The sequence below is a fragment of the Accipiter gentilis genome, chromosome 8 (genome assembly GCF_929443795.1).
Source record: "Accipiter gentilis chromosome 8, bAccGen1.1, whole genome shotgun sequence".
Lineage (NCBI taxonomy): Eukaryota > Metazoa > Chordata > Aves > Accipitriformes > Accipitridae > Astur > Astur gentilis.
The window spans coordinates 25,676,044-25,744,954 of NC_064887.1; the positions used below are offsets into that span (position 1 = coordinate 25,676,044).

Consider the following 68,911-nt stretch of genomic DNA (forward strand, 5'->3'; position numbering starts at 1 on the left):
AAAACAAAATATGCGATTTTGTGTGCCAGCTTTCCAGGCTTCCTCTGGCTTAAATAAATTTTAATTAAGATTTTCTTTAAAGTACTGAAGTAACTATATTTTCAGGAGCACTTAAACCCTTTTATAGGCTTCACTGTGCATAGCTCTTCATTATTAGGTTGGTCTTCTGATTAAACTATTATGCATACTTGTGAATAAACACAGTATTGTGACCACTTAAACTGGCAGTTTGAAACCAAGGTCAATTCTCTTGTCTCAAATCAGGCTGCTGAAGGCTATGAAAAGGAAATGTTTTAGACTGCCTGTAGTAGTATCACTGACCAGAATACGGTACGTACATCTCAAAACAGATCAACCTTAGGTTGTTCAAAACTGTAAAATCCAAATAGAGTAGATGAAAAAAACCCAAAACTCAAACAGAAACAAAAAAACCCCACCACCACCCAACCAAAAAAAACAGTGCAGTATCCTGAATATAAAGGAAATAACTTGATAGCATTGAGCAAGTTAGTAGAGATTGATGATGGCCAGAATAGCTGAACAGAATGTTTCTGATCAGTGTTTTAAATTAATAATGAAGTGAGGAAGTAGTATAAATTTTAAATATATCCCCTTACTTATTTTAATAAATAAAACCCAACTGCCTAAGTGTGAGAGCTGGAGGTGCTAGTTGTCTGTCTCCTCAGAGATTTCTCAAACAAACCGATCTCACAGCTAATAAACTTCTGATGTGTTTCAGTCCTGTCTCCCATGGGCTTCCATGGTATTAGGCTCTATTCCATGCTTGTTATTGTCATGTGGACAAGCAAGGTTTGGATCATTCAGCTACAGCTGGGTTATATATATCTCATAACAGTTAGGACTTTTTTTTTTGTTTTTCTGTTTAAACTGACTAGAAGAAACATAGGAAGGGACTTATGAAATGACAGAGAAATTGTTATGCAAAAGTCCTTTGTATTTTCTTTCTCATTCACAAAACCAAACATGTTGTAATGCAGTCCTGTATGCAGCCAGTTCACTGGGAACATCCCCAAAATAAAATGCACTGCCACGAGCATGTACTCAAATGGGGATACTGGGGAAAGATTAGTAGATCATAAGAGAAGACAATTTAAAAAAAAAATCCAAAGCTAGTCCTGCATTTACAAGTTCATGAACAATTTTAGTTGTGATCAGAAGGTCAGTGCTTACAACTCTGAACTTGGACAAAGCTTTGCTAGCATATGCTCAGAGATTTCCCTTCATGTAAAAAAGAAAAAAACCAACAGTTATTTGATTTCTAGTTTTTAACAAGGAAGCAACAAAATGAAAAGAATCTGTCCCACAAATGTTAACAAACGTATGAAGATGTGTTTACCTTTCCTCTTCTTGTTGGCAGATCCCCCTGCAAGGCCACACAGGGAACTGAAGCAACTGATCTGTCACAGAAACTGGTAGTGGTGCAACAGGTGGGAAGAGGAGAGCAGGCAAGAATGAGCAGTTGGGTGGGGAGAAGACAGAGCTACTTATTTTGCCTCAAGAATTATAGAAAGTAATTTTTTCCCATGCTAATCCTTGACTCTATGTTGTTGCCTTCCCATGTCAGAGTATCTACAAAATGCACCTAAGTGTTCAGTGACAGCATTCAAAGTTCTGGTACTTCTTATATCTTCTTTTTTTTCCTGTAGTAGTAAAGGAAAATCTTTTCCCATACTACATGGTTTTGCCTTCATATATTACATATGCATATGCAACAGCGGTGCAGAGCCTTATCTTCGTTAATGAGATGTTTTCCTTCCAGATTAAAAAAGAACTGTGTCTAAATTACATGTTTTCCTTACAACATATACATCACTAAAACAGTGTGAAAACACAAAAGTAGAAAAAGCAATGCATTTTAAAGAAAAACACCCTAGTGATAATACTTGCAGCTGCTGGTATTCAGTCATGTGACTAGCATCTATGAATGTTTTATGTATATACATGTATACTTTGTATTTCTGAGGGAACTCTCTACGGTGAGGTCCTTGTTTGCTGATGAGATTTGCCTTTCATTCTATAAGGAATCTATTGATTCATAAAACAAGAAGAGAGACAACTCTCAAAAGAAATTCCAGGATATGCTGCTGAAATATGGAAAAAAAAATTGTTTTCCTTTTTGAATTGAAAGACAGCTGAGACTGGAGTTGGTTATACATGGTACAGTTATTTATCTTAATCCTTACCATACAATTCATTGGTTACTGAATTGATCTGAGTGCCTAGTGTTTGTACTCTAATTATGATTTTTTGTAATTTAAGAGCAGATACTTACTGCAGAACCAAAGAGCTTGTTTATTTGGAATGCATTGATGAGAAAAGTAATACATACCACAAATAGTTTTGTTAAAAAAATAAGAAGGTAATTTACAAAGTTATACAAACTGTATGAGAAGTTTTAGTAGTAGTAATTCTTTACAGTCAACTGAGGAAGATTAGTTTTGTCATTTGCAAGGTGAGGAGGGACTATGTACAGTGGCCTCACTTTCCCCAAATACTGCTCATTGTGCAGTCTGCTTAATAATTAACCTACCAATATGCCTCACAATTTCAAATTGATTTTTCATTTATGTAAGACTGATACACTACTTTTCCTCTCCAGGAGACAGATGTACTATGTACTACTAATGGTGCCATTAAATACTTTGTGGACTCGAGGTGGAGTTTAATAAGCTGCAGAGGTGAAGTTTGAAAAGCAGTAGAGAAACTGAAATGGACATGAACTTCCAGTTACGTTTGTAATTTTTGCACTAAAAAAAAGACATAATTGTTTAGAAACAGATTCCAAGCTGAAGACATGAGTTTATTGAATGTCTGAGAGATTTGCATTTAAATACAGTAAAAAACCCACAACCAAAAAACCCACAGGCCACCAACACATCCTGAATACTTTACTATATGAGAGTCTCCAGTATTCTTATAACACAGTTTACAAAAACAAACAAACAAAAAACCCAAAAACCACTACATCTAAATATGAAGGTTATATTCCCCTTAAAATACACACAATTAGAGAATCACTTCATAAAGAGTTGTAACTCAAACTCAGAACAATAAATTACTAGGATACAGTTTTATTAAAAGCTTGATTTCTGTGTAAACTTCCTATTTAAAAGATCTGCTCAGGCAAGAAAATAATTGGTTTCTAGTAAACAAAATATCATTGGCAGTTAGCTGTGTCTTTTAACATAGAATACAAATTTGGGCTATGGAAATTCCCTTAAGAATTACATAAGTAGCTGTACAATGTTTTTTAAAAGTCTGTTTTCCTCAAACTATGCCTATCTTTCCTAGTAAGCTTAAGTAAGCTACCATCTAACTACTGCTGGGTTTAATAGATTTGTCAACAAACATAGAAGTGTTAAAGAGTACTGAAAGCAACTAATTTATTCAAATTTCATGCATCTTCTGGCTTGCAGTAGGATTTTTTTGGTACAAATTAGTTATATAACAGGAGAGGAAACTATCATGTTCTGAGAGATAGTTGTATACTAGCAGTTACGTAGGTTCTGTTTAAAATTCCCATGGAGGACAGAAATGGATAATACCACACTTCTATTAATAGCAGCTAAAATATAGTCTTTGTATTAATTCTTTTACCCATTAAAACACTTTAAAAATATTATAATTAACAGTAGGAAATAAAAGTATTTAAGTACCATAACTGAGAAATAGCTCATATTCATCATATTCAACAACAGTACTCAAGCTTTAAAATCTGAAGTTTCCTTAAAAAACACAAATAGAAATTAGTTTAATAATTCTACTATAGATTTATGGAAAACAAAGCCTGCTTTTCCTAGTTTAACCTATTAAATGTGGCCTAACTTCAATAAAAGGGTGTCAAACATCACTCTGAGCAGAATTTGAAGTATTCAGAGCTTAAAAAAATGGCCACACTATTGGTATTTTTATTTAATCCAAGACTTACTGATAAACAATAAAACTAATCATAACAAAATTAAGGTCATGTGCAGTTTACACTTAAATACAGCAGAGCCCAGCCTGAATGAGAATTGTGTCATCTAACATATCCCTTTAAAAATGGATTCTTTCATAATTCTCAATTTTAAGAGATCTTTCTTGCCTGTCAGGCAAATCACTGTTTGTGCAACTTTAAATACAGTACATTGAACTTAATGTAACAGTAGACAGATAGTGAAAGAAGTGTTTAACAAATATGTTGCACAGTAAGACGTTTTCAGAGTGCAGAGTTCGTCTACAATAAAGTGCTTCTCTTAATAAGTTATATTGATAATATAGATGTTTACCTAGTTTTAAAGACTAGGTTGCTTAGTAAATAGGTTAATCTCCCTGTACCTCCCTAGTCCCGCAAGGCACATTCAAAACATGAGCAAAGCACTAACTGTGAAGGATTAAGCTACAATAAAAAGTTCTAAGTGGTAGTAAACTACTGACTAGGTTTGTAAACAGTACCATCCCATTGAATCTCAAGGTTCATGCATTACTGAAGAGAGTTTCTGTGGAAGCAGCTTTTGAACTCCAGATTTAATAATCAAGCTAGCATTCTTCATAATACACTACTATGCCTTAGTATTTTGATGTGGAATCCCACTTCTTTTGTCACTTGCACAAAAACAAATGTCACATTTGATGCATTTAAGCCTCTAGACTTCATTTACAGTTAACACAACTGATTACTGGCTGGTTTAGATCTATTTAGTTGGGTTTTTTTAAAACGCATGTGAAGTTCACCTCTACGGTTCAACCTTACAGTGAAGTTGTGCTCAGTACTCCTAAGAGGTTTTGTTTATGTTAAAACATAGCTGGGCTGTTTTGTGGAGGCCTTAATTTTGACTTGATAGAAGCAATTAGCTTCTGTAAGGCTAAAACAGCAGGTAGGATCAAATTGACTAATTAGTTTCTTCAGGTTCATTTAAGACAAACTTTCAGAAGCTTCCTTAGAAAAGAAGTTATGAACAAAGTACATCACCACAAGTGATCTCCCGTATAAAATACTGAAATGGGACTCACTTCATCATGCTTCCAAAAAATGTTTCACGCAATTTAAGAAGCAAGTAATACGACTAGCATCAGGTAGAGCTTACAAAAACAGTCCAAGTGCTTGCACAAGGTATACATAGCTAAACATTGCCTTCATACCACAGAAGATGAAGCTCTATGAGTAAGAGGCATTCCATTACTTTTCAAAAAAAGATCACATTGAGTTCATTTTGGCTTTCACAACCCTTGCAACAGAGCAAAGAAAACCGGAAGTATCAATGCCAGAGCTCCAAGTTTTCCTCGTTTGTCATTCTAGTCTAGCGTTTTATCACCACCTGCTCATATGCTCCAGATCCTACTCTGAAAGAATGTTTGAAAGAAGTTAGTTCAATTCCAATTTAAATGGAACCTAAACAGCAAGTATCACAGATCAGCAAATTTACTGTTTAAAACAAACCAAACCACCCCCCCGCCCCAAACCCAACAAAAAAACCCCAGCTGAACACCTAGTACCGAAACAGTTAAATGTGAAGGGTAGAAAACATGCATAGTTACCGTGTCACTCAGTAACCTACAGTTTAATGCTTTAAAGCATTTTGTGTTTTACTACAGTCAAAATGAAGAATGATAAATAATGTTACTGAAAAAGAAGATACTGTTGGACTTCTCTATAGTTCCTTAAATATTACCTTTTGGGTACCCCTCCCACCCCACCTATATCATATGCAGCTAATACTTTTTATATACCTATATATATAAACAGATAAATGTATCTAAAAACCAGTAAGTGATAGTCATCTTATGTTAAGATACAAGAAAAACGTCTTCCAGTCTTTTGTTCATGCTGAATTGTAAACAAAACTGTCTCATCCCCCACATGACAGAGCATAGTGGGTTGTTTTACATGGCAAATTACAGTACTGTGTAAAAAAATCAATAGGGCAAGCTCTGCCTTAGTATAATATTCTACCCAGACTCTTCTGGTAACTGGATTAGGACAGATGTCTATATACTACAGTAGTGTGCTCTGTAACCATACATGTAATCCTAGATAGAAATTAGTGTCCCCAGTTTGCAAATAAGCCAATGAATTATCTTTTAACTGACAGTATTGCTTGCTTGGGTAAAATACATTTATTTTATAACTTTCAACACATTATCAGTTGCCTTTATACGTAATTCCAGAAGTACTTGCTGAAATACTGATGCTATGCTAATTTCTTGAGATAAAGAAAAATCTTAAGAGTTACACTGGACTGCAGAATCATGGTATTAGAGGATATTCTTACCTGTTTTTAATGTTTTCTCATCTAAGAAGTCTAATACATTCAGGTCAAGTCATATATCAGAGTATTTGAAGAGGGTTTAGAGAAGAAAAAAATACCTCTGATTCTAAAACAACTACAAGAAGATAATCTGAAACAGATTATCAGAGGAGAGAATTTAGGGCTACAAATAGTTGAATGATGAACAAACTATTGAAACAGGAATAGTGTAGCATATGGAAACAGGAGTTGTGAGCAAAACTAAAGTGAAGAAAATTAGGCTTGTTATCAGGAAGACTTAGAAGTTTGATACTGTAAAGGTAGATGAGTAAAACACTTAAGACTTTCGTCCAGCTCCAGAGAGTAACATAGGAAGTCTGTAGAGCTAAGATTCCAAACTGGTGCCTGTTTCCTGTGTCCATACTGAATCTGAAAACTTTGGAACTAAGACTCTTCAGAACCTCTGAAAATTATAATTCTTAACCCGACAGTCTAGCTCTTTTGGTGCTTTTAAATGATAGAAAATAGAAAGATACAAAGATCAAGAATGTATATGCAGAATAATTGCTGTATTAGATGCATTTTTGTTTAATATTACCTATGGATTAGTTGTTCAGGCTACATACCTGTTGGGTAAATGATGGCTTCCAAAAGAAGTGCTTCCACCAGGGCCCACAAATAATCTTAAACCTTCTTCTAAAAAGCAAGGGAATTAAAATATGTTAGCTTCCTTTAATGTTGCCCTAGCTAAAACTAAGGCATTTTAAATCTACCAGTTTTACAACTGATACTTTCAGATGCAAATGTTTTAAGTAATGAAGAACAAAACTTCACATGGTATAGGTTGGAGGAACTACCTTCGTCATAGATTTGCCCCTGCTCTTTTCTGGCTTAAATTAATTCTCTGGAAAACTTACCTGAGCCGTGCAAGGGTCTTTTCAACTTCTGGGAGACAGGATGAAGCAGAAAATGTAGTGATCCATATGCACAGTCCTTATGATTACAAGCAACAGGGACTATGCAGAGAGTAGATTTTCCTAAGGCCTGTAATGTACATCAATTTTCCCTAAGCTTCCTTATTTATCTCCATACCTTCTGCACTTGAGTCTAAACTGAAGTCTTGACTCTGGAGTATTTTTTCAACTATATCATCAGCATCAACTCTGGTAGCATCAACTCTCTTCAGCTGTGACTCCACAGAGTCTTGCTTTACAGGATGTCTGCAAAAAAGATATATTTAGAGCTCTTAGAAGTGATATAGTAAATTATATTTTACTTCTGCTATGTAAGGCTTTCAAGTTAAGTGTACCTGCAGAGTTTTTCTGATACATCTTGAACAGATGTATCAATATTAGCTTCAGTTACTTTTGGCTTAGTCTCTTCACATGGCTCTAGAATACTTCCAATTCCTATTGAGGTACTACCCACCGAGGTGTTTCTCCTGTGGCAGAGTTCAGTCAGGCTGGATGATCTAGAGTGACATGTGCTATATCCTGTTGGGAAAGTGCGGGAGAGCTAGGTTAGGTATGTTCTTGACAGCCAAGGTCATTACTTATATTTCACCATCCTGAAAGCAGAATTTGTGTTTTGTCTTCTTATAAAGAGACTTCAAAAGCCTTATGAATGTATGTGCATACACCACCTAGGCCATTCAATTCAGGTTTTGTATTCTAGCACATGCTGTTCTCTTTTTGTTCTAAATGACTCTTGCTTCCTAACAAATATAATGACTTGGTGTCATTACTTCCCCTTCAGCTTTTAGAGCTAAGTCTCCATTTGTAAGTTATTTGTTTTTACACATGGAAGAGGTAAAAAATCTCATTCAAATACGTTGCTGGGTGAAAAACTGGCTGGATGGACAAGCCCAGAGGGTTGTGAAATGGGGGTGAATGGGGTGAAATCCACTTGGCGGTGGGTCACAAGCAGTGTTCCCCAGAGCTCAGTGTTGGGCCCCATTCTGTTTAATATCTTTATCAACAATTTGGATGAGGGAATTGAGTGCACCCTCAGCAAGTTTGCAGATGACACCAAGTTGGGAGGCAGGGTCAGTCTGCTTGAGGGTAGGGAGGCTCTACAGAGGGATCTGGACAGGCTGGATCGATGGGCTGAGGCCAACCGTATGAGGTTCAACAAGGCCAAGTGCCAGGTCACAGCAACCCCATGCAGCGCTACAGGCTTGGGGAAGAGTGGCTGGAAAGCTGCCCGGCAGAGAAAGACCTGGGGGTGCTGGCTGACAGCCAGCTGGGTATGAGCCAGCAGTGTGCCCAGGTGGCCAAGAAGGCCAACGGCATCCTGGCCTGTATCAGAAATAGTGTGGCCAGCAGGAGCAGGGAGGGGATTGTTCCCATGTACTTGGCACTGGTGAGGCCGCACCTCGAGTCCTGTGTTCAGTTTTGGGCCCCTCACTACAGGAAAGACATTGAGTTGGTGGAGCATGTCCAGAGAAGGGCAACCAAGTTGGTGAGGGGCCTGGAGCACAAGTCTCATGAGGAGTGGGTGAGGGAACTGGGGCTGTTTAGTCTAGAAAAGAGGAGGCTGAGGAGAGACTTTATCACTCTCTACCACTACCTCAGAGGAGGGTGTAGTGAGGTGGGTGCTGGTCTCTTCTGTCAGGTGGCTGGAGATAGGACAAGAGGAAATGGCCTCAAGTTGAGGCAAGGGAGATTTAGGTTAGGTATTAGGAAAAAAATTTTTACTGAGAGGGTTGTCAGACACTGGAATAGGCTGCCCAGGAAAGTGGTGGAGTCACCATCCCTGGAGATATTCAAAAAGTGAGTAGATGGGGTACTCCATAACATGGTTTAGTGGGTATGGATGATGGTTGGACTCTATGATCTTGAAGGTCTTTTCCAACCTAAATGATTCTATGAATTGGTGGAAGCTAAGGGAAAAAGCTGTCTCACATTCAAACAGATAATTCATTGTGCTTTTAAGAGGAAAATAATGTTACCATCCCCGCACCTGAAACTCCTAGGAAAAAGCTTTGAACTTCAAACCATTTTTTTAAACATATAAAGTATACTTATTTTTTACAGTCTAAAACTGTGAAAGTAAATAAACCCCAACAACTCATAACAAAATTGTTAACAGCTACCTGACAATTTTGACTGCTGACTTGCATAGCTTGATGTCCTGGAATGTCCACATGCACCAAGTTCATCTGGGACTGAAGCACTCTTTGATGAGACATCTGCAACATGTGCAAGTCAGATACTGTTGCTAAAGCCAGCTTTGTTATTACTTTGCCTGTAATCTTGATTAGATTAAAATGTCAGATTTCCCAGAGGGATTAGGGATTTGACACTGATTTTCTACAAACCCTTTGAAGATTCAAGTGCTGCAAAAATAGCATGTATGTTAGCAAACATGCATACCTTAAAAAAAAAAAGTTTCTGAGTAAAACAGAGAGTACCATTGGGTTAGAAAGATTTGTATGAAATGTAGTTCTAGATTTGTCTACACTGTCAACGTTAAAGAGATTACCATGCTTTCCATAGTACCATAGTAGATTGGTGTGCTAGATGTTTTCTGGCTGATGAAGTAACTGTGGTTAAGACAACTTAAGCTGTGTTTAGGGTGGAAATGACTAAGTTATGTAAGAGCCTGAAGCTTGTTAAAAACAAACAAAAAACCCCACAACCACCCCCAAATTTCAACCTGTAATAAAGTGTTTTAATAGGTGGTTTTTTTCTAATAGTCTAAATTTCAGAGTAACTACTTCAATTTTAAACAATACTTTTACCATTCAAAATTTACTCAGTTATGCACAGTCCTATGATTCATATGTTGAAAATCAAGGGCCAGATTAAATGCTCAGTCAAAAATCCAAAGCAAATCAAGAAATGTGTCACACAGAAAATGAAAGATTTAAAATGTTAAAAAGAAGGCAGGCTATCAATCCAATTTCTGGTCTTTCTTTCCATTAAATAAACTGTTGCAAAAGTAAAAAAGAAAGATTCTACTGATGTTATCTAGGAGAGTGTGTCTCAAGAAATAACCAGAGAAGGTCCCTTTGTGGGCCAACTGTCAGCATCCCTTTAAGATCTGAAGTATTTTGTACATCTCCTTGAAGCTATGAAGCCAGTTATATAAAAATTGAGGAACTAAGAGCATTATTTTATACCTGCCATGCCCAGATGTACTACTTTTAAGTTTTCTCCACCTTTCCTGTCTTCATGCAAAGATTCTGGTTCTCCAACAATTGCTATAGACATTGCTGTGGAAGGAGGCCTGTAAGAAAAAGGTGGTTAAGATTTGTTGTACTTTTGCTGTAATCCCTCCAAATTGATCAGCACATATTTTTCAAGTAAATCGGCATAGTTCATGCTGTGCTTCAAGTTAATAGGCTTGTAACTTTTTTCTCAAAACATGCTGCCTAGCCCCCTGTTAAGAAGAAAAAAAAGGGCCGGTGTGGGGGGGAGGCTATTGCTATTGAGATTAAGGACATTTTACAAAATCCATCTGCTCAGTCCTTCAGGCTTCTGGAGATCCTTGGAAATGCTTTTCCTTTTTTGATGATTGGTGAAGTGTTTATTTTGAAGTTCTAAATTATTTTTTTTTCGGTGTATGAATCACAGGATAATTTACATGCTAAGAATATATATAATTCAGTACTTCATGGAATACATGATGAGACAGTAAATTAAAAAAACCCAAAATCCACACAATGACAGTTGGCCTACTTGGATAGTTCACTGTGATGTACTCCTGGCTTTGTTTCATCTCTGTTACAGCACATGAGGAGATTCTGAGCTGATAACCCTCCCGCTCCTAACAAAGGGGCCCATGTTACCATATCCATGTATTCCCCTCTAAATTCTACCTCCTGCAAAATAAAAAAAGCATCATGTACACCATAATTTAAATTTGGCTCAATATTAAAAAAGATTTTAATAAAGCTTAAATGCATGTTTCAGATTATACCAAGACCCAAAGAGATATATTTTATTAAAATGAATAAACTTCTAAGTTTGTGTTTTGCTAGTGCAAAAGAAACTAATTAGAAAATGACAAAGTGAAAGTAGTCTTCTCTTGCAAGCAAACACAACTAAAATACATTTCAAGATGTTACCTACAGGTTTTTTCATGCTTTATTTTTGACTTTGGGAACAGACTGTTGGTCTGCATACCAATGGATATTTGTTGACATTTTTAGATTTGACATATGCAATAAATTAGTCACTGTCTTTATGTACAGTAACATACCCCTCTTATGTTACATTTGAAAGTAAAGAGAGTAAGAGAAAAAGCACTTCTAGAAATACAAAGCTTGTGTGACTTAACTGCATAACATACTTTTGAAAGCAAGAACTGAATGATTTCAGGGATGTCACCTCAGATCAAACATCAAGCCTTCTAGGCTTCTTCATAAAATATGTAGCTGATCCCAGATTGTGAAATTGTTTTAAGGTTTATTTTTCCTTCTACGAAGGACATCTGGATTAGATAAATTTTTTGTTCTGTTTGTGTTGAAAGCTTACATTCCAGGAAATGGTTATATCATCATAAGAAAATGCCAAGTCTGAATAATTTCAGTTAGAGATTTTTTCTTAGGGAGCCAGAAAACTATTTAGGTACTAATTTCAACTCCTTCGGTACCAGCCAGTAAAGAACAGAAATACATTGTTTTATTAGTATTCTGGTGGTACATTTCTTCCCCCTCTCTGGGCTGATCTACAAACTCAGAAAGTCTTGCTAGGCCTTAGCATAAGTGTAATGAGTTGGGTGGTTAAATGTCCCTTGACCGTACCAGGAACTCTTGCATGGCTAAGACAGGGAGTCATGATGACTGACCCAAGGACTCCTGCTGCCTGGCAGCGGTGGGGGACGGGAGTAGAGATAATTAGTTCTCTCCTGGAAACCTTGAGACATATCTCAGTCCTCTCCTAACTATCTTGGAGCATTCAGTATCTGAATCTAAATTCATTCTCTGACAGCCCTGGAGCCGTCCTTATCTGATTCGTAACTCATGTGTAACGGTACCAGCACAACTGGAACCCCAGTAATTTGTTGATGACAAAAGTCAATCCAAACGTATAAACAGCAGTACTAAGTGGGATGCTTTGCGCTCTCCTGGATCGCAGCAGGCTGTGACTGGCATCTCCTCTCAGTGGGATGCCTCTCAGAGCTCGCAGACTTTCCTGTTTGCAAAAATTGGAGGTCTTGTCACTGAAAGCAGACAAGACTTGGGCTGATACTCTCTGCTCCTTCAGGCTCAGCCCTTCACCCATTGAGAAAGATGCTGAAGCATTTGATGTGAGCATTTTCGCGGAACTTGAGGGGGATTTTTAACAGGTATACCTCCTTTACTTGCTTATGTATATCTCTTAGTGTCTTTAAGCATGTGTGTGTGTACTAACCTGAATATTCTATAGCAAGCCTATTACAAATATTGCTTTTCAAATCTATACTTACATTACTGTTGTAAACTTTATTTGACTGTGAATGAATCTCAGGCTACTTTATACTCACAATCTCTTTAGATATGAACCATTGACCAAGTCTGAGACTAGGAGTTGATCTAGCCGCACCTAGACTCCAACAGGGGTTTATAAAGTAAGGGGGTCTTCTCTGAACCTCATGACTCAACAGGAGGGTTTCCCCAACCTTTTTATTCCATTAGACATGAACAGTTCCCCAGGTCTGGGACTAGGAGTGGATCTAGCCGCACCTAGACTCCAACAGGAGTTTAGAAAGCAAGGGGGTCTTCTCTGAACCTCGTGACTCAATGGGAGGGTCTTCCCTACCCTTTTTACATTCCCGATCTCTGTACAAATCACGAGAAATCAATTCTAACTCTATTTTTCTTTGTATGTTTCTCTTTTACCCTACTGCATCTTCAGTCTCTGTATACATAACGTTAGTTTGATTCTAACTTAATTTTCCTTTGTGCGTTTCATCCATGTATTAAGTAATAGAGTGAACCTTGCCATCGAATTCTGTGAAGTCATGCTTTTATATAAAATCCTATTAAATCATTTTAGCTAATACCATTGGAGGTGATTCTTTAAGCAGTCCAAAACACTCTACTTCCCAACAAGTATACAAGACTAATGATCAGTTAGTTGCCTTTGAGAAATTGTTTATCAGTACCAGTGATGTATTTGTTAATAGGTCCAACTCAAAAGTAAATCAAGAGTTGCTAAATAACTAGGGATACAGAAAAGCTTTGCCCAATCAAACAAATTCAGTTAATACCCTCTTACTGTTTATTCAGTAAGCACAAGATAAGATTTTACAGTGTTCTATTCTTATTGAAGGTTAGAAGCAGAGAGGATAAAGGGCCATTAGTGGTATGAGGGGACATTGAAGAGTTCCTGTGGTGAATCACCTGAGCTAGACTGGTGCAGGCAATATTCTCAGATCTTCTCAGAAACAACAGTTAGGATACAGCCACAGCGGTAATGCACAACGTCTCCAGTTGCTACAGAAACCAGTTCTCAATTTCTTAATTACACCAGAACCTACCTTGAACCAGCTAAAACCTATAAATCATGAGTTACTTCATACTTGTACCTCAGACTGAGTTAGGTCAGTCTTGCTTTTCTTGGAGCTTCAGCCTCATTTCACATTAAACACAATCTTTTTACTTAATAAAGACTTCAGTATACGTTTACTGCTACAGATTAAGCCTGTATGAGATTATTATCCCTCTTCATTGGATTATTCAGAGGGACATTGATTACCTGCATTAATCTGATAAAAGATGAGTTTAAATTCCATTTATGAGAGTATTTTGAATAGGAAACCTAATCTGTAATGAAGTAAAAGTGTTTTAGTGTAGCAGTTTGTAAGTAAACACTCTATCTTTACAATGGAAAATATCTTTGATCCAGCATAAGGTCTGAAAGTATAAATGAAAGTTGAGAACGTACACAAAAAGTTGAGACTGACATAACAAGGGTGAAGCTAGCAATTTTTTGCAGATTGTTTTCCTTTAGCTCATTTATGCTTTTCTAGTTATATGGAATACTTGGAACTCTGCCTTAGATTGTTTTTGAAAGGGCTAACATGAGAACAAGCATGTTGTCTCAGACCAAAGGTCTGTCTAGCCTTGTACCCTGTTTCTGTCAGCAGCAAACAACAGATGCTGAGAGAATATGGCACACATAGTAACATATCTCCTGAATATTCTTCCTGCATCTCCTCATCTGTAAGTTAGGTACTTCTTAAGCCTCATCTGATGTTTTATACTTAATAGCCCTCAGTAATTTTTTATTCAGAAATCTGACTTAATTCTTTCTTGAGCTTTTATTATTCACAATGTGTAGTAGCAAGGAGTTCCAGAGCTTGATCACATGTTGTGGGAAGAAAATACGTCCTCTCATTTTGATTCCATCTCCTACTAGTTTCAGTATAACAACGTGATGAATGGCTTTCAGGTTATTATAAAATATCTTGTATAAGACAAATGATGTGAGAGTTCTTCACTTCCTACTGATCAGGATAATTAAGGCATGGTTAGCAAGATAGTGGTGTTCTCTGGAAATAGGAAGCTTGCCAATTGTACTGATTCAGTTTAGTTATCCATAAAGCTTGGGTGCCTCATAACAAAATGGCTTATTAGTCTAGAAAGAAGGCAACAATTTCATCTCATTCAAGACTAGGTTTTTCCCTAGTATGTGTGATTTTTCTGTTCTGTGGTTAGTTATGGAAGCTAACGTGCTCTAGCAAAACCATTACATTTCCTTAACTACACATTAAAGAAAATAAGGCCAAATGATCCCCAATATATAGCAGTGTATTTTCCTAGCTACCTCCCCCCTCAGATATTACCTCTTGCATCTTTTACTAAAGTTGCATAATGTCTTTGCTAACTAAATATCTGTAAGTGCTTTCTCTTGTACTAAGTCATATCACACTTCTGGTTTTTTTTAAAATAAATCTTTTAAAATCACCTGAGACTTGTGAATAAAAGGTGTAACAGCACATTTTCCAAACACAAGTATTAGTCAGGTCACCCCACACCAAGTATATTTATATAAGCTTCCTGCAGGAACAGTTTCCCTTAAGTGTTTCTTTGATTATTAATTTTTTTTAATTACAGATGTACAGGCTAGTAGTATTCTTTGCTTAAAAATATACTAAGTATTTAACAGCAAGGAGAACTATGATACTCCTGATGGTATTTTTACCACATTAGCCATTATTCAGCTACCATCCCATTTGTTTGTGCCTTTTTTCTTTTTTTTTTTTTTAACATTGTTGCCAGGTTGGAGAGATTCATAAATGCAAATTAGAAGTGTAATTCTGAACATGGAATGTATGACCAAAACACTATCCCACACAGATTTTTCATAAACTTACATTTTAAAGCATGGGTCTCCGGACATTAGCTGCATGTTGATCAAAACCTACACATTAAGAAAACAAAACCCACTGTAAGAGAAAAAATGGAATTGGTCTGTGATACATGGTCATGTCACTAAGTTATACTTGCCACAAATCTTACATTTAAGCAAATAAGATGGCATCATCACATACGCAAATAAACACACTTATGCAAAAAACTACATCTTTTTTCTTAGTACAGATGCAAACAACACAAAATAGCATTTAAAGTAACATAGCTGCAGATACAAGGTTCTGCAAGAGATCAAGAAGAATCATAGAATCATTAATAGTTAAGATGGCTTCAAGGGAAAAATAGAGACAGGAAATCTGAAAGATTAATGAGCAAACAGAATATTGTTTAAAACAGTGCATGCTGAAGTATGTTCTTTGCCGAGAATGTTTAGCAAACTGTTAGCATACAAGAACGGGTTGTGCTAACATCTGAGATAAAGTAAGAGCACGAAAGGTAAATAATGCCATAGGACAACAATGCATTGAGAAGGCTTGTTAGCGGGGTCAAAGCCATCAATTAAATTTTTTTCTGGAAAAATTATATGACTGTCTTAAAGAAATCAGAAAGTGCATGCTTAAACAGTATACTCAATAGTATGAGAAATTAATCCTGGTGTCTTGGTAGGAAAAGAAATTTTTAAAAAATTTACTTGTAACATTCTGTATGTAATTACTTTCAAGTTAATGCAGGTTATTGAATTTTTTAAACTCCCTGGACTAATGGGAGAGGACAGGAGGGTAGGTTTCTTCAAACAATGTTCACCAGTTGTTACATTGATTACTATGAAATAGAAAATGGAAAGTTCCAGGAGTCACGGAAGTGTTGAAGCTGGCTTATATATAAATAAGCCAATTAAGAGATTCACTCTTAGAAAAGCTGCACAGGAAGTTGCCCAGTCTTAAAGATATATTTGCTACATTTATATGAATGTATTAACTTTTTCATCGTGCTTCCCTATTCAATTTTTCATTTCCTGTTAAAATAGGAATACCTTTTGAAAACTTTCATTTTACAGCTATCCATCTCCATTTCAAAGAGTAGGACAAATTCTATTTCTGACTGCATGGATTTTAATGATTCTTTCTAAACAACACTAATGTTTTTACTTTAAATAGCTTTCCTTCTAGAAAGATGTTCAGCAAATATGTTTTAAATTTCGTTAAGTGCTTAATAATACCACTTGTTCTTTGCTTTATTAGTTTAAGTATGATAAAGGAAACAACGTACTTTGAGAATGGAGTTATCCTGTCTTGTATTTTTGGTATCATAACCTTCCAGTAAACAGCGACGAGTGGTATTTCCCGATCCAGCAAACTCTGCTAGATTTAAATCTGCAAATCCCAGCTGTTAAGAGAAAATTACAAAGTTAGTAGTAAGCATATTACTAAATGAAGGTACTTGCTACGTGCACAACATTGACTGCCACTCAACAGCAGTTTCCCTCAAATATGAATAAGAGGATGCCCATTAAATGGAGTGGCTCAAGGCAAAAAACAGAAAACAAACTTTGAATGTCAAATTCTGCATAGCTCTATTTTCAATTAAAAATTAAAGTCTCAAAAGAAAAAAGAACAAGGAGAGTTTATTTTTAAAAGTTAACACATGCAGAAGGGTTTACTTTTATCAACCCTTTCAGCATACTAAATGGAAAGAAAAAAAATATTCTGGTGGTATAACATTCTTACATATTTATTAAACACACTGATCAAAAGTTCCAAACCCCTGTGTCACTATAATACATATAATGAAATCGTGGGTATTAGAGTACTATTCTGGAATTACTTTAAAAGGGCGTAAAATGACAAGAAATAAAAGCTAATTCATAGGCAAAATTAGATACATCTCAATTTACCTTTGCATATGCCTTTCCTCCTTTTAACTCCTAGAAGAAAAAAAAAAAGAAAAAAACCCATGCCATTAAGTCATTAAAGATACTGACCGAGGCTTTTTGTTTGTTTTAGTTTGGTTTTTTTAGAAAAGCAAATACTAATCTTCATTTTAAAATAGCTCAACACACATTTGCTAGGCTGTACTGTTGTCATTTAGAACTTAATAATGTCCTTGGTGCAGGCCAGCAGGAGACTGTCATCTTGCGGAGAGGGGGCAGGGTGAGTGCCTGATGGAGACCAGCACTTGGCTCTTGCAAAGTCCAACCCCAAAGGCAGGAAGACTGCATGCAAAATTCTGGTACTTAGCACAGTTCAAGGCTTCTAAGTTTACTGCTGCTTACTAGAAGTACCTATCAAGGGGCAATTTTGTAAAGACCAATGAGCAATTCATTTGCTGTCCTGCTGGAGTAAGTGTTCTTTTCAATAAGAATGTAAAAAACCATGAATTAGTCAAGCTACGGTAATTAATAAGATTACTACGGAATTTTGACTAGAAGAATACCTGACATGGTTGCAGCTAAAATTTGCTTTATGAAGTTTATCAGATATTTAAAAATTAAACCAAAAGAAGTGAAGAAAGAGCAGGGAAAGAGGAGAAGAGGGAAAAAGAGCTACTTACCTTCCGTACAGACACCCTGCAAATGCAAGTATCCAGAATTCCCGTTGTGGCACTGGCACTGATTTTACACATAAATAAGAACTTTTTCTTCCAGCGGACACAGTTTGCCTGTACTACCTCCCTGGAAATAGAGAGCATATGCTTAGTATAAGCTGCATATATATTCAGGACCATAAAATGCAATAGGACAGCTCAAGAACAAACACAGGTTCCACTGTTTGTAGTGTGGTCGCTTCACGCAGATCTGATCCAAGGCCTGAATAATCATCCTTCATTCTTCTCTTTGGGTAGCAAGAATAATAACTGTTTCAAACCTTGAACACAATATTAGACCTACAGAAAATTCAACAGCTATGTGTTTTTGCAAATGAATGAGACCGTGATTTCTCCAGTTTGCCTCAGAAGAGTGAAGTCTTCCTGAACATTAGCTCCGAGGCACTGTCGTCCAAGCTGCTGAGCTTTGGAATGTGCTCAAGATACCTTCTTTGACAAGTAGTATTTCAATACAGAGAAAGGGAGCATCATACAAGCAGAACTAGATAAATTTGAGGCCTGGAAAAGTTAAAAGCAGATGATATATAATAAACGGATACAAAGTAATGCACTTGGGGCAAACAAGAATTTCAGCTACATACTGGGACCTTGCCATTTCAGAGCAAAATAAGACAACTAATATCTGAACGGATTTGTTCATTGCAGGAGGATTATAACCTGACAATATGATGCATCTGAAAAAAAGGCAAAATGTAGGATGCTATCAGCTATATTAGTGTTATTATAAAAGGCTCAAACAGAACACATTATTCTGTTTGGGTAACTCTGGCTGAGCAAGAAGACTCCAAAATTAACAGGTACAGGGAGGACAAACAGAAAACTCCTGTATCTTATAAGAAAAAAATTACATACAATAAAAACACACTAGTGATTCAAACACTTCAGAGACCAAATAACTTTAAGTCAAATTAAAAGTGGTTAGGACCAAAATAAGGCATAATCAAACACCTATTTAAAACTGAAAATTACAAGGTCTCAAACCACAGAGCACGTTTCTATAACAGCCCTCAAATAAAAGAAGTAGGAGCAAAAAAAAAATCTTACTGTAATTAAAGACAAGTTTGGCCAGTTTGTCAATAACAGGGGACATAAGGACTGTGATTCTGAGGGACCTACCTCAGTGATCAAAAGCTCTTTTCTAGTCCCATGTTTCTAAACTCAGAATGTGGAATGGTCAAGAAACTGATAATTTCTTCTACCACTCTAATCATTCAAGTACAGTCTTCACATATTAAAGCAATATTTGTCCTTTCCTTTCTCTTCTATTTTTCTAATACATACATTCCTATGTTTTATATCAACTTCTTACAGCAGCTTATTATTGAAGATCCAGTTTGACGTCTTTAACGGAGGTAGTATTCTACAGTTCCACATAAGCTGGAGTCAGTTTATCACACCTGTGGAGAAATGATGAATTGCAAGGCTCACGCAAAAGTTCCGATTTGCTGTACTGGTGAGACTGCCAGCTACAGCTCTCACCGGCACCATGACTTCCTAAGGTAGGAATAAATTAGCCTGCCTAAAACAAGTCAGTTTAATGAGCACAACAGACTTAACGGATTCTGATGATAGAACACTGAGTCATATTCAAGCATGTGACCTAAAAGGAACAGTCTCTGTACACCATGATCTACCTTCTATCTTTTATGTTTTACATTGTAAACTTTCCTGTGCTTTGGAAAAAAAAAATCCCAAACTGCCAGTATATGAGTTGGTTAAATCCAAAATAGAACCAGAATTCAAAAAAGGGAAATTACAAATAGTTACATCCTCTACTGGAAACAGGCTCAGGCAAGAAGTCATCAAGTAGAATACAACCTTAAAGGGGTATTTGATAACTGCTAACATTTGTTGCACTTAGAAGACCTAGGAATAACTATTGTAGCACTTACATGATAGTTGCTCAACTCTCAGGTAAAGAAAATAGTCAGCTAGATGCCCACTGTCAAGCAGAACACATCTATCCAAGTGCATAGGTATCTGGGGTCTGTGTATTTGCAAGTTTCACAACACTGTGCTTAAAGATCATGCAACTCCTGGGAACACTGTGGTCCAGCCTTACTGAAATTAAATTAGAAATGAAATGTCCAGAAATTATTTGCTTTAAGTTCTTTTTTTTTCTGAGTAACATTTTGAGCTAATCCTAAAAACAAAGAAATAAAAGGCCCTCTTCTCTCTTAAAAGCACCACCACATCAAGAACTGTTTTACCACAAGCAGGAAAAAAGGATAAAAAACTTTTTCATAAGCTGTCTAACTACAAATTTTTGCTTCAGATAAAGAAGGGATATTTATGTCGCTACCTTAAGTCATTAAATTCACTGTAGTACTCTGATCCTTCTGTCAGTAGCTCTATCAGGATAGATTGAGAATGCTAGAAACTTATGAAACAATACTAACGTCCTCTTGTGAGCACCCGAAGCAACAGGCCTCCATTGATACTGAAAGACAATAGAATTGCTCATGGCCTCAACCGTGCTAGTAGTTATCCTAACCTTCAGGAGCTTGTTAGACTATAAAGAGTGAGCAGGAAGGTGAACTTGAATGCAGATTAACTAAGTGATATGGTTGGTCAAGATTTTCTTTCACTAAAACCATCACATTTTGGCACACTGATAGTATTCCTCTCAAAAAATCCCAGAATCAGATTTTATTTCTAGTTTCAGCACAGAATAAGAATGTCAGTTTTAACACACCACTCTACATTAAAGGGAAAATTAAAAATGCCATTGCCAAACGAAGTGATTGTTGTAGCTGGCTGTCTGTTTTACTGGACTTTAAAGAATTAATGAAATCAAATCTTACCAGAAATATCTAATCAATACTAAAAAGCATGCAATTATACAAACCTTTATTAAGTCTCAAAGAGTAAGAATTCTTACCAGTCCTTTGACTTAACCTCCTCCTGCATTCTATCTCTAGTTTCAGATCCAGGTGCATCAGCTATGGCCATGTATTGGTTTTGTGTGGCAAGGTTTTGGTAGCAGGGGGGGTTACAGGGGTGGCTTCTGTAAGAAGCTGCTGGAAGCTTCCCCTATGTCCAAGAGAGCCCATACCAGTCGGCTCTAAGACGGAACCGCCGCCAGCCAAGGCCGAGCCAACCAGTGATAGTGCTAACGCCTCTGTGATAACATTTTTAAGAAGGAAAAAAAAAGTTGAGACAGAGAGAAACAGCCGCGGGAGAGAGGAATGAGAATACGTGAGAGAAGCAACCCTGCAGACCCCCAGGTCAGTGCAGAAGGAGGGCAGGAGATGCTCCAGGCGCCGGAGCGGAGATTCCCCTGCAGCCCGTGGAGAAGACCCTGGTGAGGCAGGCTGTCCCCCCGCAGCCCAGGGAGGTCCACGGTGGAGCAGATATCCACCTGCAGCCCGGGGAGGACCCCACGCTGGAGCAGGTGGCTGCCTGAAGGAGGCTGTGAGCCTGTGGGAAGCCCGCGCTGGAGCAGGCTCCTGGCAGGACCTGCGGATCTCTGGAGAGAGGAGCCCACGGAGCAGGTTTTCTGGCAGAACTTGTGACCCCATGGGGACCCACGCTGGAGCAATGTGCTCCTGAAGGACTGTACGCTGTGGAAAGGACCCATGCTGGAGCAGTTTGTGAAGAACTGCAGCCCGTGGGAAGGACCCATGTTGGAGAAGTTTGCGGAGGACTCTCTCCCATAGGTGGGACCCCACGCTGGAGCAGGGGAAGAGTGTGATGAGCCCTGCCCCTGAGGAGGATGAAGCAGCAGAAAATAACGTGTGATGACTGTAAACCCCATTGCCATCCCCCTGTGCCACTGAGGGGGGGCTTGGTGGAGAAATCCAGGAGTGAAGTTGTGCCTGGGAAGAAGGGAGGGGTGGAGGGAAGGTGTTCTGAGATTTGGTTTTATTTCTCATTACCTTACTCTGGTTGATTTGTAATAAATTGAGTTAATTTTCCCCGAGCTGAGTCTGTTTTGCCCGTGACGGTAATTAGTGAATGATCTCTCCTGTCCTTATCTCGACCTGCAAGCTCTTAGTTATATTTTTCTCTCCCCTGTCCACCTGAGGAGGGGGGTAGTGATAGAACAGCTTTGGTGGGCACCTGGCATCCAGCCAGGGTCAACCCATCACAGGCCATGAATCCACGGGGAGCCTGCATGTACACATTACTATGCATCCAATAATATCTGCAAAACACTTCCAGCCTCGAGTGTCCTTTTGGAAACTAGAAGCAATGTAGATTATCTGCTATTCATTATAAGGCTATAAAACAATGCTACAAGACTGAAAGTGTTCACTTGTCATCCATAAAGGTCAGAAAATCCCTTCTCATAGCATCTGTTCATCATACAAGTAGGACAGTTGTCATCACCCTTACCATCCTTCCCTTATCTCCCAGGATACCACTGGGCCTACCAGTAACAATCACTTCTCCTCCTATTCACCATTTTGCTACGTTCCTGTCGTGTTTTTACATCTGCAAGAGTTCCAGTTATGAAGTAATAATACTTTAAAAAAAAAAGTTTCTGTAAACTCATAAGGTCAAAATAATGTGCCAAAATCTTTGTACAACTCAGTATTATGGTTCAGGTTATGCTTCTACTTCTCAGAACAGCTTTCTACCTCTACTGCAAACTACAGTCACAGCAGCTTTACACTGTACAGTTATATAGTATTCCAGGCATCACTAACATTATAGTAAAATATAATTTAGTGAACATTAAACGTATTTTTGCTTGTAAATACAAGATAAATGTAAATAACATCTGCTTGAGAAATGTAAGTGTCCTTAAAACCTTTAAGGTTTTCAAATTTATTTCAACATACCAATACTACTATATGTATATCATCGTTCAAGTAAGGAAGATAGCACAAAACCACTATGCTTTTGGAAGACTCAATCCGCTCATATCACAGGTCAGGATTTATTCAGGGAAATAATTTAATAAACATTAAATAGGATGATCAGGTTTTTAAGTTCTCTTACAAACAAACAAGTAAAAGTTACGGTAAAAAGGCCTCAGTTATAGATACTGATGCTTTAATTCCTGTAAAAATAAAATCAAGTAAAACCTGGAATATCCCTTCCTCCTCATAAGGACACCAAAAAAGTATCAGTTTCTTCCAGTGACACATTGTTTTAAAGAACGAGATTTTTGAAGCATTTGTACACAATCTGCCCCCAACCAACTGCCCCCCTGCCCCACACAGTCCTTCTAATTCCATTATATAAAGAAAAATTTGACATATTTCAATGAAGGTAGTTTTTGTGTAAAGAAAAGCACCAGCATGTTACTGCCCTTGTGCGGAAAAAAGGTCAAATAATCAGAACATTTAACTTTAAAGAGTAGTATCTAAGCTTATAAGCTTCTTAGTTCAAGTGCAAGGCCTTTAGAAAATAAAGTTATATTGATTGGTTACTATGGAAATGAACCCAGATAACTTCTTGGCAGCTGTGCCTGTGCTACAGTGCATGCTAGAGAAAGCTTTCCGTTATGAGTCAGTTTCCTATGAGCCTCACAGTCACTTTACCACATGCAAAGCAAAACCAGTTGGTTTATGAATCAAAATATATCTTAGTTACTAAGATGCATTCAAATACGACATGTAACTTAACTAATGCTCTCAGTAAGACCTAACCAAGAACAAATTGAACAGACAGATATTTTAAGATAAAATGATTCCAAAGTATAGTTCAAGTTACCATCAGTTTAACAAATTGTTTTTAGTTTAGAGGGACAGTTTCACATTGACTAAATTTCAAATGCAAGATTTCAGCTGTAGACAAGTCTTTTTGTATATGTATTTTGTGTACTGTACACAAGTGCAATTTAGAATGATGAATAAAAGTCTTAGTTTTTTCCTTTTCTGATCCACAAGAGAAAATCCACAAGAAAACCAACACAAAAGAGAAAACAAATCCTAATCTAGTCAACCCCTCCTCCTAATTTGTTAACAAGTGATGGGCTCTTTTTATTATTTTTTTAGGGTGTTTATGACCAGCAGATTGTTTATTCATTTCCACATGGATAAGGATATGAATAATGGCTTGTTTCAGCAAATAGCTACAAATGCAAATATAAATCACTTTTAAGGGCCTTAAGCATCATGGGAAAGATCCCTTCTTGCCAAATGGAAAAGCTTTAGCAGGAGAGGCTTAGAAACAAAGAAGACAAAACTCCTTGTGGACATTTACCAAAATACTGTGTTCCATTAATTGGAAAACTGTTTATTCAAGTTTTTATCTGAATTATTCTAGACAACCAATTATAAGATTCAGACCTATGGGGATGATTATGTTAAACAGATTGTTTTTCTACTGCAATTATTTCAGAATCATTGGTCACCAAAGAAACAAAAAAATTGGGAGCATTTGTTTTCAGTTTTAAGATGCCATTTGGTCTTTATATCAGACTACTTTCACATGAAACTCTCTTCTAGAAATAATTTTGGAATCAATTGGGTCAGTACGCTTCTTTATGTTAAGGAATGGAGTGTGTGCTTAGACGTCTTACAGCTTTTGGACAGAACATGAGTTACCTACTCACTATCAGTACCTTGAAAAAATAGCTTTTTCACTCTATGAGGTAAATGGGAATATTGTTGTTATTATTTTTTAAAGCTGGTAGTTTGATGGGAGGGTTGCTTTGGACTTCTAAGAATTGCTGAGGCCAGGCTCTCTGAGTCTAGAGTACAGTGAATAAAATGCCTTTAGAAGAGTTATTTCTGAGCGAGTGCAACTTTTCCAGTATTGCCTAAGTTTTGCTTACTTCTTTAAGGGGAAAATGTATCCTGTTGATGAGACAGGCTGAGAGAAGCGAGGCTGCTGCAGCTCCACTCCCCAGATCTAACCAGTAGCAAGGCTGAAGATGTACTCCCGGTAAGCGCCCCCAGACAGCACACATACACAGCTGGCCACGCAGATCACAGACACACGGAGCACCCGCAGAGACAGCCAGCACCAACAGCCTCATCCCATTCCCCTCTCTGGCTGAGCAGGACAGAGCTCTGCTACCAAGACCCTTATATATCCCAGACTACACCACCTACTTGACAGCTACTCCAGCTTGATACCTGATAGCATTTACACGCTCGCACACCTGCACTCGGTCCAGGTGCTGGCACCACAGGCACACAGGTCTCTGACTCCTGGTCCCACCCCAGTGGCGGGCACTTGCTTTCACTCATCCGGCCTCTCCAGTTGCTGGCACCCAGGCACACTGGTGCTCTGGCCCATGATCCCAAGGCAGCTGCTGGCACCAAGACTCTCACTCACTCCAGTTGCTGGCACAATGGACGCACAGGCCCCTGTGACCCACAGTCTCACTCCCACGGCTGGAACTTAAGTCCACTCACTCAGGTCTCTCCCGTTGCTGGCACCACAGACACCCAGGCCCTCTGAGACAGTCTTGACTCCAGTTGCTGGCACTCAGACCCCTCCATAACACTGAGCAGAGAGCCCTTCACCCAGGAAAGAGTTGGAATGTAGTTTAATATGAAGATACAGTAGACTGCACTCATTAGAAACAGGGCAAGGCCAGAAAAAATGTACCGACTAGCCAACTATTGTTACCGAACTGGGCCTTTTGTCCCCTGACCTCTCTACTTTCCCCACACTTGTTCCTTCCCAAATCATCTAAATTCATTCCTTCCTCCAGCTTTACATCCCCTCATGTAACATCCCCTAATAAGCCTCTTCCCCTGCATCCCACAATGCATCTCATAACACTATACAGCAACTCCCCTCAGTCCAGAAGGTGCTTTAGTGTTAGCTCAACATGATGGGTTTCCTGCCTGGACAATGGGGGTGAGGCTCTCCTGGGACAGCCCTGGGAGGGGCCCAGACAGGGTGTCCCCTTGTCCAAGTCCATAATTTCAGTTCCCCACCTGCCTCCGTGTCCTTAAGCTTGTGTAGACTGGCCTTTGATGGGCTGATGGCTCCTGTGACAGGCCTGGGAAGAGCTGGGGCAGGGTATTATCTTAGCTTCTCCACCCCCCACCCCGCCTTTGTTTCCTGTGCTCATTTGTGGGTGTGCATATGAACTTTTATCACCTGACCTAACAGCTTCCTTTGATCAACCCTTGGCTGAATAAAGTTAATACAGTATAGCTCTGTCCTTCTGATACAAATACAGCGTTTAGTAGGTTGGAGTAACACAGAGTTATTTTTTGTGTAGGAAATAGTCTTTTTAAATGGGAACAATTTCCCATTCATATATATAAAACCAAACATCTTTCTTCTGCAGAACACCAGAGCACCTCACAAAGAATGCCAATGTCATGATCCCATCTTAGAGAGACATGAATTAATGCATTAGACTACAATCTAACAGTTTATCAGCCACACTTTTAGTGCCCTCAGTGCTTCAGGTACTTTACAGTAAGATTTGACTTTTACTAGGCTATCTTAAGCATTAGGAAGGTACTGTGGGATATAGAGTTCTCATTTATACTGGGGAACACGTAATGGTTTGGCATGCAAGAGAAGAATACCCTCTTGCACCCCTCTTACCCAAATCTACTTCGTTTAAAATTTGTGCAGTCTCACAGTTGAGGGAAAGATATAGGTACCCGTGCAACAGGCTCCTAGAGCAATTGAGTAGCTGTCTTATCAGTCTACTTCCAAGCAAAACACTGTGCACTACTATTCAGTCTGCCAGGATCTGAGAAGTAGCTTGGTATTTATAAAGCATTAAGAACCTTGGAAGAAAATTACTTTTACTACACAGAAATGTAGTCTTCTCATTTGGCTTAGATCCACACAGCTGAAGTGTCAATATGGTTTACTCATGTCTTTTCTTTTAATATCTCTACTGTACATACAAACAAAAATATAAACAAGATCACCCAACAAAGAGATCCTTCACTTTCAAATTAAACTTAAAATCCCTAGTGCTTAGTTGATAATGGAAGTAAAACCAAACACAAATAGATAAATACAAAATTAAAACAGGTATTTTGAAAGCAAATAAAGAGATCTAGCACCAACACCAGTACCATTTTTATTCAAATGTATGCCATGCATCTAATACACATAACTTAATACACATAACATACATGCTGCCCATGCATGTACCAATTCCAACCTCAGCATCTTTAAAGAACATTAAGCCACAAAGGAGCAAAAAATATGCAGTATAACTTTTCAAATACCAAGATATACTTTAAATTGTTAAATGTGATAACCAGAAGGCTAAATTTAGTCTTCATACAGAAAGATGCATCTCTTGAAGTTAGAGCTCAGAGCATGATCTCCAAAGTATACACTCTAATAATAAACTTATGCAAAGCTTCAATTTATTTCTTATGTTCAGGAAGAAATACAGTTTACTTTTCCTTTAATATTCTATGTTTCCTCCATGCCTGAGGCACATAAGAAGATACATTCTCTCCAACAAAAACATTTTTTTCCTAAGCATTGCAAAAAAACCCAACAAAACCCATCATTTACAAACAGACCTTCAATGTTTCACAAATTTCAGCATTAAGCAAACCAGCAAACAGCTGGCTCTGCAGTGAGAGCTCCACTTGTTTACAGTGCACAACTCCCCAGTTAATTTGCTGTGAGTACACGCAGAACTTTAACAGAGCAATCATTTTCTATTCCACATGTTTTTACTCATGATAAACAGGTTAAATCTTTAACTAGCAACATTTCATGTCAAGTATTTTTTATAAAATATGTATAAGCTGATCATCACATGGAAAGAGAGCTGCTTTGGAATACTTTTACTTAAGAAAAACTGCTGGTTATAGGCAAAAGCAGAGACCTCGAAGGGAATTAGCACTGTGAAGGGCAAACTGCATTAGTAAGACTGTAGCCAGCAGTTCAAAGGAAATGATTGCCTCCCCCTGTTGAATGTTTGTGAGGCTATACCTGCAGCACTGCACCTGTTTTGGGGGCCCTCAGCAGAAGTAAGACACTGATAAACTGAAGCAAGTCCATGGGGTGTGAGATGGGGGTCTAAAGTCAGGGATGAGGGGGATGAAGCACCTGATGCAGAAGTTGGGAGCATAGGATTTTTGCAATCTGAAGAAGAGGTGAAGGAAGATCTAATTGCTATCTTCAGCCATCTCTGTTGAATTAGAGAGAAAATGGAGCCAGGTGTTTCTTAGTGGGGAGCAGAGAAAGGAAAAGAGGCAATAACAAAAGAAATTCCAATAAAATAAGGGGAAAAAAATGTTCACAATAAAAGTGGTGAAGCAGAGGGACAGGTTTTATACTTAGACTGGAATCCCCACTCTTACAGATTTTCTAAAGTTGACAGGACAAAGCTCTGAGCTTCCTCATCTAACTGAAGTTAGCCTTGCTTTGAGCAAGAAGTTGGACTACATGATCTCTAGCACTCTCCTCCACCCTAAACTATTCCATGAACAGAAACAGTCCTTAAAATATGAGAGCAATCAGGTGCTATGGTGCTTGCAAATGGCAAATTTATGACAGCAAAATACTGTGCTCCATGTACTGTAGTGGGGGGAACAAAATCACCAGCTCTTTTAAACCAAAGTGCCTATTCTCCTGCACAAGCCAGACACATCAAGCATAAAAAAACCTTTTTCCCCCACCCTCTCCTCTTTGATACCTGTCATGCATCTCTTTTCTGGAACTTTTTCCTGAAAAGCTAGCTGTTGCTGTATCTTGTAGCAGTACTTTCAGTTACAGTAACAAAAGTCTCACAAGAATGAGCTCTTTTCATATCTGTAATAACAAGTTACATCCCATGCAAAATGCAGTCTGTACAAACTTTTTATTATCTCCCACATTAGCCCAAAGATGACCCCCTTCAGATCTCATTTTCTTTACTCATTTGATTAATTCTTTGATTTTCCTCCAGTCTATTTCAGATACTTGATTTCTTCATCCCTCTTATTTCCACAGTTACTCTTCCATCTTTATACATGAACTTTCCCATTAATACTTTAGCTTTAATTTCTTCCCCTTCAGCCCTGTCTAGAATATCCACACCAATCCTTGTGCATCATGTTACCTTTCTCAAGCATATTCTCTAAGTCTGTTGACTAAACACATTTTATTGTAACTATTAATGAAAGGCTAAAGAGTTACAAAGAAACTACATTTAAAAAAAAAATTGTGTAGAGAACTTCCCCTTCTTACCTCTTCCTCTGTAGAGAAGGACAGGGCCTGGAAGCTGCTCAACCAGCAGTCTCTTCACTACTAAGAAAACACTAAATGCACATTCCGAAGTCTGAAAAGAGCAACTACGAAATGCAAGCCAGGATTTTTAGACCACCAATGTGCCTCACAGTACTTAAACTCATTTTGTTTCAGTTTATCCAACTGCAAATCCAGTTACAGCTGAAAAAAGCTGTTAGAAGTAGCATTATCCAGTTCTGAAGACTGGATTCATACATCATGAAGGAAGATTAGAGTGATAGGGACAGAAATTCCATGTGACAGATATGTTTTTCTAACAAATACTTTTGTTTAAAAACAGAAAGCTGGTTAACCTGTGTTACTCTCAGGAGAAATTTTCCCTTTCAAATGCAATAGCAGCAACAGGGAAAACGATGGTTAAAAAGGAATTTGAAGAGTCCAGTGAGGCAGAAAATATACTGTACTTACTGGAGTCACAAAAACCAGATGTAGTTTTAGGCAGTCAAGAAGGAAGTAGCCAAGCATCACTAGAAGTAAAAAGTAGTACTTATTATCTAGAAGATAAGAAACCAATTTCTACAGAAGACGATTACATACTCTAGCCTGTATCTATTAGGAATAAGAATATATTCATGCAAGTAATGCAAGATTTTGGAGACTGCCTCTCAGGACTCAAGAGTGTGCCGTGCATAAAAAAATTTTCCCTGGAATTCGTTGGAGAATAAAAGGTTTTGATGAAAAAGTTATAGTTCTCAGCTGCCTCTAATCTCTGTCTGTCACACAGATACGGATCATAATCAGCTGCTTAGTTCTGAATATTGTTTTGTAAAAGAATGAAGAGAAAAACATCGGCAGTCTAAAGTGTCAGAAATCCAATCTCAAAGGCAGGGGAATACAACCAGACTGAAGACTGCAGTCATAAGAACACACCAACCAAGAAGTCCTTTCCTTGAGTGGCGTGCAGGTAGAAATCAAGCTAAAAATGTAACTACCAGGCTTACAGCTACTGTAGCCTAAATCTATACAGTACTGTGTTGAAAGTACACCCTCAAAACCCAAGATCCTTTACTTTACAAAACTTCTTTGATTTCCTTGTATGCCATCTGTTCTTTTGCTGCTGGTTGAGCAACAACTCAGCCTATGAGCAATTATCTACTCTAGGGGCCCATCAATTATTTCTTCAGCCTATTAAGATGAGGGCAGTTGCAGATAGCCTGTACTTTCAATATATTTATGTCTACATTAGACTAGCCTTGAATAAATATGCTTAGTATTTAGCTAAGTCTATACCTTAAAATAGTGGTTTTTCTGTTCACAATATTCAAAGGTGCAATTTCTGCCCTGGAATAATATTTTGTCCTTTCATGGCACAACAGACATTATGTGCACATTATTTCATGACCAGGCAGTGCATAGATACATAGTAAACTGGAATCTGCATGAGTGTCCTGTACTAATGTATCCAATTTCAAAGCGAGATACCTATTATCATCAGCCCAGTGAAAGATAGAAATGGAGAAAGACACCTTTCCACATAGGAAGCCAGACTTAAGCTAGCAAGTTTTCTAAACCAAAATGAGGATTGTTAGCATAGCTTTGCATACATCCACTATTTGCTGAAAATCCACCCTTTGTTATAAAATCTAAAATTCCTATTGTAGAGATCCAGAAGTCATATCAGAAAGTAATTTCAAAATGGGGAGGGCAGGAATGACACTGTATGGCTGATTGGCAGTTTATTAAAACAACCAAACAAAACCTCCCCCCTCCCACAACTCTCTTCAAGGTTTTCCATGTTGTAGAATCAAACCTTATAACCCATTCAATCTCCCTAGAATTCCAGGGTCCTGTTCTTGCACACACACTCAAACATCCCCCCCCCCCCAGTTTAAACACTGCTACTACTTGGCTGTTCAATGTCCTTTGATCAAAATATTATTCGACAGTACCAGTTTACTTCAAAAAGTTGAATATGTTGTCAGGTAATTAAGCATTTAGCATTATAATACAGAGTGTTCTTTTCCTGCAGTAAATACTCACAAATATGCATAGGGGAGTTTCAAATAGGTTTCAAACTGGAGTTCTAAAAAACTACATACAAACACAAAAAACCACAGTGATGTCCAAGCAATTAATATGGTTGCTATTTATACACAAACCAGATCACTATGTACTGCACTGTACAAGGTGGTTCTATTTGGTCACAGAATTTCTATACACTTCAGGCACACATCCGTGTCAGCCAGAAAAGCAGTTGGACTCCAACAACATGTCTCCCATAGCATGGACCATGTCTTCACAACATATTTCTTACATATCTCTTTCTCAGAAAGATCTGAGTAGTAAAAAAAATATTTTTCAGTAGCTTGAACTTTTATCTGTCTTTTTTTTGCCCCACTTCAATATTCAGAGGGATGATGTAGGTATCATATTGCTTGCAGGATCAGGGCTTTAATCATTTATACAGCATGATCCACGCAGGGCTGAAAAGACCACTGCTTGAATCTGTTTTCATTACAACTCACTACATATAGGCCTTTATTCTGGTGCTGCCAGCCTGTGTTTTCATGATATTTCTTTCTCAGTGAGTAAGCTTTGGAAAGAAAATGCTAATAATATTAGACTGGTTTATAGCCTGTTGATATGACTGCCTTTTTTTTTTTTTTTTTTAGGTAAGAAGCAGCAGGATATTGGTTTGTATCAGTACCAACTTGAGAACTTAATTCTCAATAACTTCTCTCCCCAAAATTATAATTTACTAAACCTCAGTCTAACAAAAATAAAAGCCGTAAGATGACACGATCAGTCTCCCCCTGTATTATAAAATACTTGAAATTAGTTTCTGTATTACTTTCTGAAACACAATGGAACTGAAACTTCAAATGTCTTTTATAACACTACAAAGAACACTACTTGAAGGATATGACTGCCAGCCCACAGTGAAACTAATAAATTTATGCAACTAGAAGATGATGGCCATTAAAAAAAAGTTTGCAACTGACAAGTTTTGAAATGCTGCCACTCTGATGTTAACTTAATTTCTCCCTTATTTATTCAGACCTTTGCTGAATCACCACTGTGAAAATCCACGTGTTAATTCTTACGCCAAAAGCAAAGGCACTCCCTGAACTGGCACTGCAGGATCACTGCAGAAGAATTCTTTACCTTCCTACCAGCATACCTCAACGCTTCTTAGTCTAGCAGAAATGGACCAGTTATACTCACAGGGACTTCGATATAGCAGCATACGTTTCACTGCTGTTCTTATTTTTAAGCCATACACCCAGAAAAAGAAAATGGAAGAATTTCAAAGCTTCTTTGACTCCAACACAATACTTCAACACAATTTTTTACATCGTCACACTTCCACTGACACTTCCTATGCATACATACTACCTCCTATCATACATATTTTACTCTAATATACTGTTCACATTCATAAAGATATGCATGTATGCTTTCAAGCTGTTAATTTTAGCATCATAAACAGGCAAGGCAAAAAAGGCTAAGATCACAATAACATATCAAAAACATCAGCTCAGCTGAAATCAACTCCTTTAAAACAGAGATACTGTCCAGAAGATGTATGTCAGCCTGTGAATATGACTTCAAGGCCGTAAGAGCTGCATTAGGACAGTAGTGGCACATTAGTGCCTAAAATCATGATTATCATAGATGAAAACCATCATCTATTACTCAGGAAGAAGCCGCTTACAAGAAAAACAATGAAGAAAAAAGACACGAAGTGAGAACAGAACACTGACGAGTTGAAGACCCTCCAACCATACAGAAGAAAAATGGATCTTCAATTACACATGCCAGTATAACAGAATGGTTAAATACAGAGGGTTTAGGCCAAAGTTCTGTTTTCATGCTCTTTATTCTCCTTGATTAATGCTATTTACAGAATCAAAAGCAGATAATGTAGCAAGCTCTGTAACAGCAGTGTTGTAATAAGAAAATAACTCAATAGTCATAGATTTGTTACTGATTTCTGTTTGCTCCCAGAATTACATGAGACATTTTTCAGTAAATCCTTATTGTAATAACATTAAAGTAATATAATAACCCATACAACATGAACAAGTGTAACGGGTCCTCCCCAGACCTGAAGCCACAGCACACCCTTCCCATTGACAAGGTTCTGTCTCTGCCTGGTACCTGGAAAAAATTAACCCACCTGCACTGTTTAGCCATCCTTACCAGTGGATCCAGAAGCCACCCTCACAGCAGATGACTGCTCTGTTGCTGAGGCACAAAAGAGAAGGGGAGAAGGGGGGGAGGGGGGGGGGGGGAAGACACCCCCCCTCCCCAAAAAAGACACCTGTCTGCTGCTACACTTGCACTACAGAATTAAGCATGAAGAAAGCGGGTAACACATATGACCTGAATACGTAAAGGAGATGAGAGGACTTTTCCGTGAAACTGTTTATGTTAACTCTCCACGTAAATATCCACAAAACGAAACACAGCGAGCCAGCGTCCAACAGAATAAACCGTTAGGGTCGCACAACTCACGCTCACAGGGGACAGCTCTGACTTCAGACTCGGTGGCAAGACGCTTCGTCCCCTCCCGCTGCCCGTACGGTCATCGGCAGGCTTTACAGCTCGAGGCGTTACGGCACGAGCGGCCGGTTTCTCCAGGACCGGCCTCAGCCGCCCGTGGATTCATTTCCCCTGTCACTCTGTGTTTCAGTGCCCTACTGAGCGTGTAAGAGCCTCAATACTTATTTGCGAGCAGCCACGCAACGCGCTCCCACCTCCACTCCGTTGCCGCTGGCGCCGGTAACGCGGACGGGCTGAGGAGACACCCGGCCTGCCCGGCGGCAAGCCGCGCCACAGGAGCTTCGGACGTCCGTGACCGCTTCCCTTCCCCAGGGGGAAGGCGAGCGGCACGGCCGCAGCCGCCGGCGCTGGCCCCGGCCGGGGACCGGAGCCGCCCGAAGCGCCGGGGCGGCCGCCGGCCAGGGAAGCAGCGGGGCGGGCGGCCGCCCGGGCCCCCGGCCCCCGCCCGGCCCGCCAACGGCCGCGGGAGCCCGCTGCTGCCCCAGCCCCCGCCCCCGGCCGCGGCCTCGCCCCCGGCCGAGGGGACCCGAGGAGAGGGCGGAGGGGCTGCAGAGGCGGCCGGCCGCCCTGGCTCTCGGCGGGTGGTGGTGGTGGGGGGACGGGACGGGACACACGGGACGGGGCTCTGCGGAGGCGCGGACTCGAGCGGAGCCCGTCGGAAAGAGGCGGCCGGGGCTGCCTGCGGGGGCCCGGCGCCCCGGCAGCCGCTCGGCTCGCAAGCGCCGGAGGCACCTACCGGGAGGACTCCCCGCTGAAGCTGCCCCCGTCCAGCAGCCGCACCTTGCAGAAGAGGATGCCGTTGACGAAGGGCACGGAGGAGAGCTCCTCCAGCTCCAGCTCCACGCGGAACTTGAACTTCTTCTTCTTCATCATGATGAAGGCCATGGGCCGGGGGCTCGGCGGCGGCCGCCCCCACGCCCGGTCAGCGCCGCGCGGCAGCTCCCCTCCGCGCCGACCGCCCCGCTCCGCTCCCATGCCCGGAGCGAGGGCGGCACCGCCGGGCCGTGCCGGGCCGGGCCGGGCCGGAGCGCTGGCCGCTCCCAGCTCAGCCCCTGGCCGCCGCCACCGCCGCGCCTCCCGCCGGCGCTTACATGGCAGCCGGCGCCTCCCTTTCAAACCCGCCCGCCTGCGCTCCGCCCGCTGCCGGCAGCGGCCGGCGGCGGGGCGCGGCCGGCAGGAGGCATTCAGCAGCGGCGCCGCCGAGCCCCGGCCGCTGCCGCGCGGAGGCTTGAAGGCCGGCGTGCGGTTTCGCGAAGGAGTCGGCCGGTACCGTCGCAAGGTCGGTCGACGACGGGGACTTGGCGTGCCACCGTCCTGCGCGGCGGAGGGTGTCCGGAGGAGGGACGTGGCCCCGGCCCCGGCCGAGCGGAGCTTGTGCACTCCGCCCCCGGCAGCTCTCCCGCCTCCCAGAGACCCTGCCGGGGCGGTGGGACGCGCCCCGCGAGCGGACGCCGGCTGCTCTGCTACCACTGCGTCTGCCGAATGGCTTCTTTTAAGGAACGTTAACAAACCATCGTTTAGGTGTCGGAATTTCAATGAGTTTCGAGGAATTTAGGTTCCTTCTGCTGTAATTCAAACCTTATTAAGGTCTTTTACAGCAGTTTAGCCTGTGATCTGCAACTAGCTCCGCTTCTGATGCCAGCAACAGATGCTCCTAATCGTGTAGAGAAGGAGGAGTTGTACACATCTGTGTTTACACTTAAGAACAGCCCTGTGGCGCAGATGATCGCAGCAGCACGCACGCAGCACTGTTTTGTATAATGTATTATAGTTCAACAGCAGCTTGTGCTCTCCAGGGAAAAGCTGGGTCTCGAAAAACACATCCCAGGAGACTAAAACATAAAGCAAGCCCCGAGCAACCTCCGTCAGCAGATCAGTTTCCTCTTCGCAGAACGCTGCATAAGAAAAGCCTAATACACAGCGTGTCTTCCCACCACCGAGCATTTATTCGTATGATACGAAAAAGAATTTGTAAGATTATGCAGGCAGTGTGATGCTGAGCCCCTGAAATCTTGTTGCAGCTTGTGAAAGTAAGCGCTGCTCCTCATTCAGGATAAATAGATAAACCCAATATTTTTCATGGAATACATACCTGATGAATATAGGCATCATGAGTGGTGTGTGTGGCTAAGTAGAGTAAAATGCCAACCACTGTCCTGTAGCAGGTTCCTAGAAAAAAAAGTAGTAGTAAAGAGTAAAAAGCATAAAAATGGAGTGCCTGGGTGCTCTTGCTTTTTCTGTCCTACAACATCCAGGGCATAAAAGGTATTTATATACAGGGTTTTCCAGTAAAAATAACTACAAGGGTAATTCTGACTCCTTTATTAGCTTCATATTCCTACCAAAACCTTCCCTCCAAAACTCCCAGATGTCAAGTAATCACTGGCTCTGAAAGAAGCTGTTTAATTAGAATAAAATTAGTATGAAGACATCTTTGACATCTAGGCATTTGGCCTTGAGCTAGGAATTCCCCCCTTGAGAACACTTCTTCAGCCTGCTCTACAATAATTCTCAAAGTCTTCTCTCTTTAGCAGGCTGCAGCAGCCTACAATATATCATACAAGGTAATTCTTTGGGTACTGTATTCATCAGCTCTCTCTTAAAAGAAATGGAAGGTGAAAGGTTTTTAGCACCTAAAGGGAGTATTTAGTTGGCATCAACCTATACCAAGATGCTCCTTTCTTTCAAGGCTAAAGAAGCAATTCCAGAGTTCTGTTAAAAACAGAAGTTTCTGGTTGATTGAAGAGGTTACCATATTTAACTGGAAGGCCCTGTGTATTAATATCTAGAGAGAAAAATAAGGCTGCCTATCAGATGAATTATCTGTTGGAAGTTTGACAAATACAATTGGTCCAACTATTACACAATACTGTAAAGAAAATCTGAAGTAATTTAGTTGGACAAGAAATAGATCAGCAACCTTCATAAATTTTTAAAACTATAATTTAGTATATGCCCTTTAAATAGTCTCCCATACAAGCAGATCCTCTCTATAAACAAACTTCTCAGGAAGTTGTAAGCGTTTATATGCTGAGTGCACCAATGAGCTGTAACAGCCCTGACCAGCCTCACCGGGGTCCTCACCCACACCCTGCCCAGGGGACCCATTCAAGCTCAGCTCTGAGCACTTGGTCTTTATTTTGGCTTTGTTGTAGCTTTGTCTGTTTGTTGAGTGGTTGTTCTGTTGCAGTCCTGCTTGCACCTTGTTGCGGACGCTGACCTGCAGGCTGACTTCCTAGCTTAATCTCAGACCTGTCTTTTCATTGTAGATGTGCCTGACTGCGATTGCTGGGCTGGATCCTGAGTTGTGCTCCCAGCATGACCTCAGATGCGCCTCACTGCTGTGGATGCCTGCTTTTCTTGCTCAGGTATTGTAGGGTGGGCCCTGGCTGGTGAGACCCCTGCCCTCCTGGTAAGGACCCTGTTCTTACATTTGGCCTCTTGATCTTGGGGAGAAAGCTGGCCCTTTCCTGTACCCTGCCATCCTGAGGTGATAGCTGCTAGAATAAAGAAAGGGGTTGTTGCCCAATGACTTTAGGAGGCTTGATTCAGATGCAATCCTTGTTCAAAAAAGCCTAACTCTTTCGGGGGGATATAGTTACTTTCTGAAACCGGTGACTTGAGAGAGTCTTCTATATTGAGTATAACCTTCTTGATCAGTAAAAGTCAAAGTCAAAAGTGTCAGAAGTATAGATTTCTAAATATATTTAGAACCTTTAATCAAAAGATTCTTAAAATAGCAGAAGAGTTTTTAAAAAAAGGATAAACACTGTGGCTAATGTAACAATCCTGTGTGGTCATTGATGTAAAGCTTCTGCAAGTTTAAAGCACTGGACTCTTATTTTAGGAGAAATTCATAAATCTTTAAAGAAGTTGGATATTACTCAAGCAAGTACAAAAACTCAGAGATTCAAGAAAAATCAGTGTTTTTCAAAATATCACTGTTACACCAGGATAAAACAAATAATTCAAAAGCTGTTTGCTCTCCTGAAAAATATGAGACTTCAGTCACAAAATTGCAGGAGTTAATATGGAACTTGCTTTATGGGGAGGTGAAGCCCAGGTCTCTGGGATTTTAAATCCTCCAGAGCACCAGGGTACATATTGTTGTTGGAGGTGGCACTAATGTGACCTGTGTTCATCTGCTTGGCCTATTTGTCTTCTGCAGCACCATTTCCCTGCTGGGCACTTGTATTTCTGACCTGTAGTTCTCTTTCCTGGGAGTAGTGGCATCAGAAAAAAATTAAACATTTCCTAGGTTTGGTTTTAGATGGATCAGTGCTCTTCAATTGATGTAAGGTCTGGGCTACAGCCTGTACCCAAATCGGTGCTTCCAGCAGCAGTCAATTGTAAGCACTCCATCTTGGTCATGAAAAAGATTGATTTGGATGTCTGAAGCTAAATTCAACTGAGAAGTGAGCTCAGTGGGAGCTAAATGCAATGTGGGTAAGTAAACTCCATAATCAAGACACTTCTCAGGCAGCTTTAAGAAACATGTGGTGAAGTCACGGTCCTCCAAATATGCTTGTACATGTTTAGTACAAACCCATGTGAGCAGTCTCTCTGATTACCCTCTGAATGATTGCTGTCTTCATGTGGTATGGCTCTTTAAAGCTGTGCTGTAAATAAAGCTCAGGTAACAGCCCTAGTCCTGTGTGGTGTTCTGTGACCTCCAAAATGGTGATGTGTCACAGGAAAAGTCAGAACACACCTGAAGCATACCCAGCTTAACCTCCATTGACAATATTAAATCATGATTTCTTAATTTGTAAACCATATTTACCTGTATTACAGCGCCAATCTTTCTGAATTAAGACACAATTCTTTTTTCATGCTTAAACCAGTCCAATGCCATGTGCTAGAAAAGACAAGCATCAGTGAGGAAAAATATGAAAAATAATAAAAGAATCTGAATTTTTATGGTATAGCTTGTTATAATATGATAGTAAGATTCCAAAATACATTTGTTTTTAATTATTTTATAATGACAGTTTAAAACTTGAGCTAATTACGTCTATACAGTGGAGCAAGTATTCATTTTACCCTAAAACAAGAAAAAACACTGAACTTTGTTGCCTTTGAAATACTTATTGCCTTTGTGGTGTTTAATTACATCCTCCTGTGTGTGTCCTGACAATTGCTCCTTCAGGTGACATAAAACTTCTGGATGTACTTAAGATGACAACTTTTTAACTGGATTTGATTTTTATTTAAAAATTACTCAACTTCAAACTGGATTTGATTTAATCATTTAAAAATTACTCAACTTCACTGCAGTCCCTGGAGTTAAGCCAGAAGTGACTTTTGGCTCATGCAGTAGACTATTTTCATAATTTTGATATTATTATGAAGTGTTTCCTTACTCACACAAAAAGAGCTACAGTATCTAGAGCAGGCACTGAATGATGCAATTCAGCTGAATTATCTTTTAGCCTATTAATAAAATATATCAAGTCTGCATCTAGCCTCTGAGGTTTTGTGGTATTTATAGCACTTCCTCTAAGTGGACAGTATTGATATAATTTAAACATTTATTGTACATGTATTGATATATCTACTAATTAAAAGCTCTTGGTTTAGTGAGTTAAATGCATGTATTTTTTATATGTTTTTGATGTTTTGATACTAATCAGTGTTGATACCAGAAAGCCTTAATACTCAATACAAATAATATAAATGTTACAGAATTTAAAAAAGAAAAATCTTATTTTAGATGCATATATTGGGCAAAGATATTTCTTGACTCGGATGTCCTTTGCAGCTCTGCAGTTCCTTCAAGCAAGGTAAAAATTGGAGTGCAAGGTGATGGCTTATTCAAAACTCCTTTTTAACAAACAACAACTCTATAAAAGATACAGCCCCAAAGCCTGTCATAAGACCATTTGTAGAAGTCATAGCTTTGGTAGTGCTAGCTTCCAAATAATAGGAAACACATATTTCTTGTTAGAGATGCAACTGAGGCAGAGCTCCAGAACTGTGTTTGTGGTCATTGTCTCAGATGTCACTGCAGTAGGTTAATTAGGCCAAACTAGTCTTTGTAACTTTCAACAAGGGCAATGGCTTCCTCAGATGAGTATCTAATAGTCTATCCATCAACATATGTAAAATATCTGAGACTATTACCCTCTTTTCTTATTGGTATCAGCCAGCCATACTAAAGTTATTTAAACCCTCTGCACAGCTCTATGCTACTTCTTCCATTTTCAGGAAGACCAGTGCAAATCTGGAATCACTCAATTAAAAATGAGTTTCACTGTTGTCACATCACGGTTAAACAGTTGGACCAATGAAATACAACCTGTACTTCCAACCTTCTGCCGTGCATGCAGGTCAAAGCAGAATTTGTTTGCAAATATGAGTTGTCTAACCATCAAGCTCTATTATTTGCCTGTTTTCTGTGGCCTACTTTTCCTACACAATTCCTAACAGTATGACACACTGTGTAAATTATAACTGTGCAGGATGCACTTCCAAAAGCCAAACCTGCCAAAAACTAGCTGTTCTTCCTTGTTGCTTCAGGAAGAACAAGTGCAACTCTTCCTCTTTTACCTTGAATTTTGGACTATTGACATGAACTTTACATGTGTTAATGACAACTACCGAGTTTTTAGAAAAAATGTCAGTATTCCATTGAGGTTTTCTTGTCTTGATATTTATTTATGCCACTTCTTACTTTAGACAATCATTCCCCCATCAGACACTACTTTCAACCCACACTGCAAGTAAATTATAGCAGATACTTGATCAGTTCACAAACTTGTATGTGTTGCCACTAAGGTAAGTTATATTTAATTAATAAAAAAATATTCTAAGTGTGTGTATATATAATATGTCCCTATTCACCCTGAAGTGGTTACCAAAATGTGGTGTCTGTCATTATCCTGCTAGGAAAAATATTAACTCTCAATGCTTGCAGATTCCTTGAGTGCTTGAGTATAGCTTTATTGATCACATGGAAATGATTAGCTGATGTTGAACGTCTAAATGACATTAGTACACAATATAGGGTAAAACTGCCTGAGGTCAATTTAAGTGTATGCTTCAGGTACTTGGTGTTAATTTTTGAGTGGTTCTAGTTCAGACATGGTGTTAATACAGAAGTACAGTATTTAGTATGATATTCATCATTTAAGAAAATAACTGTACTTCATCAACACCTCAGACAATGATAATGTTGGATATTAGATATGCAATGGGAGTTTAAGGTAGCACTGTTTCTTTCCCACTTATGTCATATTTCTATGTATTCAATAACTAGTACAGATAGTTATTATGAGCATGTTCTGATTAGTGATAAAAGAGAATGTTGCAGTCACTGTACTTTATTAGATAAAGATGTAAGGATGATGGTATAAGTAGAAAAACAGAATCAAAGGCCGTGCTATTTAGCAGTATTATATCACTGGAATGCAGCAACCTTAGCTATGTTCACTTTCCTTATTCCAGAAGGGAGTGAAGTATGTTCAGAGTCTGCTTGTTCAGATATATAAAGTTAGCTGTACTAACAAAGTAACATGTTTATATTTGGCCCTGTCTTGTTTAACCTATTTATCAGTTAGGTGGAGGCAACGAAGTATACTCTCATCAAGGTTCCAGATGATGCCAAACTGTGGGGGACCAGCTGGTGTGCTCAAGTGCAGGGCTGCCATTCAGAGAGGCTGGAGGAATGTGGCGACAGGGACCTTATGAATTCCCACAAGGACAAACGTGAAGTACCACACGTAGGAAGGAATAGCCCCTTGCAACAATACAGACTAGGGAGCAGCTCTGTTGCGAAGGACCTGGGGGTCTTGGCAGGGAGCAAGCTGAGCATGGGCTGGCAGTGTGTCCTGGTAGTAAACAAGGCCAGCAGCATCCTGGGCTGTATTAACATGAGCATGGCCCCTAGATGGAGAGAAGTGGTTATCACCTTCTATTCTGCACATGCTAGACTGTATTTAGACGCTCTAGTCCAGTTCTGGGTTCCTCAGTACCTGAAAGACATAGATAAACTGGCAATTTCAGCAGGGGGCCACCAAGATGTCTGGGGGCTGGAGCACTTGCTGTGTGAGGAGAGGCTGAGGAAACTGAGCTTCCTCAACTGGGATAAAAGAAGGCTTTGTGGGGACCTAAAAGGAGGCCTCCACCTTCCTTGTACCTACAGAGTTTATAAAGGAAGTAGGGTCAGGGTCCTTGTAATGGGGCATGTGGAAAGATAAGAGACAGCAGGCACAAACTGAAATGAGCAACAGCTCAGAGTAGATCAAAAGGGAAAAGCTTCCTCCTTGTGAGGACAGTCAGACTGTAGAGCAGACTGCCTGGGGAGGTTGTCCAGTCTCCATCCTTGGAGGTCTTCAAGACTGAAAAAAGACCTAAGTAACCTGGTCTGAGCTCATGGCTGAGGTTGCTTCGAGCAGGAGGTTGGACTACAGAGTCCCTGAGGTCCCTTTCCACCCCACTTATTCAGTGAACCTAAACACAAGCAGGTAGTCTTCGTGTAGGCAAGTCATAGTAGTGTCTAGCCCCTTTTCAAACACTAATTAGTCTATGGTCAGGCAACGTAGACCATTAGCTTTATTAATTACTCTTTGGGCAAGGTTACTAAGTTCCCACTACAAGGCTGAAATGCACTTTCCGTGGTTGTGTATTGACTGAATATGCACCGAGAAAGCAAGACTCAATTCAGGGGCTCTTGTTTTCACTGGAGCTCTCTCACAGAGAGCCTCCTTGCTGACATTTTCTATCCATTTGTTCTTATACCAGCTGTGTCCTTTTACATTTACCCCACTGATTTATTTATGAAGCAAAAACCCTAGAAGTTTCCTCTTCTAGTCTTTGTTCTATTACGCCAAAGGTTGCCCCTAGACTAAGGGCTCTTCATAAAGCTTCAACCCCGACCTCAACCGTTGGTGACCCGAATGAGCCAAAGTATCCAAATTAGGTCTTTCCAAGCGTTGTTGGTACTTCACTACTTGTACTGGAAACGTTTAGCTGGATACAACCGTCTTAAGTGCGGGCAGGAGAGCTGAGGCGCGCCTGAGGGGCTGCGGCTGCCGCCCACCCTCTTCCCTCCGCGGCTCGCTTCCCGCTTCCCGCCTCAGCGCTCCCCGCCTGCCCGCCCTCCCTCCTCTCCCTCCTCCCCCTCCTCCCCCTCCTCCTCCTCCTCGCCTCTGAGGCGGGGCCGGGCCGGGCCGGGCCGGCTCGGCTCGGCTCCTCCTCTGGCAGCTGCGGGCGTTGGCAGCAGCACAGGCGGTGCCTCCTGTCCGCGCCCAGCCCGCAGGAGCCGAGGGTCCCCGCTGCCTGTACTGCACGGCAGCGCCATGTTCCAGCTCCTGCGAGGCCTCGCGTTGCCGGCGGCCGCTTGCGACGGGAGCAGGGATGGCGACTCCCGGTACGCTAACCTCTTCAGGAAGCTGGACCTCAACGAAGATGGGAGGGTGGATATTGCCGAGCTCCAGACGGGCCTCCGGGCCATGGGCATCCCCCTGGGAAAAGAGGCGGAGGAGGTAAGAGCGGGCCGGGGGCGCGGCGGAGGCCCTTTCCCCGTCTTCAGCCGCTTCCCCCAGGCGCTGCCTCCCGGAGGAGCAGCCGCTGGCGAGCGGCCTCTCTCCGGCACCCCGCGGCCGTGGGGAGGGCGAGGGGCGGCCCGGCCGCCCCACCCTGCCGGCCGCCCCGTGAGGGATGAGGCGCTGCCCGGCTGGGGCTCGCCTTGTTGGCCCCGGCGCCGAGGCGGCGCGACGGGGGCTGCTGCAGAGCCGGGAGCCGCATCCGGGGGCTTCGGGCCGCTCCTGGATGAAGTCGGCCTCGGGCCTGCCTTTCTGCTTCCCGGGGACGCCGTGACTGCTCCGGGGGCTGTATTGTACAGGCACGCCTCAGGGTTATAAATGAAGGATCCCGAGTGCGAACGCTACGTACGGCTGTCGGCAGTTTCTATTGCCAAGTGGGCACGGCCGGGTATATTCATCAAGTGTTGACTCTTGACTTCCTTTGACCCTTTGTTGTGTGGTGTTCGATAGATAGCATATTCTTCCTCCAGCATGATAAGGGATGGTAATTTACAGCCTTTGTCCGTCACTCCACCTTTGTATAATCTAGGACAGAATAAATTAAGGTTTAGTTTGGGCAGCAGGTAAGTAAATTTGCGTAACAGTAGGTTGCAATATCAGAACTAGTTATTGATGCTAGATCTCCATGAACACGTGGAATTGATTCTTCTTGGTATTAGCTGTGTGATATCAAGACTCTTCTATTTAAAAACGCACACTTGTGACAGCAGCCATCAATCCGTGAAACAGACAGCACACACTCTTTGGTCTGTGGATTCTGCAGTGATCAGGTTGGACTATTGCATTCCTCTGTCTCTTGTTATCAATGTTGTGACCTCACAAGTCAGTAAAACTTGAGTCATCAAGTGTTCTAGTGCAATGCTGAGTTAGACTAGCAATTCTGACCTGTAACTGGAAGAGAAACGTCTTTTTTCCTAGTAGTTTTCAGTAATCCCCAGGCTTTCAGAATAATAAACTCATTTAGTGCAGGATGCTGTAGGCGTAAGTATTCGTGTGGTAAGGCAAGTCTGTGCTGAAAAGGCATGCATAGGTTCAGTTAGGCTGAGATCTGTGCTGGAGCTATTACTGTACAGTCCTGTTCTTTATTTCAGTGTAAAGAATGGTTAGATGGCATTGCACTGCCGTGCCTGTAATAGCTGTTGCATACTTTCTGAAAGAGGTTCAGGAAAGTGAACTTAAAATTTGACTACAGTGTTAAGAGATATGTTGAGTCAGTAATTCAATTTCAGTGACCTCATACTAATCGTGGGACACTGCCAGTTCTTTCCCATGGTCTCGTTATCTGGTCTCTATTTTACCTCTTCTTGGTATATTTAATTCTCTGTCTTGTATACTTAAGGGAAAAGTATCCAGCAGGTGTCTTGAATGGTGCTTGTGTGAAAGCATAAATGACAGCATGCTTTCACTTCAGTATTGCTTCTGGTCAAAATCATCTTTACGATAAGTATGTTTTGTGTTCTCAGTTTTTGGTGTATCAAGGAGGGACAGTTTGGCCCGTTTGCTTATCCATGAGAATTGTCAATATTAAGAGTATGCTAGTTGTGAACTTCAGTCACACATTATATACACATTGTTGAAAACTTGTTGTACCAGTTTGACTGTAACAATTTGGGGTTTTTACTTACATTGAACAACAGGGGAACAGGTGACCAGTTAATTTTCTGGCATTTAACAAGGGTGGTCTTCCCCCATAATTCACTGAAAGCCCTGAGACCTGTGGCATGTTTTTTAAGTTTTGAGCAACTTAGAATTGAAGTTCCAAGTTCTTTCTCAAGATTAGTGTGGTGCCTTTCATTAATAGTGCACATCTGAGTATCTGTCAAATTATTCTCAGTTGCTACAGGATAAACTGGAAGTGAAACCCATGAAATAATAGAGTTAAGCTAGACTTACCTGGATGTAATGGAGAGCAGGAACTGGCTATCTTAGTTGCTTAAGAAACACAGAGTAAACAAAATAAACCATGAGTCATGTTCCACATTTGAGAGGGGTAGAAGAATTGTTGGAATGCACTGAAACTTCTGTATACTCACTATTTTAAACTTAATGGTGGGCACAGTTTGAACTAGAAACTAGACTAGTTATATGTAACTGTTAATAACTAGACTTGTTATAATGACAGCCTCAGTAAGACTTGTCTCCAGCTTCTTTCCTGTCTTTATGTAGCTAATCTGCTTTCTGTACTTCCTTGCAGCCCAAAGCTGCCTTCTCCCACTTACTTCAAGCTCTAAAGTGATGTTAAATTCAGTAAAATGTCTTTTTACTACTTGGTAAAAAGGTATTTTATTAATGAAGTCAGATATTGAATCATAATATTTGGGTTTGGAGAGGCAGAAGTAGTCTTATAATTACTAATAACTAATGAGTGAGGAAATGAGATGTGGAAATATTACACAATGTGGTGAAGTGTTAGCTACTGAACTGCTCAGCCCTGCCAACATAGTTGGGATATCGTAGGCTTTGGTGCCTCATGGCTGGGATGGGGTCTCAGGCCGTCCACTATTGTTATGTTCTAGATGGAGGTCTGGGTTAGATTTCCAAAAATACTCTTGGAGGGCTGGCTTCCGTCGCATGGGGTGAAATCCACATACATGGGAGTGTTGGTCACCATACTTCTGGGGACCATAGCTGCTTCCTGGTTAACTCCTGGTAAGGGACCATGCAAGTGCTACTGTGTTTCACTGCAAAGTCAGTTGGTTCATCCTAAGTAGTCATCTTCATGGTATAAATTGTGTTTGGGCTATCAGTATTACTTTCCTCTTTTCTTTTGAAATATAATTCCTCTCTAGAAGGAATAAGTGTGTCCTTAAAAGAAGCTGCTATCCATTTGAGTAATAGACTACTGGTATGCTCTTTTTATTTCACTTTTCATCAGTTGACTTGGCAGTTTTGTTAACGTTTGAGATGCTCTTTTAGGTGAAGTAACATTGTAGATACAAGAATTGATGTGAAGCCATGTGGTAAGCTTTGAAGGTAGGTTGCATATCCATCTAAGGAAGAATCATTTTTTTCCCCATAGCAAGACATCGTAGTACAACATGACAGAAGCTGCTGACTTTGTGTTCTAATTGACCTGCCTTCTGTCAGTATGTGACAGACAAAAGTAAACCACTGGAAAATCTGAAATGTGTGCTGCTTAGAGGCTGCCAGGATTACTCCTGTTTTATATTGTAGTCTATTACCCCCCAGGAATGGGTAACTTTGCAAAGCTTTACAGAAGTTTCCTGACATAATAGGTCAACACCTAGGAAGAAGGAATTCAATGTGGTGACAGTATCAAATGGCGCTCTACAAGCAACATTAACAGCTATTGTATGCTGACTTTGATTAGAGGAGTTGTCCAGTAGAGACACAAAATAGATGCTGGGATCAGATCTCAAATGATCTCATCCTGTGTCTTCAGAATGCTGTGAGTCTCTTAGGCGGGAGTGCCGTAAATGGTGTGAGTGGTTGTATGAAGTACTATTTTTGTTCACCCTTTCCTTCTGTTGCAATCAATCCTTACGGTAAACCTGTAAGAGGCGAACCCCGTATTTCAAGGTTCAGTTTGCAGTAGGAACAGCCAAGCATTCAAATTCAGGTACTATTTATACATCGAGTCCTGGAGCTAGGAGTAGAAAGATGTTACTGAAATGAATAACTACATTCGGGAAATAGTATGATGATCTTATTTGGACTGACTTTCTGTCAGGTTTTGACTTAAGTCTTTGGCTATGTTAAGGCTCCTTTAGATAAAGAAACAGTGTGATGAGACACCTCTGTGTGGTGGAAACAGGACCCAAAGAGACTAAATTCTCAGCAATCAGAATATGGTCTCTTTAGAGTAATCGACTGTGTTTATGAAAATTTTAGTCCAACGAAGTCTAAAAACACTCAGAACACTTGAAGTGTGTTGCTGCATTTAAACCAAAGAAAATTCAGAATTCTGTCAAGCAAGGCAGGCCCCTGTGCTGTGTTACAGTGCTGTGTCTCAGTGTGAGAGGAGGGGTGAGAGCAGGGCCAGGCATGCATTGTTTTCCTGCTGTGCTTTTCTCTGGCCTCTAAAAACTACAGCTAGATAGTGATTCAGAGCTTGAACTTAGCGTAGCTGTTCTTAGTCCAGAAAGCACATACTTGTTTAGTGACTGAGCTAAACATGTCCTTGAATATCTCTCCACTGTTTTATTCAGATTTTTGCACTTTTTAAAATTTTGGTAACTTATCTTGCATGGCAAAATTTGAAGGCTAGTAGACCAAGTTAACTGAAGTCTCTTTGTTACATTGAAGCTTGGGTAGAAACATACAAAAAGCACTAGTTACTTCTGCAACTTCTTAGAAGAAACATGGGCATTTTCAATCACATGATATGTACTCTTAGAAATTATTATCATATGTGATATGCAGTTTCACAGTCTTATAAGCTTCAGTACTTTCATGTCCGCGTGTCATTCTTTATGTGAAATGAAGCTTTCTTTCACCTTAATAGTATGCCAAAACCTGGTACTATACATTTAAAGTAGACAGGCATCTTAAACTTTTTACCAAAACAGATGTGATTGTAGAAAACTGGACCCACTTAGTTCCTTTAAACTTTGCTTTTCAGGTCATAATAGGTGTTATGATTATGTCTGATTATGGGGACTTCATTGTGAAATACCACAAATTTCTTCAGTAATGTAGCTGACTTGAGTTGTAAGGAAACATGTAAGTCACTATTTCATTTCAATATCTACAACTTCAGAAGCTTTTAACTAATATGTGCTGTAGTCTCTAAGTCTCCATGTGAAAGGACAAGATGAATAAAAGTTTGTTTTCATAACACTTTAAACATCCAAGGAGATAAAATGAATTTTTTTAATACTAACTTGATAGGTTTTTTCCGAACAGCGTCAGGGTACAGTGAATGATTAATTCTTCCTCTTGTTGCTGCAAAGTGCAAGAATGCCAGGCACCAAATATGGGAACCCCCACCTCTGTAACATCTCTTAATTGCATGTTGAAATGCTTTGCTCAATCCTGGTCTTGAGGCTGCAGTGTGTCCCAGGTAAACAAACAAGGTAAACTGGTAAATCTTTTAAGATGACTGTAAGGTGGGGATGCCTCTGTAGCAGAGTAGTCTTATTTAATGGAAAAACTCAGTTTATCAAGTACGTTCAAAGTAAAAAATAGCAGTGTAACTTGCAAGGAATGATGAATGAAGGTACAGGGGATAGTTTGCATCTCCCATTTATGCTGTTTCAGATTCTTGGAATCTAATTCATAGCTATGAGTTGAGACGAGTTTATCCAGGTCCTGAGGAAGCAACTTTTGCAAGGCATATTGGAGAGCATACTCATGACTTGCATATTTTCCTTTTTAGGCTCATTTTATAGCGATTCTGTTAGCTGAAATGCACCGGTGAGAAGACCACTGCTAGTGCTTTTCTGTTGCAGGGGACAGTGGTGCTCAGGACAAAGAACAGGAAGGGGAGCGTCTGGTACCACCAAGGGTGCAAGGCTGCTGTACTGGAATGGGGGACTCTTAGTGTCTGTCTGTGGCAGGTGTAAAGAGCCTGCTTGGGTACTGTTTATGTGTTGGCAGTATCCTTTGGGAGGCAAGCGAATTAATATGAATGCAGCATTTGAACAAGTTGGGAGGCCTTTGGAGGCAGTGAAAATTACTGTTTTGCTCAAAATGCAGTGTTGTGTTGGATTTCTGGAGGTTAAATGGCAGTCTAGTTTGTTAGTGTGTTATGTGGACTTGCTGGTTGGGCTATAATGCTGTGTGGACACATCCTCAGCCCCTTTCCCTTTGTGCTGGATTTGTCTCCCAACTGAATCAGTTTGACAAGACTGACTTTAATAATCTTTACTACTGGTTTTTGGGTTATCATTGTGTGCCATAAATTTGTGTAGTCTTGGTAGATATAGATAGGAAAAGGACAACGTTAGTTTTAGTTTTGTAGGGTACGTATCCAGTAAAGAGAGAAGAGTTGCATATACTTGAGCTGTGACTGAATTTGGCTTCCAATAAGATTATAGTCTAATAACTTAAAATTGTAGATTGCAGAGCTATGTGAATGACTATGTGAAGAGGGAAAGAACAGAAAAAGGGGAGAAGAGAAGGGAATATCGTGATTGGTTTTATATCTACTACCTCTGCTTTTAAAAGAAAATGTGAAATTTGTGAATGTCCGAAGACGTGATGCTGTTCTTACTGTTGTGATGGTGTTTTTTCTATGCAGTATTTGTAATTGTGCCCTTTGGAACTCTAGTCATAGATTACAGAAGAATGAATTGCTAATTGCACCAATTATGTGTCTTTAAGCATTGGTTTTTTTTACTTATGTCTTGTAGATAGCATGATAGGAAGCCAGAAACACCCAGTAACTTGATGGATCACTTCTTTTTAAATATTCTTTACATTATATTAACAAGCTAATGAATAGATGATTGGTAATCATTTGTACTGATCAGCCCTGCCTTTCATACAAAATTCAGTTTTGTAACCAGAATGTGAAGGCTTATGCACAATACTGATACTAAGTAATATAAAAATTCAAATGTGAATTTAGAAAGAGTCTACAAAAAGCATTAAGATTTCTAGAGTCTTGCATTCTCTGTCTTTACAGTGTAGCTATGAATGTGTTAAAGTTCATAACTTTGGCACAGAGTAATCTAATAATTCATCAGGCCACTTACAGAGTGTCAGGATTTTTAGGTGTATATAAAGCCTGTCTGTAGCTTTTTTTTTTTTCAACAGACCTGCTGGCTTAGGTTTCCACACCAAATACAGAGGTCTTCTGGAGGAGTAGGAAGTCAATGCTGTAACATGCTTTATATAATACAGAAATTTAAAAATAAAATTATTCAGTGTTTCAGTCTACTTGTGGCCTTTCACATTGTTATTGCCTCACTGTGCAGGACTTTGAAAGCAGCTGTGTTAACAAAATATACAGCAGAAAAAGAACAAAAGTAGAAGAATTAAAAACAAAAACAAAACATAAGAGAAAAGAAAAAGGCAGCAGTGTCATGACCAAATAGGTCAGCATGGGAGCATTGTAGTTGGTATGTGTGAAGGCCCATAGCATTAAAAAGAAAGATCATCTAAACAATCTTCCTGTGTCTACCTGTAAGTAGCAATTTTTTACACGGTCACCATTTCATTTTATCTAGTGAATTATCTTTATTGCTTGGCCTTAAAGTCTTTAGACAATGAGAAAAGAAATGGCACACCTTGAAAAATAAACATTTTCCTCTTGGGGCTGGACCTACATAAAGGTGAGGTGATCCCATAGTAAGTCTGTAACAAGAAATGTCAGGTTTTACGTGGCAGGCACACTGAACATTGTTTCCCAGGACTTCCAAGTGAGGACTGGCATCTACTTTGGTTCCTGCTCTATTGTTGTAAGCAAGCCTATTTTAAAAATGCATCCAGTTCTCCTCTATCAGAGAAATTGGCAAACCAGGAAGTGGCACAGTGACAAGTGGTTGTAACTATGCAAAATCCGGTAGTATATTAAATGCAGAACAGCAGAATTGAATTCCTCGTTGAACTGACGTGAGGGTGATTGAATGTTGGAACAGGTTGCCTGGAGAGGCTGTGGAATCTCCATCCGTGGAGATGTCCAAGACTTAATTGGATGTGGTCCTGTGCAACTTGAGCTAATTAGATCTAATGTGCTGGTTTAGGCTGGGGTAGAGTTAATTGTCTTCATAGTAGCTGGTATGGGGCTATGTTTTGGATTTCTGCTGAAAACAGGGTTGATAACACAGGGATATTTTAGTTACTGTTGAGCAGTGCTTACACAGAGTTAAGAGAAAAGGCACACAAGCGTTTTCTGCTTCTCACGCCACCCCACCAATGAGTTGGCTGGGGGGCACAAGAAGCTGGGAGCATAGCCAGGAGAGCTGACCTGAACTAGCTAAAGGGATATTCCGTACCATGTGACATCATGCTCAGTATATAAACTGGGGGAGTTGGCTGGGAGGGGCAGATTGCTGCTTGGGCATCTATCAGCAGGTGGTAACCGACTGCATTGTGCATCACTTGTATATCTTGGGTTTTCTCTCTCTCTCTTTTTGTAATCTTCCTTTTCATCATCATCATTATTATTATTATTACTACTGTTTTTATCTCAACCCATGAGTTTTTACTTGTTTTTCCCAGTTCTTCTGTCCAAGCCACTGGGGGTGGGGGGGAGTGAGCAAGTTGCTGCATGGAGCTTAGCTGCTGGTTGAGGTTAAACCACAACATCTGTTTAGACATGCTTTGAGCCAGGGTTGTGTTCGATGGCCTCCAGAGGTCCCTTCCAACCTGAATTATTATTTGATGCTGTGAATGGGCAGTTTTTACCTGGGAGTTAGTGTGCTGCAGAATCAAGTAAGTGTCTTCCTGCTGGCTATGCCCATGGAGTACATTACCCCCATGAGGGAGTTCCTGCCCTCCAAATGGAAGGCAAGCTCCTTTCAGTGTTCCTGTTTGTTCCACAAAATTGCTGGCTTTAATCTGAAACTCTAACACCCACATAATTAGTACAAGAGGGTTTTGTTTGTATGAACTCTTAGATTTGTAATGTGAGAAAAAATGCATGTGCCTGCTGAGGAAAAGCATATGTTTTTGTTCCCTGTTGCTTCTGTTCTGCTGCCCTGAGAGTGGCTGAGACTGGCTTGAAGTCTGGAAAATAACTGTAAAAACAAAAGTAGGGAATGGAGAGTATGTTTGTGCTTATCCTTTTCTAGTTGTTGCAATGTAAAATCTGCTCATTTGGCAGATGAAATGAAAGGTGCTCCCCTTCACACACGCTAATTGCCAGCTCTCTAAACCTGCTAGGAACTTCTGTTTTGTTTGGCTCATGTCATCCTCAGCAGAGGAGATTTTGTCATTGGAATTTAGTTAAAATTTTATCATATGTGAGCCAGAACAACACTTCCCTTTTTCTACATTTTTGTTTGTGTAGTTCAGATAGCAGTAGCGAATAGTAACAGTTTGCATTGATAGAATTCACTCAAAGTGTTTGTATGACTGCCACATTAATTACCTCTTCTCGGTAGCTTGTGGGAGTCCAGCAGGGCACTTGGATCCTGTGGTATGAGGTGCCATGCGTGGAGTACAAGTGTCTTTTGGGGGGGACTCTTTTCTGGCTAGAGTAATTTTTAATGGTGGTTCTTGGTTTGGGTTTTTTTATTTGTTTGGGGTTTTTTTAATGATTAATCCATTAGGCTTTCTTAATTACGCTTAATTTTTAATCCATCCTTAATTCAGAAATGCATCCATAAACTTGAAGAAACGTAAACTATTTTTTTTTTAATGGGAAATTCTGAACAGCCCTAACCATATTGGCAAGGGCATGAAACTGAATTGAAGATTATATTTTTATTGACAGGTTATTAATAGAAATGGCAAGCAAGCTGGATTTAAGAGTATATGAAGAACACTGTTTTTCTAAGCTGATACCAAATGCCTTTATCTGAGCACGCAGTAACTTTAGTTGATTTTATTGTGCATAAGTTGCTGTATTATGGGAGGTAAATAATTCACTGCTTATTTCACTGTGGAATGCCACATCGTCTTCCTCCCTTCCATTGAGAAATCTATAATAATCTTACAAATTTTTCTTTTGAGATTAAACATTAAAGTACATTGCTTTTATTAGAGGGATAAGAAAGATAAAGGAGGCACATAAATGTATTCAGATGTCTTCAATTTTTTTCAGACACCTGCAACAAATACACTAGAGTTTTCAACTTCCTTTATGTTTAGTTTCTGTAGGCTAGAACTTGTTGGACTTTGGTCTTTTGAGGTCTTCCAGTAATTATAGTGGAGTAAACAAAATGATTAAAAACAGATTTTGCAGATTAGAACAGCCATGCAAATCTTGTGGAGAATTACTTTATCCAGAAGCTACAGTTGCACAGGGCTGTCTGGAAAACAGAAGGTATTTGGAAGAATTTTTGGCATATGCTTTATATGTACCTCAAAGTGCTCTTAAACTTACAGCAAATTAATGAAGAGATTGTGCTGTCAGGGTGGTCTCCTGGCCATTTTATAGACAGTGCCTCTGTAGGATTTCACACATTGAGGGAAACCACAGGGACTGACGCCCAAATGAAGAGATGAGGCATAATTTGCCCTTAAATCTTGTGTTCTAGAGCAAAGTTTTGGGGTGGATTTCCCTGCCTGCTTCCTGTGCATCCTGCCAGAGGAGATGGCAGCACTTACGGAAGTGTGAGAGCAGATGGAAAGCGCCTGTAACAGTGTGCTGTGGGCCTTGCCTCTCCTTGGCCCCGCTGCTCTCTCTGCAGCCCTCCCTGTGTGGAGCAGCCCTTGCTGTGGCATAAAGCCCAAGCTAATAAATCCTGCAGAGCTTGTTAGCCTGGGCTTCACTCTTCTCTGGGCTTGCCTTTGAAGACAAGCCTCAGCAGTTCCAGGCTGATGCTTGGGGGGACTGCTGTAATTTCCCTTTTTTAAAAAGTATGTTTTCACGCAGAAAGATGGTTAAGTATTCTGGCCCTTTGTTGGTGGAGAAGTGTATGCCTAGGCTGTATTTCAGACTTGCTTCCTGCAGTGCTGGCAATTGTATACCGTGTGTTTAACTCGTAGTTAATTTTACATGTAGAGGTTTCTTATCTGCAGGACAGTTACTAAGAAACACATGCAAAAATGGAAGATAACTGTGCTTCTGTTTGTTACAAGTCTGTTGTTTGTGTGTTTGTTTTAAATTTTTGTCGGGGCTTCAGTTTGAAGCAGAAAGCCCTGCCTTCTCAAAGCCTGGGGGGTGGAAGTGCTAGTCAGGCAAGATCTTTGCGGGGGGGGGGGGGGGGGGGGGTGTTGGTGTTGGTCAGCAGTTAAATAGTTAATTGCTATTTGTCTTTTTATCTTTACAGTTCATAATTAGTAGACCTCTGGATTAAAGAGGATAGTTAAGACTGTATTTCTTTAATTTTACTGACATATTGACAAATTTCATGTATAACTAAGGAAGTCACAGGCTTAAAGTTGTTCTCTTTCATAATTTTGTCCCGTCCCCCACCTCTACCTCCACAAATTGATACTTGTAGGGGTAATTTGCCAGTGCTGGTAAGAAACCTTAAAATCTTTTAATAGGAAAGTTATACAAATAATAAATAATGCTTTCTTAAATTTATCTCTGCTCTGAGTGTTTTATCTCTTTATGAAAATACTGATAGTGTGTTAAATTCTGAAAACAAAATACAGCTCTGAAGTACATGCTTAGGTGTTTTCCTGATTTGACTCCCAAAGTGACCAATATGATGCTTTTCTTAAAGCTGTGCCATGCTGATGTTGCTTTGTGACCTGCTGTAATTTGGAAACGTTGAATGTTGCATTTTCTCTCAACAGAAAATTTTTAAAGCTGGAGATACTAACCAGGATGGACAGCTAGATTTTGAAGAATTTATGCAGTATCTTAAAGATCATGAGAAAAAGATGAAACTGGCATTTAAGAGCCTGGACAAAAACAATGATGGTATGCCTTGATTTATTTCATTTGTTCAAATGTGGTTTGAAGAAACTGTGCATTAAAAGTTATCTTGATGTATATTCTTTGTCTAAACTGGAGACAAAAAGTTGTGAATATGGAACCCCTACTTCTTTTCCTTAATAGGATCATATTGTAGTTTACTATAGATTGAAATAATAAATTATTATAGTCTTTTTTTTTCTTTTTATTATCGTTCAGGCCCATTGGTCTGGGGCTCTTTGTTTCCCAGATGGAGAAACTATAAGGAAGTTTCTAAGTATCTATTAAAGATAGAATAGTTTTTTAACTCACTGAATGTTTGCATCTCATTTGGTTGCATGATTTTAATGTACTCACCTGCATTCAGTCCTTGTAGTAGACAATCAAAATATATAATCTGTGTTTAAATTGGTTTTAAATTGTCTTTGCTATTATGTAGGTGTTACAGTGGAATTTAGTGAGCTTCAAGGTGCTAAGTGTATTAAGTTCCATGTTTTAAATATGCATCATCTTTCTTTTAATGTTTCAAGGAAAAATTGAAGCATCAGAGGTTGTCCAGTCCCTCAAGATACTGGGTATAAGCATTTCAGAAAAACAGGCAGAAAAGATTCTGCAAAGGTCAGGAATTATTATTGCTTAAAGTATTTTAAGCTTCTTTGTATTGTTAGTTATTATATTTTTATAATTCAGAAAACAGGATAAATGGGGTTATAACTTTGAAAGGTGTTGGTACCTTCAGTGGTGACTTTATAAGAATCCTCACATATTTCATCTGTTCTTGGGTGATTGTAAGTCTGGTCACTATCTGAGGATCTGGTTCTGCGAGGAGAATGTTACCTCATTTACCTGTGAATGTTGTTGATAGAATGAAGCGTATATTATGTTTTTAAATGGAATATGCCAGATGCACTTGGATAAGAAAAGCATAGTATTGAAAGGCCATGGCAGACTCAGCCTTGAAATCTCCGTATGGAATCTCCAGTCATTTGTTGCTGATATGATGGCCAATATTAAAAAAAACCCAAACCAAACCAAAACCCACAACCAACAAAAAAGCAACAAAACAGAACAAAAACCCATCCCTGCTATTATTTCCTTATATAGTTTTGTTCAATTTCTTTTTAGTATTGATGCTGATGGGACAATGACAGTAGACTGGAATGAGTGGAGAGACCATTTTATGTTTAACCCAGCTACAGACATTGAGGAAATAATTCGATATTGGAAACATTCCACTGTAAGTTCAACTTTTCTTTTAACTTAGTGCAGCTCTTAAGTTCATCTCTGCTGGGTTAATTTGCAGTATGGAGTATAACAGCTTAACAATTGTTATATTTCAGGCGTACCTGTATTTAAAATTGTTTGGTTTTCCTTTTCACTTCATGCTGTCCCATTTACAAACAGGACAGTGTTGTGTGAGTTTCTTCTGAGCAAAGAACTTCATCTAAACTTTGCCAATAATTATCAGTAATTTTTAGGAAGGCATCCTTTTTTTCCTTTGGAGATATTCCACAGAAAGATAATAACCACAATATTATATATTTTTCTTTTCATATTACGTACATTCTTATGTTCAGTGCTTTTGATGTGTTGAAACAAATTATAGAAGCATTTTAACTGTTATGTTGAAATTAGTTCAGTATTTGCATTTATATAGTAACAATCATTATCATAAAATCACTGGTGTCATTAGTGATGATTTTCTTTGCACATGTTCTCACACTCTTTTGTGCTACAGAATATCATTTAAGAATGACAATATACAGCAATAGGCTATCCACTGTGCAGATAAATTTTTTTAAGTTATTATTGAAGGGAGCTCTTACCACCTACGTGGCTGACTTTTAAGAACAAATAATAAGGTAAGTAGACCAATGGTAATCCTGTTTACTGAATATCCTTTCTGTTGATTATTGGAGTAATCCATAAAGTTAGGTAAAGACAGATTTCTTTGAATACAGTGAGACTGTCTATATTGTCAGGGATTAGTCAGCATTTCCATAATAAAAACCAGTTTGAGATCTGAAAGCTTTGAGTGTTTCACACTGTACAAGCTCAATTCAGAAATGCTTGCCAAAAGGGAGTTAGCTCCCTGTTTGCTGAAGGAAACGCTTGAAGCACTGCTATGAGATCAAATAGTCCTGGTCCCAGCTTACTTAGTGGAAAAAAACCCTTTGCTTTAATAAAATGCTTTGTATTAATATTACTAAACATAAGATTATTTTTTTTTAATTATGGAGCGTCATTAGTTATCCCCAAGAAACATTTTAGAAGTCTCTTGTGATCCTCCAGGGTTGCAGTCAGCTGATGACCCACTTATCACAGCAAGCAAAATCCAGCTATATGGCAACACAGCTGGTGTTTCAGATAAGAGCAGATGTGAGAACTCGCATGTCTGGCTGGCATTGACAGCTCTTCCAATTCTGTTTTTATTGTAAAATTTTAATTGCTGTCAGACTTTTCCAAGCGGATAGCTGCATTGGCATAGAACTATTATGAATTGGTAGCTGTTATGTTCTGTTATGTTCCATTATAAACACCCTCAAATTTAGCTTTTTTTCTTAGTTAATGTTTAGGGCTTGGTAGACACAATGTTTAAACCCTGGTAGATATGCATAGTATCTCTAAGAACATCGAGTTTATATTTTGAGAGTTCTGATTGATCTTTTGATGAGTCCATGTAGTTGAGCAACTGATGACACCTTACTTGGAAACCATGAATGTCAGAAAGGTGAAAGGATTTTCCAATTAATCTGTTCTGTGTTCAATATCCAGTACAGTTGGTGCTTACCCTGTTTGTCCAGTGGCTATATCTGTAATTTCCATCCTGCAGTTCTTGTGTTCCAAATGACCAAGACAGTATTCTGTCTACTTAACAGACAGGGAATGCAGCATAAATTAGGGACATAGTGTCTACAGTTAAAATCAACAGTAGTTAAAAAAAGTCTGTTGGTTAACACGCTTTCTGGTTAGTACTTACCAGTTATTAAAAACATTCTTGCTTCTTTATAGGTTTAATTTATGCATAATATTGGCTTTGCATTATCTACAGCATATTTTTTCTCATATATCATGGTTATAAATTACATGAAGAGCAGAGACTATGTTTAAGTGATATGTGAGATTCCATAGTCTTGGACAGCTTTATCACTAAAGCCTATAGTAATGTTCTTTGATCAAATTGACTGGTAATACAAACATGCACCTCTTAATGAAATTTCAAACTTTTATAGCTGAAAAAAGTCATTAATGTGTCTTTCAGTGTAACTGATGATAAGAAAATGTATAAAGCATTAGTCAAACTTGTCATTTTGTAAGATAATACACAGCAGTTACCAGAAATAGAATATTCTGATATATCAGCTATAAAAATGCTACTTTAAGGGGGGGGGGGGAAGGAAATCGCACATACGTGTGAATAAATTACCACGAGAGAGAAATCTCTTGTTAGCATCCTTAGGAGATTACCAAACTAATCCCAGACGGTTGTCCGGTGAAAGGTTAGCTGCAACATATAAGCATTTGAGCTTTACTGCTGACTGTAAAGGTCTACTGATCGTGACAGAATGTCTTTGTTTGGGCCATGCTCAAGGCAGAAATTTGTCATAATTTTTAATGATGATGGTGCAGTCTTTGAAATGGTGGGTCTGGGGTGTTAATGCTCAAAAAGCAATAGCAATCCATAGCAAGTTAATTATAGAATGTAATTTAGATATATTTTTTTATTTTTAACTAGCATTTTGTTTACGTGTTCTCAGGTTGTAGGTTAATTTGGAATTAGAACTGTTGATAAAATTCAGATGATGGAGTGAGATAGTTATTGGCACATCTTTGCTTTGGATTCTAATAGGTGTTGGATATAGGAGATAGTTTGACTGTTCCAGATGAGTTCACGGAGGAAGAGAAAAAGACTGGACAGTGGTGGAAACAGCTGTTAGCAGGAGGAGTGGCTGGTGCTGTCTCTCGAACGGGTACAGCGCCCTTAGATCGCCTTAAAGTGATGATGCAGGTAGGTGCAATGTTTAAGAACTTTTTAGTTTCCAGTCTATCACTTCAGTTTTTAGAGAGCTGTTGTGGAAAACTGATGGCCAAATACAATATCTGAATTCTGGAGGTCTAGTTATGTTTTGACAATTTCCAAATTTTGTGTTCATAAAAATTGTCTTTTCCATAGTCATATTGGCAAAAATGTAGACAAAATATTATAGTACCTGTGCCACTAAAATAAGATTTTTTCCAATAGTGGATGTGGTTTTGCTAGTTGATACATTTAAGCAATTTAATAGTTAGGTGGCGAGTTTTACAATCTAATCAGAGCAGTGTTCTTTACTGTGACTTTGGTTTTTTTTTTAGGTTCATGGTTCAAAATCAAACAAAATGAATATAGCCAGTGGTTTTAAGCAAATGTTGAAAGAAGGTGGTGTCCAATCCCTCTGGAGGGGAAATGGTGTAAATGTTGTGAAAATAGCTCCTGAAACAGCTATTAAATTCTGGGCTTATGAACAGGTAGGATGATAAATCAGGAATTAAACTTATGGTAGATAGAATATTATATCACTTTCACTGTTTATTATTTGCACTGTTGTATTACATAGGGGTTCTTACTGTGGTTGGGGATTTTGTCACAGTAATTTAGAGTCACTTTCAGATTTAAAATAGTCTATTTATTCTGTTAATAGAATACATGGTATTAGGCAGATTTTGCTATTGTATTATAAGCAATGTAAATAAACTAAATCTGTCATACATTTTAAACTGTCCTCCAGTCTGCATAGCTTTATATGGAGCACTGCATTAATATCTAGTTTGTTGCTTTGAAGTGACAACAACCAAAAACTTAGTACATTATGCTAGCTGAACTTACAGAGGATTCTTTTTAAGTCAAATATCATGATGCTATGTAAGATGCCCTCAACCTGGATTTCAGAGTTATATTTACCTCTGAATCAGCTTTAAGCATCATGTTAAGGCCTAATCCTCCTTTAGAAAATGAACTCCTGTTCTGGTGTAGTTAAACAATCTTTATTTTTCCTCTGTGGGGCTTGCTGATGCCTCAGGTAATGAAGACTAAATGAACATACTGCACATCCCTCTACAACTGTGAAATAAAAGCAACAAAAAGTCAAGTAAACTTTGGGATATTGCCAGACTGAACAGCAGATTTTGATGCCATAGAGTAACCTTGAGCACATTATTCCTTACTCTTGCTCTGCCTTTTGGGAGCCGGTGGTGCATTCTTGCATGATGGTGTCTGTCTTGAGTGAAATAGTATGTACAGCTCTCTAAGTGTCTCTGTGAACACGCTAGTCAGGCTTTCATTCTTTGATTGGAGAACTGGATCTGCAAGGGGGTCAGGTTCCTCTTTGTTATCTGAGGTCCATAGTGTGGGTACCCTTGTTGGCTGTTTGTAGAACACCTGACAGTACTGTGGGTGGCTGAGGTGTTTAATGTAAAGGATTCTTGCAGGCTGGAATATTCATTGTATTCTTGAGAATCTTTGTCCACAGAGTTGCAGTGAGTATAGTGCTAAATTTGTTGGGTTAGTAAATGTAACTGTAAATACATAAAAACTATGTACAGCTTGAAAAGACATTTTGTGCTGTACTCTTGTCTCTTGTAATAACTCTTGCCTTTCCTAAAAAGCACGTGATGTTTATTTTATGTGTTTTAACTATACAGTATAAGAAGATACTCACTAAGGATGATGGGAAGTTAGGCACTGTTGAAAGATTTGTATCTGGTTCTTTGGCTGGAGCAACAGCACAAACTTCTATTTATCCCATGGAGGTAAGTAACAGAGAATCTGCTTCTGTTAGAGTCTGGCAAATGTCTCGTTCATTTCCAAAGTAAAACCCTTTTTGCTCTAGAAAGTATTGTAGGAATTCCTCTATATTCTTATATTCTAATTTATTTTTACTTTGGACTTCCTTTCAGAATTTCAGTACTAGGCATTTTAGAATATAATATGTTCTAATTGATACTTCTTATTTTTCTATATATTTGGCTGTATAATATTGTCTACAGCAATGTTTAAATAAAACCTAGTTCAGGGAAAAAATTAATCCAAGAATGCATTTAAAATTAATTACATATTCAAGTATTTTCTAAATTGGGCATAAATCTTTTTCCCACTGTATGTAAGCAAGGGAAGGTCTTGTGTGTAGCAGAACTGATGAAGTTCTCTTACATTATGATGCGGAGCGGGGTCCAATTAGGAGATCAATGTGGAGGAAGAATATACCAGCTACAGTTGGGGCTGGGTCGATTAACTGCCCTTTCCTCTGTAGGACATATTTGTATGTGGTACTACACATGTTGCAATTTGACTAGCATTAATATACTAACAGCTCTAGGGTAGCTATTTCACATCCTGCTTTTTTTAAATGGAAGTAGGATGTACTTGCTCTACTGCTGGTTTCCCAGAAAGTTTATCTTGTTGTGCAAATAACTAGAATATATCTGGGGTCTGGGATTAAACCAATACCGACATGAAGATTTGGAAGTAATGGAAAATGTAACCTAAATACCTTTTCCATAGGGAGGGGTGTCAGTAGGAATAGAACTTAGCTGTTTTCATTGCTGGCAGTGGTAATGATCTCTTTTTAAATAGCATCCCTGCTGTTAGAGCTGCTGAATCACAGCTAGCCTCAGTAGAGAGATGAGTTAAGTTATAGAATAACTGAAATGTTATGTACATCATCTGGATTACACTGATCAATGGAGACAGGTGAACTATTCTACAATAAGATGCTCTGATCTTCCTAACAAATATATAATACTGTCCTAGAAGTGGTTTTTAGGGTGTTTCAAAGTAAGAGAAAAGCAAAGTGCCAGGAAACTCCTGAGGAAGCTGCAGTCTTGTGAAGCTTTGAAGTAGGTCAAATTCTTGCTCAGGAAATTCCCTGTGTGGTTTCTTTTGGATACTGCTAGTAATTTCTTTGTCCTAAGATTCTGTATAGACTTATTTGCATTATTAATCAGATGCTGGGTTTCAGTAGAGATGCAATCTTTATTTCCCTTAACTACCTCTCAGTGTTGTGCTTTTTGAAAGACTGTTTTCTTAATATGCTTTGCTGTTCCCAGATGAGAAGTGTGATCTTCTAGTATGTTAATGTTCTCACTTGTTCTTTAGCTAATCCTTCTATTAAATATTGCCCACACTGTTGCCTTCCAGTTGATTAAAAAATCTGCCTGTTTTAATCAATAAAAGAAAGGTAAAATGCAATTTAAAAAGGCTAATAAATTGTAAGCTAGTGTATGGTAGTATGCATACTGCCCTGCACTAATGATAAAACCTGAAGAAGCCTACTGCTGACAAAGCCTTAACAGCAGTCATCACAAAGGAATTTTGAAGTACCAAAATGCAAAGCAGTTCCAGACAATTGAATAAGGAGAGAGATACTGTGTTTTCCTGTGTTTGTAACATACATTAATAAGTAGGTATGTAATTACAGCTACTATTTTTTCTCCTTTAGGTTTTAAAGACCAGATTGGCTGTGGGTAAAACAGGGCAATATTCTGGGATGTTTGACTGTGCTAAGAAGATCTTAAAAAGAGAAGGTGTAAAGGCCTTCTACAAAGGCTATATTCCTAATATTCTGGGTATAATTCCTTATGCTGGCATTGACCTTGCTGTTTATGAGGTGAGTTTAGGTTACTGAATGCATGTAGCTTTCATTAGTTAATTTATGAAAAGGGTAAATATTCTTTAGAAGACCTGTATCATTAGTTAGATTTGTAATATGCTTGTAGAATTACAGGTGCCTTCAGTTTAAAATAGACAAATGAGAATTTCCACTAATCTTACTGGACTTTCATGTTTTTGTTTGTTTGCCTTTCATGGAGGAGTGCCTGTGCCGTTGGGCCCTTACATGCAACAGTACCAAACAAGAAATCTACTTGTAAGGCAGGATCATGTAGACCTTGACAATACAACATGCTTGCATACCTAACTAACCCTGTTGGACTGGAACATACCCGTTCTATAGCAAATATGGGCCTTAAAAACCTGATATGATATTCATACTATGTTACCTATCCTGCATTTATGATACTTAATACATTTTTTTTTTTTGCCATTTTCACTGATTTATAATGGGATTATAGTAACCTGAATTCCTTATGTGTTTGTGCACATCACCAGAATTCTTTGTGGCTGACATATAGTTGTTGTGAGAAGGTCCGAAACACCACTCTCTTTTCTTTCAAGAGGAACCAGCACCTCTTATACCCATCAGGAACAATTAAAACGTTTTATCTACTTCACATGCTAGGTGTTGCTTTGAAGTGTGTTAAGTAACTCAGATGCACCGACTAATTTTTTTTCTAGTCTAGACAAATTTTTTTGTGACACTGCGGTAGCAATCAGCAGAATTGCTTGAGCAAACCGTTTCAAAGCAGTATGGAAGTTCTTTTCTACAGTTTGTATCCTTGCTTCTACACAAGGTGATGCGTGCAACTGTGCGAGCTTTTGTTGCACACTCTGGGGTGCTGAGTTGTGTTTCACCCCTTTCTTCCCCCAAAGTATTAACAGGTCTGGAAATATGGGCACTGTTCCTGCTGCTGGATCTTTTAAGGATTTCTTTTCTAGGCACTAACTATTGTAGTCTGGTTAAAGTCCTTACCCATGTGCTAAAGTGTTTACCTGTGCACTTTAAAAGTGAGCATGTAGGACTGGCGTAGTGAGATTGGTGCTTTTCAGGATTGAGCCCATAAGATTTGTTATGAATGAAGATGTATTTGTTTACTTTCTTGAATGCAGGTCTCTTGTCTTATTATTTAATTTTATATCTTGGCAGCTCTTAAAGAGTACATGGCTAGAACACTATGCATCAAGCTCCGCTAACCCAGGTGTTTTTGTATTGTTGGGGTGTGGTACTGTTTCCAGCACATGCGGGCAGTTAGCCAGTTACCCTCTTGCTCTTATCAGAACACGCATGCAGGCTCAAGGTGAGTCCTGTTGTACTGAAAACATTTCTGTGTGGTCACATCAAAATTGTATCATTTGGGATAGCTGTAGCAGAGACATGGGAATAGAAAAGCCCAACTTGGAAAACCAAGGACTTATCTGGAAAATCCTTCTTAACGTTAGTTTCTTCTCCCTGTTACCCCCAACAGTGTTCTTCATCATACTTGATTGAAATGTAACATTTCAGACACTAGTGCTCCAAGAGCCACATTCCATAAAGACTACCAGGCATAGAGCTTCTGTCATAGGCTGGGAGCACATTTCTAAAATTTAGAATGTTTCCTAAATTTTGGAGGTAAAATGAAAAGGGCTTGCATCATCCTTTGAACATAGACAACAATGTTTGCTCTGGAGGACATTTCATAAAGACAGTTTCATATATGAGATTTTTCCTTGATAGGTTTGTGCACAGACTTAAGGATAGGAGCCTAGATTTCCAAAGGAATGTAGGTAGATTATGCTTTTCAGTGGGGTTTAGACACATGGATATCCCTCAATATCTGGGATTAAAGAGATCTCTCTGTGAGGGCTCAAGTTTTAATCAATGGCCCTAGAGGTGGTAGTAGGCTCACCACCCAAGGGTTTAATAATTGCTTAAGAATTTTAAAATTACTAGAACTGTTGTATAACACATTATCTTTTTTGTTCTAGCCTCAGTGGAAGGAGCTCCACAGCTAAACATGGTCGGTCTCTTTCAAAGAATTGTTGCTACGGAGGGAATCCGAGGACTTTATAGGGGCATAGCCCCTAATTTTATGAAGGTGCTTCCAGCTGTCAGCATCAGCTATGTTGTATATGAAAAAATGAAGCAGAATTTGGGAATAGCATGAAATGAAGGAAAAAGGTGAGATGCTTCTAATGTTGTTGGAAACACCAGAACAAAAATGGTTTCTCAAGTAATCTGCTCTCACAATTGGAGACAGATCTTTGTGGAGAGATGCTGCAACTTCTACTTTTGCCCTGAAGTGGAAAGAAACTTCTTAAATTCTAGTTCACCATTTCTAAACAGATACCTATATTGCACTTTAAAATGTCACTGTGTTTAAAAAAAAAATCAAGAAACTATCTTTAAATCAGCAATATGTTTATATTTTCAGGAAATCATGTGTATTTTACTCATTGGCTTTCTTTTTTTTTGTATTTGTCTTCTCTAAATGTGTATTTGGCTTGGATCAAACCAAAGGTAGGAGAAGTTTATACTGCCTTGATACTGAATATATGAAAGTGACTTTTTGTTTTGTCATGCTGCCTATACTGAACCAATTCACAGGCAACATTTTGCACGCCTAGACGTAAGCACTTATTGTTATTTTTGAAGACTTAATGTTAAGTTCATAAGAAATGGGATCTTGGATACAGACAAGGATAGAGTAACACATTAAAATGTAACCCATCACCTTTATCTTCAGGCTAACCTTTTTTTTGTATTTAAAGAATAAGAGCCTGGGAAACTGCTGTTCCACGGTATCAGAATACCTCAAATGGATTTACACAATATTTTTGTAATACAATCAGTGATTTTCATAACTTGCTTCACTGGACCTGCTTTTCTTTGCACTTGCAAATGTTGGCACCATTAACCATGACAAGCTTTGGGTTACAGCTGCACATTTTATAGGATCTATAATATACAGGAACAGAAAAAACTTGGTTACTAGATCCATTCCATAGAAGTGCTAGTTGCCATTTAAAAACGGGGTGGAAAATCCAGTAGTAAGCTGTTAGTGATTGTAATACAGCCAATAGTGGAGCTCATCATAGCTGCCTTGGGGAGAGAAATCTTTCTCATTTTGGAGTCTCCATTCTTTCCCTACTTGGAGGGCTACAGTCCACTAAGTGCTTTTAGCCAATAGAGAATTGCATTATTATGTAAAGGTTTTACGGGTTTGTTATGTGAGAGAAATCCTCATTCCCTCAGTCTTCTGTGCACACTGGCTGTGTGTGTGAATTTCAGATAGTAAAATACTGAGGCATTTTGTCCAAGTGACCAAATGGGACTGCTGATCTCGGGTGCCCATCAGGTTGATGTTAATGAAGCGAGCAAAGCATGCACACAGAACTTGTTAGTGCTTGAGAAACAGCTCCTCCTCAAAAACCAAAGCAGCACTTCCTCAATGCAGAAAGTAGGTATTTCCATGTACAAGTACTTCCAAAGTTACTTCCTTTTTTGAGGGGTGGTGAAGCATGCCACATTTCAGTTGCCTTCAGGCCTGAACACTGAAATAGACTAACAATTATTGCCGAAATCATTTTGTCATGCTTTTTCTGCTTTCTGCGATGTGTGGTGTCTTAATCTTTGTAAATTCAAGATTACCTTTGTACTTATTTTGACTTTCTAAAAGCAACTGCTCTTAGACCACTTCCTGAAATTGGATTACTGAAGGAAGGAAGAACTTTGTTCCTGTAAGGTCATTAAGGGTCTCTTTTTTTCTTTTTCTTTTAAACAAACAAATAAGTAAGCAAACTTGAATAACTGCCTGAATCTCCCTTGTTCCACATACTGTTTGGGCCATGTTTTTCAAACAGCGATCAGATGTAAACCTGTGTTCAGTGCTTCCATGGCCGATGCTTATTCTCCATAAACTGATACATAACAACTCCATAAAATTCATATTCTAAAATGTTGTTTTATCAGATTTCAGAAAATGGCAGCCTTAGCTGTGTCTTTTGGCCTTCCCTTTAGGGAAACCTTGGACTTTTTAAAAAAAACAAAAAGTCATTCCATCCAAATCACCCATATGTACAATGCCTTTCTGGTCTGAATGCTTCTTGGTTTTGCCAACTTTCTTTTATCTTTGTGGGATTTGTGAGATCAGTTCCCAATCATTTTGTTTGACTGTGACCAATGAGCAAATGTATTGTGTGTGTGTGATGCGGAGATGACTTTAGCAGTGTCTATCTTCTAGACTTGGTCCATTTTGTTTATAGTGTGTAAGTGCCATTATGAGTATTGAAAATTACGGTAATCATGTTTTCAAATGTTGAAAAGATGGGGTCTTGCAAATTTAATTTTTCATGATGTGCCTTTATGATGACTGTGTTCAGTTGTGTATTCTTTGTCTCTTAAAGGTATGTTTACCTTTTTAGCTCTATAAAACTACCAGTTTATAATAAATATTTGTTTCCTTATCTGGCTGGAGTGTGCTGATGTTTGTTTGTTTTTTTTTATCATGGCCTGATAGATGACACTTCTTTATTGTACTATATGCATAATACTCAATATCAAAAATGAAGGTAATTTCCCTAAAAATAAATTTGACACTAGCCTATCCTTTGCTATTATGTTGATATTTGAAAACCTAGTTTGAGATTAGTCTACTGTCATCCTGTTTAAAACTCTAGCTGTCTCATTGCTTAATGGAAGGTCACATAATGTTTAGTATTTTTGCTTGTTTATTGAACAGTATTACATCATTATTTGCTTTTGTGTATGCTGGGTGGCAGAACTCTTAAAAATCAGGACAAACATACTTGCTTGTATTCTTAATATTTGTCTTGCTTTGATGTTAATCTTACTTGTTAGTCAAAGGATCAACATAAAATCTTTTCAGGGTAATTGACTTCATTTACTCCGCATGCGTAGCATGGCTATCCTACTAAAAGCATACTCAGTAGCCAGCTTTGACAATTCCTTATGAGTTTTTCACACCAATCCTTCAAATGTTAAAGGTAATTGTAAACAAATTAGGGAGGCTTTTCTTGTCCCTGATTCCTGCAAATACAGTTCTTGTAACATAAGATTTAGAAGTTTCCTTTTAAATAACAGAAGAGGTAGATGCTTGGTGTGTGATTCCTGACTAAATGAACAATATGACATTCAATTCTACTTGAGGCAGGGATGCTTTTAACTGGAAATTCTCTGCAATTGGAAAGGCTGGGCTGTGATCTCTCTCACGGTGATCTAGTGGTAACGTGTGCTCTTGAAGATGTCCAAGTTAGATGGTCTCTCCCAGCCCCTCCAAAAAGAAAATCTAAGCTGCTACAAAATGTAGCACAGGTATTTAAAATACTGCGTTCAAGTTAGCCTTTTGGAAAACTGAATTTGCAGTCTTATTATCAAAGTCTGGTCCTGATTTTTTATATATAGGAGTTATTATACAGGCAGCACGTATGATGTTTGGCTTTTGAAACAGCTCAGATCTGCAATGCAGGTAGTACCATTATTTCTAACTGCTTGCAACTACGTGCAGGTTGTGTTAAAATAACACTGAGGTAGCAAAAACACATGGACAGGCAGTCTGTTTAGGGCAGCATACTTCTCTCCCTTATAAAAATATTTTTACTATAATTTTAAAGTTTGTTGCGTGTTGGCCAAGGGCAATAGAATGCTAAGCAAGTATCTCAAGTATCTTCAAGCTTGTTCCTTTAGTTTTTAGTGTATTCCACCAATGTATTTTCATTATCTGTTGAAATAGTGTGTTTCCATAATGCATTCTGAGTTCTTAAATTAGTGGTGATGGATATGTAGGTTGCTGACTACTTGTGTCCCTTGTCTTAAAAAGTTTAGTCTGAAACTTGTTGAATTCTACAGTCAAGAAAAATCTTTCACACTTCCTCTGTATCTTTTGCTAGGTGTTTACTATTTTTAAAAATGTTTGCAAAGATGGTCCCCCTAGATCATACAAAAAATATTGCCATACAACTTGCTGCTGCCTCTTTACTTAAAGAAACTGAGGCACGAAGAGGATGTAAATCATGCAGTGTCATTGGTAAGTTAATAAGAGGTTCAGGAATTGTGCATCCACGTCCAAACTGATCCCTAACAACTCTTAGCTTTTCTGGGGTGTTCCTTGAGTAAACAATTCTTCCTATGCATAGGCCTATATGTAAGAGGGCCAGAAGGGAAAGGACAAGCTTTATTTGTTTTCCTTTCAAGGTACACATGGGGTGTGACTGCTGTTCAGTACCATTAACGCTAGAAAACACTGCAGAATGGCTTGGAATTGAAAACAGGGCTGCCAATGTGTGTCTTCCTCTCTTGACTGTGGTGGACTTCCTGGCAGGGTGTGCCTGCTGCAGCAGTGGCGTTCCTCACAATGGCACCAGTCCAGGCCCAAGGTGTCTTGCACGCTTGCTAGTGGAAATGCCACGGTGAACACTGTGTACCGAAACCCACTTGGCAGCTTTCCTTTCTGCAAAAGAACACTGGGTGCTGCTGCA

At 39.4% G+C, this 68,911-nt stretch overlaps 2 protein-coding genes across 6 annotated transcripts; one reads left to right on the forward strand and one right to left on the reverse strand.

Moving 5' to 3' along the window:
• Window positions 1-2,800: 2,800 nt before the first annotated feature.
• On the reverse strand, window positions 2,801-34,789 carry EEIG2 (EEIG family member 2). 4 transcript variants are annotated; one of them, XM_049807161.1, is made up of 13 exons: window positions 20,049-20,623; window positions 19,466-19,553; window positions 18,103-18,223; window positions 17,447-17,476; window positions 16,822-16,938; window positions 15,555-15,601; window positions 10,372-10,478; window positions 9,343-9,438; window positions 7,558-7,741; window positions 7,341-7,468; window positions 6,875-6,944; window positions 6,273-6,399; window positions 2,801-5,338 (listed from the first exon to the last, which is right to left on the reverse strand). In XM_049807161.1, the coding sequence occupies exons 2-12, from the start codon at window positions 19,528-19,530 to the stop codon at window positions 6,312-6,314; spliced, it is 1,053 nt and encodes a 350-aa protein (XP_049663118.1). In that variant the 5' UTR covers window positions 19,531-19,553; window positions 20,049-20,623; the 3' UTR covers window positions 2,801-5,338; window positions 6,273-6,311. The 4 variants fall into 4 exon arrangements, with proteins under 4 accessions (XP_049663118.1, XP_049663115.1, XP_049663117.1 ...); XM_049807158.1 differs by lacking the exons at window positions 19,466-19,553; window positions 20,049-20,623 and adding an exon at window positions 34,535-34,789; XM_049807160.1 differs by lacking the exons at window positions 6,273-6,399; window positions 19,466-19,553; window positions 20,049-20,623 and adding an exon at window positions 34,535-34,789.
• Window positions 34,790-42,986: 8,197 nt separating this feature from the next.
• On the forward strand, window positions 42,987-66,880 carry SLC25A24 (solute carrier family 25 member 24). 2 transcript variants are annotated; one of them, XM_049807157.1, is made up of 11 exons: window positions 42,987-43,283; window positions 54,663-54,789; window positions 55,314-55,401; window positions 55,909-56,020; window positions 58,634-58,792; window positions 59,137-59,289; window positions 60,463-60,570; window positions 62,259-62,426; window positions 63,582-63,732; window positions 64,403-64,595; window positions 64,935-66,880. In XM_049807157.1, exons 1-10 carry the CDS (start codon window positions 43,098-43,100, stop codon window positions 64,579-64,581), a joined length of 1,431 nt encoding a protein of 476 aa, XP_049663114.1. In that variant the 5' UTR covers window positions 42,987-43,097; the 3' UTR covers window positions 64,582-64,595; window positions 64,935-66,880. The 2 variants fall into 2 exon arrangements, with proteins under 2 accessions (XP_049663114.1, XP_049663113.1); XM_049807156.1 differs by having other exon boundaries at window positions 64,403-66,880.
• Window positions 66,881-68,911: the final 2,031 nt, after the last annotated feature.

Coding starts and splice junctions, on each gene's coding strand:
- EEIG2 (XM_049807158.1), bottom strand. CDS start 34,773: ATGGGAGCGGAGCGGGGCGGTCGGCGCGGAGGGGAGCTGCCGCGCGGC. Junction 17,477..18,102: donor GCAGGGTGTCTGTACGGAAG/GTAAGTAGCTCT, acceptor TTTTTCTTCTAG/GAGTTAAAAGGAGGAAAGGC. Junction 15,602..16,821: donor AGGATAACTCCATTCTCAAA/GTACGTTGTTTC, acceptor CTTAATGTGTAG/GTTTTGATCAACATGCAGCT.
- SLC25A24 (XM_049807156.1), top strand. CDS start 43,098: ATGTTCCAGCTCCTGCGAGGCCTCGCGTTGCCGGCGGCCGCTTGCGAC. Junction 56,021..58,633: donor GATATTGGAAACATTCCACT/GTAAGTTCAACT, acceptor GGATTCTAATAG/GTGTTGGATATAGGAGATAG. Junction 62,427..63,581: donor TTGACCTTGCTGTTTATGAG/GTGAGTTTAGGT, acceptor ATATCTTGGCAG/CTCTTAAAGAGTACATGGCT.